The sequence below is a fragment of the Gallinula chloropus genome, assembly GCF_964237585.1.
Source record: "Gallinula chloropus genome assembly, chromosome: 13".
Taxonomy (NCBI): domain Eukaryota; kingdom Metazoa; phylum Chordata; class Aves; order Gruiformes; family Rallidae; genus Gallinula; species Gallinula chloropus.
In genome coordinates this window covers 18,971,064-19,043,152 of record NC_140098.1, presented here as the reverse complement: position 1 = coordinate 19,043,152, position 72,089 = coordinate 18,971,064, and the positions used below count along the sequence as shown (strand labels likewise).

At 42.5% G+C, this 72,089-nt stretch overlaps 1 long non-coding RNA gene across 2 annotated transcripts; it reads right to left on the bottom strand.

Annotated features, from left to right (window-relative positions):
- Window positions 1-13,266: 13,266 nt before the first annotated feature.
- On the bottom strand, window positions 13,267-18,041 carry LOC311196407. 2 transcript variants are annotated; one of them, XR_014617580.1, is made up of 4 exons: window positions 17,867-18,041; window positions 14,106-14,211; window positions 13,493-13,815; window positions 13,267-13,402 (listed from the first exon to the last, which is right to left on the bottom strand). It is a non-coding gene; the product is annotated as an uncharacterized lncRNA (long non-coding RNA). The 2 variants fall into 2 exon arrangements; XR_014617581.1 differs by lacking the exon at window positions 17,867-18,041 and adding an exon at window positions 16,202-16,247.
- Window positions 18,042-72,089: the final 54,048 nt, after the last annotated feature.

Genomic DNA, 72,089 nt, shown 5'->3' with positions numbered 1-72,089 from the left:
AACACACACACATCCGCAGTGTCAGTGCCATGCTGGTGCCTGCTCTCAAAATAATGCCTATAGGGCTGAGGGAAAACATAGATGGCATCATTGCAGGATTATTTAAGAATCATTGTTTGAGAAAAAAGCAGGAGTGGATCAGCAGGGCTTCATCACGACTTAATGGAAAAGTGAGTTATAGAAGTGTCTCTGTTAGCAAAGATAACGCTCCAGAAATGGCAGAAAGCATCAGGAGAAAGCAGAGCAGTTGGTGGGACAGCAGAAGGTGGGACAGCAGAAAAGTGGGTACAGGAAGCAGGTTGTTGCTACTTTATAAACCCCACTGGACTTTCCCTTCAAATCAAGTGGTTAAGGAAAAGAACCAAACCTCTCCCTTGCTTCCAAGCAAACCCACCCTTATTTACTGTATGTGGAATGAGGACAAGGCTGATCAAATGAGTACCACCAAGCTGAGATAGGAAGATACTATAAACCCTTATTGCTTGAGCAGGATGTCTACATTATTACATCTGCATCTCATTGCCCATAAAAATCCGTATGCATTTTGAAGACACCCAGGGAGGAAATGAACTCATAAAACAGGAAGATTAAAAAAAAGAAGAGAAACTATTTAATGATAGCCTTTCAGGTTCAGGACTGTCAGGGCCATGAGATTTTGCTTCACTCCCATGCTTTTTAAGATTGTGTAGACCAGAGAGAGGAATACAGCATGCATGAGACAAGCAAGGGAAAACTAGACCACTAACTGATCTCTGCACCTCACCTCTCTTCTCTACAACTTCAATCATCTTTTTTGTCTGTGTGCATTTCCTAATCTTTACAACAGAGCTGGTAGGAAACTTTTAATCTCTATGCACCACAGAGCCTATAGGTGAGAGAAAACTCTTCCTGACGTTACATCAAAGCTCTTCAAGGAACAATCAGGTTTGGCATTAAATTAATTTTTATGTTTTAGCCTAATGCATCTCTTTTTACCCCATCAGAGGCTGATGTAGGAGCATGTTTGGTTCACGGTCAGAAAACAGGCAAAGAAAGTTGAGCAGAGCTGCTTTTGCCCCCAGCGACGCACTAACAGCATGCTCACTACTGCACACAGCAAAGCAAGCAGTACTTTCAAAGCTTCTTAAGAGGATTTGGACGGCTCTTTTCCCTTAATTCCAGAAAGTTGAAGAGTTTTGGAGCGGTTATGTAATGACCCCAAGGCTGACATAAGTGGAGGAAGACTAAGCGGACAGGCAGCCACGGAGGGGAACTGCCAGGCTTGGGAGAGACTGGCTTCCTGTTGCATCGGGATCAATACTAGGATATCAGCTTCTGATAACTTTTAGTATTAATGAGTTTGGTACATTCTACTGCAAAATATAGGGAACTCTGGGCAAAGATGATGGTACATGCACAAAGCAAAAGGCAGAAGCCTGTTAACTCGTGTTTGCCTCATGGATTTCCTTGCCCACTGTTTTTAAAATAATCCTAAAATTACAATTGAGCAGATCTACTAAGAAATACAGCCAGAATATCAATTTACACTGTGAGAGGCTCCTGTGCAAATAGAAAATGCCAGCTTCTTGGAGACTGGAAATTCCTATCTCCCAGCCTGCAAGGCTGTACTGACAGTCATGTGTTTCCAGCCCATCAGGGCTAATAGGCTCTACAAAACCCAAGGACTGATTATACTCAGAGCACAACACAGCACTGACTATTATGTAGCAACTTAGCTGGTATATAATTACTTTTGAGCAAAATGCATTGCAGAACAACATCACTTCTCAAAGATTTAAGTTATTAAGGAAGATTAAGGAATTTCACTCTGGAAAAGAGACTTCACTGTGACCTAATTGAAGTTTTTAACATTCTCCAGGGAACTAATAAAAATTGGTTCATGCAAATTCTCCATACTTTCAAAGAACACAAACACAAGAGAACATTATCTAAAAAAAAATTAGGAAATTTAGATCAAAAAGAATTTAGAAAAAAAACCAACAAACAACAGAATAATTTGAATTAGAGGGGACTACTCTACCAGGTCATTTAATCCATCCCCTCCTCCCCTTGAATCACAGAAGGATTGATTTCCTTATCCTTAAATAATCCCTAATAGATGGGTGTCTAGTTGAGCCAATGATGACAATTCCACAACCTCTCCTGGCAGCCTGTACTTTCAGAAGAATAAACATATTGAATAAATTATTAAAAAAAGAAAAGCCACCGTGGGCAAGGAGAATCAATGAAATGAAGGAAGAACTTGTTAATATAGAGTGGGGGATGAAAGACAAGGAGTAAAAATAAGATCATTAGATGAATGAAGGATGAAAATGGCAGAAAAGGAAGAGAGTTTTGCGGTGTGTTTTTTTATTCCTGTACCATTTTCACTTACTATTTAAAGAAATTACACAGAAAGAACACCTACACATTTCTTGAAGCAATTTCAAGAATGATCACATGAAAACTGCAGCTAGTGTACTACCAGCCTCCAATAAAAGAAAATGAATAAAAGAAATGCCCAGCAGCGCACGCGGGAACAACTTCCTTACAAACTGAAACCAACACATTTCTAAAAGACAATTTCAGGTAGATTTATTATACATTCACACACACAGAAAAGCAGGAAATAAAACACAGTAATTAAGTACTTACACATCAAAGTCAGATTTTCAAGGATGTGAGGTGTAAATACATAAAGCCCCTCACCCTGCCAGCAGGCATATATTTAACTTCACACATCACAGTCCCGGTCAACTCATTGGGTCACCTCTGCAACGTGTGTGCCAGATGAGGTCATCACACTGTGCACAGGTCCTCACTCCGTGCCCACTGCACCACTTTGCTCTGGGAAATTTTTGCCACTGTGCTCAGTGCAAGATGGTCTACAGGAAATTGTGTGCTTTCCCCAAAACTGTCACCTGAACACTTCCTGCAGAAACACAGGTACAATTTTGTGTGTCCAGATCTGGGGCTCCCAATACAAGAGAGATGTGGAACTGTTGGAGAGGGTTCAGAGGAGCCATGAAGATGATTAGAGGGCTGGAGCAACTTACCTGCGAAGAGAAGCTGAGGGAGTTGGGCTTGTTCAGCCTGGAGACGAGAAGGCTGCAGGGGGACCTCATTGCAGCCTTCCAGCACCTGAAGGGAGCAGAGAAACAGGAGGGGAATCAACTTTTTAAAGGGGTAGACAATGGCAGAAGGGGGGATGGATTGAAGCTAAGGGAGGGAAGGTTTAGATTAGATATTAGGGGGAAGTTCTTTACAGAGAGGGTGGTGAGGTGCTGGAACGGGATCCCCAGAGAGGTGGTGGATGCCCCATCCCTGGGGGTCTTCAAGGCCAGGTAGGATGGGGCCCTGGGCACCTTTGTCTAGATCATGCCTGGACGTTGGTGGCCCTGCCTGTGGCAGGGTTGGAACTGTATGGTCCTTGGGGTCCCTTCCAACCCAGACCATTCTATGAGTCTGTGATTCTATGATTTTGCACTTTAATTGGGGCTGTGGGTAAATTAAATGGGTGCTGTTACCATGCCTTGGTGCTGGTAAGGACAGCATTGCAAGGGTAGTGGAGATCCAGAGACCTGGACATGCCTTGCCTGTCTTATTAAAATAAACCCTCATCTGATTTTTTTTTGCCTATGCTTTTCCAAAAATGACTCGAGTGTGAAACCATTCAGAAGATATTCTTCTGGGACAGCAGGAAGACTTCAGAAGATGCTGTGGGGCTGCTCAAGCCTTCGGGGCTGCTCATACACTGTATGCTCCAGCTGCCCTCTGGGTGTAATTTAGATTCTTCATGTGAACTTTTACATCAGGGTGTCCCTGGCTGATGCACTTGCACCAAAATGCCTGGAGACAATTTGGTTTTTAGAATGGGGTCAAAAATCACAGCTTCTCCTCTCTTCCCTTTCCCTAAAGTGCTTGTGGTGGATTATTATTAGAAGTCTGTGAGTCTCCTGAGAGGAAAGAGAAGGATGTGGCTTGATTGCTTTTGTTCAGATGGAGTGACTAACTGCTCGTGGTTATGTCTGACATCGTGATTATCTCCCTTTATGCATTTTTGGGTTTTGGATTTTGAGTGGGGTTAGAGCACTTCTGATCGACATTTAACAGAGACCGAAAAACACAACAAATATGAAAGTGGAAAAAAATCTTCACAGCCTACAAAGTCCTGAATAAACATGTGATGATTAGAGGGGCAGATGTAACCATCAAATGACTATTTTTTTCCCCCACATTTCCCAGATTCTCATATGTAATGTTTGCACTACAAGTTCACTCACTTATATACCCGAAACACTGTACCACTGTAATTCTTACTGTCCCTCTCAATTTCCCAACAAGAATGTTTATGTTCCATTAACCTTCTACTACTTCCCTATTTATGCAGACCATTACTCATCGTGCCTGGTTGTACTGTCTTTATGGACTGTCCACACAAGTCATGTAAGTGACCTGCAAACTGTAACTGTATAAGCACATTCTGTCACTTTTACTACATTCTTGATTCACACAATTACAAGATCATTCCCGGCTTATTTTCAAATGTTGCAAAATTTTCCTTAAAAAGAAAGAACAACTCTAACTCAGGAGCTTTTCTCCTAAGTTTGGACTGTATTTGATCAGGCTTCAGCCATTTGTTCGTGTGCAGCCTGTACAGAGATTAGTTTACGTCTCTGCAATGGATGCAGACCAACTTTTTCGTTCTTGACAGGTAAAACTATACTTCCCTAGGCATTGAGTGATTTCTCTCTCATGCAGTTTTATATTTTGTTAACTCTTTTGCTTTTGAGATGTGAACTCTAGTTCTGCCTCGAAACACATTTTGCACTGTACTTACTAAAGGCCAAATGACCTCATTCCAGCTTAGGAGACATTGTGGGAAAAAGATGACAATTAAGACATAAAGATTTTGTTTTCCTGCATTTATGTGCTCTTTTTCTCCTAAGAAATATTTAACTGAAATTGAATTTAACCTAACCTGAGGTTTGTTCAAGCTCAACAGTCATTGGTTTATTGCAGTTACTTTCAGAGAATTTTTATCTTAAAAATCTTTGGCATTAAACCAGAAAACATTCTAACTTTCTTCTGCTTTGTCTTTAAGCTTATGACTTGCTTGTGCAATTGTTGCATGAAAGTAATTCTACTTTTTTTTTTTTTTATTCTCTTATAGGAAAACAGATGGAGAAGAATTTATCTGCAGTTGGGATTTGCTGCATATAATTTATTTCACAGGATCAAGTAAAAGATAACTGTGAGCTCACACTAGCCAAGCTTCCAGGATGCCGTCACTTCCAAATTATATATATTTTTGAGATTATAGTTATGGAGATACATGGGTAGAAACCATTGAGGTATTTTTCAGATTTCCATGAGGGCTTAATGCTTCCGTGCAGCTATACAGTGTGTTCCTAGTGCTCCCTCTTGACTGGGTGGCTCCCATGAACAGAAATATAGTCCATACTCTGTCTCCTAGCTTTCTAAAGCACTTGGTAGGGAAGAAACAGGCTAAAAGAGCTCCTCACTTTCCCACAGTGGGCACAAAGTTGTGTGCCCCTGTTCCATGTGCTCAGATAATGCGAATTGGGTGGAAACGATTCTGACCTGAGATTATTACAGAGCCCCATTCCTTGGTGGAAATTTTCTGGTATGTCCTATTGTTTCAGCATTACATTTTATTATTTTTTTTCGTTAATACGGTAGGAAAATCACATTGCTTCCAGAACACGTTGATGCTAGTCGGGACGCTCTTAAGGCTAACAATGAGTCAGGACTCTGGACTCCTACCAAGCTTTTCTTCCATTGAGCTCTGCTCGTTTTGCTTCCTCCTTAAGGAACTAGCTTTTATTGGCCTCTTTAGCTTTGGATTGACTTACATCATGCATTGCATAGTATATATATATATATATTCCAGTTAAAGAATACATATAGTACCATACAAATTAACCTCCTAATCAAATTAAAAGGTCGAATGACATATATAGAGCAGTGTGGAAAAGAGGTTGTATATGGTAACACGATGGTTCGCATTATGTGCCTTGAAAATCGGGCATCCACAGTGCACTTGGGGAGAGATAAAGCCAAATTACACTTGTGAGTCAAATGCTGAAAGAGACGTGACAGAGTGCTGTGCAGTGAGCAGGCTTTCCCTTCCCAGTGGGCTTTACCATAGCCAGGTGCAGCAGCACTAAGTTACGGTGGACAGGCAGCAGGTCTGAAGGGAGAGAAGGAATGGCTGTATCCATTAGGGGAGGAAATAAAAGCGATTTTCTGCCAATGGCACGCAGGGACAGAGAGGTTCAAACCCTGCTAGTTTCCTAAGTACCTTTAGAAACCTCCCTAGGAAAGGTCTAGGAAAGCAGCTGTGAGCAGGCAATGGATTGCAGGGAGCAGCAGCTGAAGGAGTGTGGCATCAATGTGTGCCTTTGCTCTCATGGCAGGGTGCTCTCCCGTACAAACAGGGTCTGCCTTGGGGTAAAGGTGTAGGATGAAATAGTGCCAGCATATGCTTTATGGAAGTTTAAAACCTCTCAATACCACATTGATGCCAACAGTGCTGTGATAGTTCCTCTTTCCTACAAATCTTCAATCATTTCACTTCTCGTTAACATGTGGCTCCATTGGCTTTTTTTGCCTTTCCCCCCCCACACTTCTGTTCCTAAAGCACAGGGTCACTGGCTGCCTTAATCAAATCTCACACCATAATGAAAAGTAAAAGTGCAGCATTTAACAGACTGACTATCCCCCGTGCTGACTGGCATATGATTTTTCTCAAAGAATGAATCTTCAGTAAGACCTGAATGGTTCAGTTCAGGAAGAAAGAGAGGCCAAATCGTCTTTCTAATCACAAACCTTTGCCCCATGGGGTCTGAATTCTTGCTTTAAGGACCACATCAGAAGATTTATGAAGTCTGCTGCTTTGTTCCAATTTTAGGAACCACTCCAAGTCACACTGAAGTCAATAGGAGTCCTTTCATTGACACGACCAGGCTTTGGAGCAGGTCCATAGAGAATGTCACTTTTCTATGATAAAAAGAGAACAGCACTGAACACGCTCAGCATTTCCACTGATGCTCACGTAGAGTGGAAAGTGTTTTTTTCCAGATGAGTGATTGTCCCGCACAGTCTGTAGTAACACTAACCAGACGCAGCACTTGCCCAGTTCATCATCCCAGTTACTCAGAGTAAGGCAGTTCAACGCTACAGACGCAGTTTAAGAACACTTTAAGATAAACTTGAATAACCACTGAAATTCCCCATTTCTCAGAGAGACTCTCACAATCCTGAGCCCAAAGGGACCTAAATGAAGGCAGCTTTCTCTGAGTCAAGCCACCAGAGTCTTTGTAAAATGAAGTGCTGAAGAATTCACTGCAAATTACTGCCACGCTTACCTGGATTTTTATATTCTTTTATGGCCCAGATACAGGTGATAAAAAGCTCTTTCATTGTTGTAGTTTTTCTAGGTATGAAAAAATGCCCCAAAACTATGGATCCCGGGAGCCCAGAAACACCTCAGATGATACCTGAGATGTAAGGAGTGAAGGAGATGTATTTTTCTTGTGGTTTTATAATGACCCCTTCAACATAAACTCACTGTCATAATTACCAGTGCCTTCATTCACTAAATGACAAAAAGACACCCATTTCCCACCAAACTTTTTAGCAATGTGAAGAAACTAATATTGCTTCAACCAGGCAGTAGCTTATCCCAGCACCATCAGACCCTGAAGAGTTCATGCCCTTTGCCAGAGGAATCCTGGACAACGAAATTCCTTTAGTTAGAGCCCAGTAATATTAAACGTGTTCTTAGAAGGGGTCCAAGAATATGTCCTTAAATAGTGTCCTTAGAAGGGGAGCACAAAGTTGGCCAGAAATTAAGCTACTTGAATTAATGGTGCTTTACCAACATAATAAAGAACAGAAGATCTTCACTCACGGAGCATCGTGTTACAACAGCAGCAGCAAGGTTCATCTCTTTCTCCAGTGGGTACCAAGCGATTCCATCTTTCTCATTTCAGTTGGGTTTACGTGTCCAAGACACTCTGTTTTTCACTAAACATCGATAAAAAAGATGTCATTATGAAGAACGTTAACTAATCTACAGGGAAGAAAAGAAAAAAAGTCATCTGTGGGAACACTATTGAATTATCTGTTCACTCCCAGCTAGAGCATGCAATCAGTATTTATTTACTTGCAAGTGGAAGGTGTGCCATTTCAAATACTCACCCTCTGATGAATGCAGGCCCCTGCTGGTTCATGCTATTTAACTCCCTCTTTGGGGCTGTTTGTCTTTGGTTTTCAACTGTCTTATCATGATATATGTGCGCTGTGCATACCATGGAGTGTCAGGCTAGATCAGACTACAACTTGTCACACACAGCAACAAATTAAGGCAGTATGAGTGAGCTGCAGATACATATCACATGGCATTGGGAAGTTAATAAAACTTAGTTTGGTGGAAAATATTGTGGTCTGTAGTAAGCATCCTTTGGATCATGTTTCCTTCTCTCTTGGCTGCTTGGAATCTATTATTTTATTCTCACGTGTACAGTTTCAAACTTAAAATGTAATTATGCTATTTAAAGGTATATGTTTAAATTTATGTCTTTGGTGTTCCCACTGTTCCCTTAATGGACTAATTGGTTAAAGTCATCTTTGCAAAATTATTCCAACTCATTTTTATTTTATCACTTACTTTGCGTTACTAGAAGGAGCTAGTAGCAGAAAATGAGCAAGCTCCTGGTAACTAACAAAAGCTATTTGGGTATTTATGTAAAGGAAGTTCATAGGAGGGAGAAGTACATTTTGTATAAGAACCACTGATAATTTTAGCCCAGATCTCAGTTTCAAATTCACCTAGGCACTTCTTTCCTTTGCTGCCCACCATACACACTTCTCCAATTTTGCTCATAAGCATTGAAAGCCACAAAGAAAATAATTCCCCCTCCAGCCTCCATCCTCCTTTCTTAAGCCAGATAAGAAAAATCTTCTTAAACGTGGAAGAGAAAAATGGTCTTAAACTCAGAGCACCAAAGGGACCAGCCAGGACACCAGAGCTCTGCGCCGAGCTCTGCCCATCACCCTGTTTGACTTCTTATAGTTTGTTTAGGCATCAGTTCAGGGATTCTCAAAGCCACGTATATGACTCCCAGCACAGGTAGTTTCACAGGAGTCAACTGAAAACAATAGGGTTGTTAAGCTGTTGGAGTTGGAGCTGTACAAACCTGTTCTCTTTGGTCTGGTGGTTGAATGGAAAACTGAAAAATGATTCAGGTAATGTTGAATTTGAAACACTCCATGTGTTGGTGGAACAGACATAAAAGACCCCCCAAAAGTTTCATTTTGCATCAATTCAGATTGTTTTCCTTGATCTAGAATCATATTGGTTTTCATCCAACATTTAAACAACAAACAGCTCTAGCTGAACAGCCCCCCCATTTCAAAACATCAAAATGAAACCTAAAGCAATGACAGTTCACTCTCTTACTGAGAGGTCTAACATTCTATTTATAGTATTACTTTCAAAATTAAATGAATGAAAAGGTTAAATTTGAAAAGTAAATGGTTCAAGAAAGGTCAAAATGACATAGTTTATTTTGGGGGAAAAAAAACAAAACCAATGAAACATTTAAACTTTCCTGAGAAAATAAATTCCCTTCATTTTCTTTCTGACAAAACTCTTCATTACATTCAACCTGAATTTACGAATAGTTTTCCACTTCAAATTGCACTTTTGGCAAACTTAGTCTATCCTGGATAGATTCCACCAGCTCTGTTGAAACTGGCACATGCTCACATACTTCACTGAATAAGAGATTTCATCCTCTAAAATGGGGATAAGAATAAAACTTCCCCACTGATGGAGAAAAATCTATAGGTTGAGCTGTTAATGCCTGGAAGACATAAAAGTCTGAGGCGGGCACCAAAGGTTTTGGCTTCCCAGGGTATAACACTTCACAGAGAAAGGAATTCTCTTCTTTGTCTTAACGAGAACTAGATTAGGTCTTCAAAACCTTAACTAGTTAGATGAATAAAGAGCTAAAATATAACACAAGCTTAAGTGATTTAAAATTATGATACAGAAGTTCTCTAATTTACAGTATTACAATATAGCTGTTTGGTTTGAAGTGATAAATGAACACAGGCATCCCACCCACGGCTGCAGTAGTGAGGCACAAAGGGCTTCCCACTGCAGTCACCACCTGGGTGCCCCATATCCCTTAGCAAATATCCAGGACAATGCTCTTGGCTGGAAGAGGTGTAGCACTTCCCCTGCACAGGTGTCACCTCCTGCTCTCTCACTTATCCTCTCCTCTTCCTGACCGGGAGGGGATTTCAGTAAGAAAGCCAGTGATCAGAGTGTTTTGGGTGGAATTTTCCTCTTTCATTATATGTGACATGTTTGAGACTTGAGTTTTGCTGCAGACTCATAGCCTATGGCGGTGGGCAGGGGAGATGAAGCTTCTCTGAAATGTGGAGCAAACGTACACAAAAAGAAAACGGATAAAACATTAAAATGACAGCTTGCTGAGGTGGCTTTTTGTCGGAGTGGCTTTAGCATGATCACAAAGGGACGTGCAGTACGTTGACATAGTTGGCTGCGACGTGGTGAAACGAAATCGATGCTTCGTTTGCCCCGCTAGACCAGGATTTGCTACATGCACAAAATTTCCCAACCAGGCCACAACAGGTGTGCCAACAAAATTGTGAACGTTCAAAGAGATGTGTCTATACGGTAGGCTCGAATCAAACATCTAATCAAACTTTGTCGAGATGGATTCGGAGGTTTGATCAATGAGCCGTGCTCTGCAGCTCAAGTCCGTTGTTGACTTTAAAATGCTTTCGCACCCCATGCAATGTGACAGCAAGGATGCAGAAAACAATGTCAGAGTTAATAAAAAGCCTTCAGAGCCAGAAGAAGTGTAAGTGTTTTGAGCAAAATTCTGGCATCAGTAAAATCAGTGGCAATATTCCTGCTCCCTTCCGCGGTGCTGGGATTCCACCCTTTTCCTAGGGACAAGTCAGTGGATACAGAACAATATGAATATCCACTGCACTGGGTTTTACTTTTTAAAAGACTTAGGTTTAGCTTCTGAACATAATTTCCAACGAGCTTTTGTTTAGCTCACCAAGATCAATTAACGTAATTCCAGAGCTTCTGGATCAAGTTTTGCGTAGATCATTCTCTCTAATGCATCTGTCTGTCACGAACTACTCACATCTTCTATTTTCACTTAATTCCCTTTGAAGTTACCTGTATGCCTAAAGTTAAGCCTCTTTTTAAAATCTTTACAGAATCAGGGACATAGTTTTGTAATTCTCCATTCAGCTGGTGTGGTAAGAGTAATAAAAAAGTGCTGTGATGTATGTAGAATTACATGCTGTGCTCTTCCTTTGAGCTGCTGCATTTCTATAGCAGTATGAAAAATCCTGTCTGCAGGGAATCTTGTTGTGGTTAAAAATCTATATTTTCGTTTTCTCCATTTGTTCTACAAAACTGAACTAACGGGCACAACAAACATACATACAAACGTGAATACAAATATTTCAGAACAGCAATCATACCGGGGAGGATGCTGGATAAATATGCACTTGTTTTAACCACTCTAAAATTATTTTTTTCAAAGACTAAAAATGGAAAATATTCACGTGCTAATTACCACAGGATGTGCAAATACAGGAAAGGGATTTTTTCACGTGCATTTAAAACTTACACAAGAAATGTCCTGTGATTTGATTCATATATAGCATGAAATGTGAAATTCACATTCCTGCTGGTTCCAACCAGGTTATTTTATCATACAGAGAAAGAAATAATAAATACCCATAAATATAATAGAACCTGCTTGCATAACATGTTATTTTTTTAGAAGAAAAAGATAACTTATCCTAGCTGCTGCCAAATATTTAAGTCATCTCTGTTTCTAGCATTCACTCAGAGCTCAAGGACTTCAGCTGGGAAAGCTCTTGTGAGCCGTGCAAGCGTACACATGCGCACCCGGCTCTGGTTCCCCACGGGAGTGTGGTGATACCCACTTTCTGCAGCTGCAAATGCTGATGAAGGATGGGGGGGGGGGGGGGGGGGGGGGGAAGGTATAAAGGACAGATGCCAGCTTCCCAGTCTCTCATCTCTATGGGCAACAGGGAAAAATGAATTCTCTAATTTTTCCAACTTCCAGTGAAAATTTCCCCAGCTCACCCAACACTTTATGCATGTTCCTGCTATGCTGAGGACCTTCTGTTTACCCTCTGGCAACATAGTCTCACTGGAAAAGTGCAACTTTTGCTTGTTTTTTTTACAGTTAGGTAGCAAAAAAGCACCCATTTCCCCATTTTACACGCAAGAGCAGGACGGTATGCACACACTGAACCGGGGTGGAACGAGGTGGCCCCTGTCCATGCAGGACAATCAGGACAGCAGCCTTCTCCCACGCTTTTAACAAACTTGTCCTCTTCTCCCCCCTGCCCATACCAATGCTTTCAAGTACCAGCTTGGAAAATCCTCGTCTAGTGCCTTTCAGAAGCAATCAGGGCTCTTGTAAATAGTGGGTCTGCTCTGCTAGCTCTGGTTATCCCACAGTAGCAGTTTCAATGTAAATCTTTTCCATCACTACTCTTCTGTTTCCAGCCTGCATTTTTGAAACCCGGCACTTTATTCTCCTCTTCCAGAAACGCCTCTAACAAGGCTGAGCCAAGACAGCCCTTTCCAAATGGGCGGCGAAGGAGTTAAAAGTGCCCTTTCATGCAAAACCACAAACAACTGGGAGAAGAGAAGAAAGGAAAAAAAAAAAAGGAAAGAGGTTTTTAACTAAGAAATGGACAGGATCCAAGTTCTAACCGAGAGTAAAAGCACAGAAAGTATGAAACGCACAAATCATCCTGGGGTTCAGAGTTGATAAAGTTATTAAAAAAGAAAAAAAGGGGGGGGGGGAGGGGAGGAGGAAAAAACCCCTTTGTTTCTGCCCTATACCTTGAAGCTGTGGGAGCAGAGGGGAGGGAAAGCAGAACAAGTCAGACAGGAGCCCAGCGCAGAGCCCCATCCATCCATCCATCCATCCATCCATCCATCCATCCATCCATCCATCCATCCATCCATCCATCCCCATGGGGCTGCGCAGCCGGAGCCAGGCACAGGCTGGTGCTCCCCAGCTCTTCTGCTGAGCTCCAGGCATGAGCAGGGTCAGTTTGCTTGCATAAACTCGGCACTTCTTTGGCTTTTTTTTTTTTTTTAATTATTATTATTAGCAAGTGGGAGAAGAGAGGCTTGTAATACAGGCCTGGATCCGGCTGGAGCACGGGGTGGGGTCTGGAGGGCCCCGCTGGCTATTGGGCCATCCGCGTAGCAACAGCATGGAAAGGGCCAACCCCAGCATTTTTACAGCTGGGCCACCTTCCAAGGATGGGTGCCAAATGCTCCGCTCCTCTGCCAAAAAAACAAACAAGGGCACTTTTAAAAACTCCAGAGTTACAGGGGCTTTATTTTTTTTTCCCCTTCTCTCCTCCACGGACTTGCCTTGCTCGCAGTTAGTGATCTCTTCCACTCTATCACAAAAGTTGAAGCTTCAGGGGACTGTCACTTCTGCGGGTTTCAGGAGTCACTTCCACTTTCCCCGTCGTGGCAGTCTCCCGTCTCTGCAGGCTGGAGCAGGCACTGGAGTTCAGTCAGCCGACTTCTCTTCAGATGCTGCAGGTTCCCTCATTTCTTCCTTAACTGCAGAAACCTCTGCCGCCTGCATTAGCGTTGAGATCTGCTTGCCATTGCCATGCATTTATATAACTTCCATGATTTACTGCCTCTGTCACTCATCTTCTACCTCTTCATTAATTTCAAGCCTGCTAAAGAAGTGAAATAAGAAGCACGGAAACTTAAATAGCCAAAAAGTGGCTTGTAGTTAGAAACCCTTTTTCAGCAGAGAAAGGAGAAAGAATTTGGGAATTTTTGTTTCCTTTTATTAAGGATTTATTTTTACGGTATATATTTTAACGCAATCTTTCTTATATATTAGTCTTTGTGACTGCTGAAGTTGGGCTAGAGCCAAACTTTTGCTTAGAAGAAATACAGACTATGGTTTTTAACCAGCTGAGAAATCTTTAGGTCCATGCAGTGACCCAAAATCTCTTCTTACCCTGAGGTGCCAGAGCCCATTTCCAAGCAACACCAAGTGCCATCAGGTCCCCGTGGTTTAGTGCCTACCCAGAGAGAGCTCTCTCCTTGGGCCTTGACTTTATGCTCTAGAGGCAAAAAATGAAATTGAGATTTCTGTTACTGTTGTTGTTGTTGCTACAAGATACTTTGGTATGATGCGAAGCCAAACAGTGCCCCTTGGGAAATATTAAACACTTCATGGAGAAAGGCCTAACGAGGCCAGTACTGCAGCCCTTTTCTCACGGCAGTTGCCCCATTAATTTCAGAGACTCTGCTCACATGAGTAAGCCTAGCAGGGTCAGGTCTGAGTTTGCACACTGTAGCACCTCCAAAGGTTAAAAGATGTCATTTGCAGTCAGGATCCTGTTTCACTTCTGTACTGGTTTCAGCTGGGATAGAGTTAATTTTCTTTCTAGTACCTCGTATAAAGCTGGGGTTTGGATTTAGAATGAGAACTAAGTTGATAACATGCCGATGTGTTTAATTGTTGCCAAGTAGTCAAGAACTATTCAGCATCTCATACTGGCCTGACAATACAAAGGCTGGGAGTGCCCAAAAAGCTAGGAGGGGACATGACTAGGACAGCTGACCCCAGCTGGACAAAGGGATATTCCATACCACAAGGCGTCACGCTCAGCATACAACTGTGAGGTGGTCCAGGAGGCAGGGCAGCTCGGGAACTAGCTGAGTATTTGCTTTAGTTTGTGAGCAATTGTGCTGTGCATCACTTCTTTAGTGTATTATTATTATTATTATTGTCTCATTTTCTGTCCTATTAAATTTTCTTTATCTCAGCACACAAGTTGTACTTATTTTTCCCTTTTTGATTGTCTCCCCAGTCCCACTGAAGGTGGTGGGGAATAAGCAAATGGCTCCTGTGGTTGTTTTGGCTGTCTGCTGGGTTAAATCACAACAACTTCCTACCTCTACTTCTGATTTAGTGGGAAACCTTGAGTAAATCACTTAACCTCTCTAAGATCAAGTTTACCCAAGTGCAAGAATGTTTCCAGTCTCCAACAATATTTGTGAAGTTCTTAAGATATCCTTGGAGGAAAGATGTACTTGCAAATTACCAGTGTAGCTGCTTCTATGAAAATAAATCTGTTTCTGTGTTTAAGCATATATTCCAGCTGCATCCCGCTCTCATGTCTGCACAACAGTGGTTAAACACAATAATCTAGTTGGATTTTGTAGGAAAAATCTACAAGAAAACAGCTTGAAAGGGCATCTCATTCAATTGCAGCCTGGTCCCTCAGTCCATCAAGCTGGGCTTTGGGCATGGTGTGCTTCACTCTCACTGAAGTTTGATCTGATATTTTGAGGGCTATGTTTCTGCAGCTGCATGCTTAAGCTGAAACTGTACTTTGCTGATGTGGTAGCCATGGCCTGCACAGTATCTACTTTCTCAAACTTCCCAAACATCTGTTCTCGTAAAAACTGGGCTGGAGAAGATTTTTCTGAATAGCAAAGAGACAAGATGATGGGAATTTGTGTGGCTGTGACTGTGCTCTGTCCTAGGCAGAACTAGGAAATGCTTGAACAACAACAGGAACGATACAAAAAAAAAGTTTGGGTGAAGGTTCACTGCAGGGAGAATAGGGAAGGGGCTTCCTTTTTATCTGTACTGGTTCTGCTTATCTTTTACTGGAGGTTGTTTTTAGTGATGAGGAAGTAGAATAAGAAATCCATTTGTTTTTCTCATGACACAGCAACATACACAACCTAATAACTCAGAATAACATCCCTTCTGCCCTAAAGAAATAATCTGAGAAAAATAAACCAAGAGATTGCCCAATTCAATAGTAAATTTCCACTCTACTGAAAGGCTTTGGACAAAGCCTTCACGTGGGAGTCCAGCAAATTGCAGCAACGTCATAAATGCTTGATTCTAACACAGGATTAGGGTCTTAATGATCTTTCGCTCGTTACTTAGGTGAACAAAGTGCGACATATGTTGATGGGAATTTACAGGACTACAAAACAGGACAAAATGTTGTGGCACAGAAAGACAACTGCATCAACCCGTAGGCCTTGAGCCAAGAGTCAGCCAATCTACATCATAACACCAATTCTTACCATGCTTTCCCCAAGAGCAGCCTCGCTTCCTGTGCTCCAGTGGGTTTGAAATAATTCCACCACCCTCTACAGCATGTTTTACAGCCACCTGAAACTGCATATATTATTTAAGGGGTACATACATTGTGTTGGTAATTCCTATATACCCATAATTGGTTTTACAACACCTGGTTACAGTAGGCAGTGCAATTTGCCAAGAACTTGATATGAATGCATTTCATAACATGCTTTATATAATCCATTATTAGAGAACATTGCTGCATCTGTAATTATCTTTGCAAATGCATTTTATTGAGTTCTACATAAAAGTATTCAGTACTGAAACCAGCTCTCAGGCTGCAGGAGTATGTATATATATATATATGCATATACACACACACACACACACACACTTTGCTTCCTTCCATATATTTCTTTTATTTTTTTTTCTCCTGTATAGTCAACAGTACAAAGGGGAAAGTTCAAAATTCAGCCTTGATTTCCTAGCAAACCCCAGCCCCTGATCCAAGCATCCTTGAACTGAGGAATCTGTCGTTTTTTAGCCACTTTAGTTCTACATCACAAAAGTGACTATATGAGTTCTGGCTTCGGGCTGATCAGATCTTTCAGTGTCTCTCCAGCTGCTGACACTGCTGTGAGAGGCACAAGTGACATTTGGTACAGGTGTACATTTACCTGCAGAACCCACACATAAGATGGAATCTACTATGGCCAGTGCTAGAAGTGTTAAATGTAATTGGATTTCCCAGCTTCTCTTTGGCAAGGTATTGAGCCGGAGAGAATCTGGGTTGATTGTCACAGCCCAGATTGACTCTAAGTGACCAGGAGCTTTGGAAGGACAGCTACCTTCACCACTCCCAATACCCATTTGTCTAAGTGCAAGCAGTGGAGCTTAGCCTCTTGCCTACAAATTGCCAACAAAACTCCTCCTTTACACTGTTAATGTGCAGGAGTCAGGCAGTTAAGGCAGCAGCAGCATCTTTTCTCATACCGCCTTTCCAATAAACGCCCTTGCAGTCTGGGCGGATTATTTTATCTGAAGCTGGAGTCCAAGACCATCACAAGCCCCTACGTATCCAGAGCAAATACACTGCCATGCCAACCTGAGGTGAGACAGTTATCTGTTCTGCACTTAACACACACAGAACATGTGTGTGTTTCGGTGCATTTTTTTTCTCATGCATGGACATACATTAGAAATGTGGTGAAAAGCTCAGACAAGGTAAATTAATTATAGACCAAGCCTTTTTTCCATTTATGGTGAGCTTTCTCCATCCTTCCCAGCCCCCCAAGGAATTGCTCTGTAAAACACTCTCTCTAATAGGTTTTATCTCATTCTGCCTTGCCTCCATTTTCTCCAGCTCCTCTCGTGGATATTTGTCTTTCCTACCTGCTGCCCAGTTAAATCAGCCTCGGAGGCAGTGACATATGCCAGATCGCGGGGGCTGTCACTTTAATTCCCCATGCTCATATTTTTCTGCTCCTAGTGGGGCGCTGGGGGCAGATGTTTGGAGAAGGGACCCCTTTGCTGCCTGGCACGCTCAAGACCTGATGTTAGCTGCTAATGCTAAATCCTGGCCCTGCTGGCAGTACCCTGAGTTAAACAGCCGGCTCCTCCCAAACACAGTTGAGTGCAGGTGTGAGATGTTAGAAATGAAACCTTACCTCCACCACAGAGGGCTTCAGGAGCAATTTCTTCCACTTTCAGCTCAACTATCTTGTCTAATTCCTGCTGGAAGGCATAGACTTCCACAAGGTGTGTGTGCTATCGCTGGTTGGCTCCCATCCATCCTTCAGCCTCCCATTTGGCAGAGGGGGGACAGAGACCTGAGAAGCTGTGGTCTCCATCCCTACATTGCATAGATGATAATGGGCTCCAAAGCATCAGTGTCTCCTGATTGCTCTGCTGCAGCACAGCCTGCCCAGGGAAAACATTGGTGAGACATCACAAGGGATGATAGCTGGATGGGTGGCACATCCCTCGTAGCTCCCTGCAACGAACAGAGGCTGCTCTAGGGCCACATCACATTTCAGGTAAGCCAACACGTGCATATTCAAATCCACCTAACTCAGGTTTTGAAGAGCCTGTGAGATTTTTACCCTGTGGGATATATGATATCCCTCAAAGCCTTTTGAAAGCAATGGAAATATCTCCATTGATTTCACATGGCTTTCACTGGAATCTTAACTTTAAAATCTCACTGGGCCAATTTCCAGTCCCTATCTTGGTCCATAGAGGTTTCATTAATTTTTTCTGCCAATCTGACTATGAGAACCTATTCTTCTAATGTCAACTTTTCCCAGAAGAAGTGAAACCCTAAATCTTCTGATGGCTTGCTAAAACCTCCCAGCTACATAAACCTTCTTCCCTCTCTGGCACCCAATGGAACACCCTAATCTAAGTCTTCCTTAGGGCAGCGGAAATTTAAGGCTTAGCCAGATGAAAGCCTGATAGAAGAAAATAACCATGATTTATTAGTGGGCTACATTTTGGGTTTTAAACTGATGTTTATCAGGAAAATACTGGAATGGGGGAAAACAGTCATATCACCCATTAATGCAGGCGCAAATTTGGCAGAATCAGCCAAATTGTAACTCCTGCCTAGAGAAAAGGGAACATAACTTCTCATCATCCTGCTGTTATTTTTATTTTAAAAATGAAAGACTTTGGTGTTCCTTTTGGGAAAGGTACAGTTCCCAACACCACACCTTTCTTTTCTAGCTAGAACTTAACACCATCTCTAAACAGACAATGATATAACACACATTTCTAAGTGCGAGTGTCCAGGGAGTGATAAATTGAAGGTTTGGGTTTTAGTTACATTAATAATGCATATAGAAATGCTATTTGAAAATAGGAAAGTGATACATTTTATGCTGTGCAGTTTGTGGGGCAAGAATGGAAAGGAGAAATTTAGGTTTCCTTTGTAGCGCTGGGTCAAGGTGACTCCCAGTGTAAGCTGGAACAACCCCACTGGCAACCTCCTACGCACCTACCTCATGTTGCTCCAGCTCCTCTCCCCAGCTTAGTCATTTCTCCAAGCATATCACAGGGGGAGAGCTGGGAGAGATAAGGCACAGGATTGTCTATCCCCTCCCTAGGATGGCCTGGGGCATGACATGGGGGCTCTTTCCACTCCTTTCGTCCTGTCTCCTGATCAGGAGTAAAGGATTTCAGTGGGAGAACTGAGCCTAGGGATGTAGTTGTAAATCATGGGGGAAACAGCTGGAGCAGAGCCTTCCCTTTGTTATTACTCAAAAGAAAGCAAGCAAACTTTCTACTGAACTTCAGCAACCACACAAACAACATAAAAGCAGGGTGCCAATGTTCACGTTGCGGCAGGAGACTGCTCCAGCTGCACTGGTACAAGATGGCAGACCCTGGGCATTTGACTCCCGCATTGTCAGGGAACGTGCCAGCTCTGCCTCATTTTACAAGTGCTTGATTCACCCAGCAAATGAGGAGCCCAAGCCACAGCCGGGACACGAAGCTGGAGAACCCTGCATGCTTTGCAGGAAGGGCTGCTCGCACATAGGGTTGCTCTTACCAGGGGCTGTCGTGACAGAAAACTGCAGTGATGAGCTTGGGGATACTTTCTGTGAGGTGGGAACGGGGCATTGCTTAACAAAGCAAGGCTACGGGCTTCCCAGCATACCACAGCGCTGGCAATTAAATGAGCCTCTGAGCCACATGTGACTGTGCCCTGAGAAATTAGTGTGATTCACGATGATTTGGGTAGAGGAAAATATTCCCTTAAAGGATTCTGCCTGGGCTCCTCAGCACATGGAGGGTGGGAGAGGAGAGTTTCCCAGTCCTTGTGCAAAGGTGAACTCTGCCCAGAAAGACGAAATCTGAGCCCAATGCAGCCACCTAAGGGCATTCCACCAACCCAAATGGAAAATTAATTAAGAGGGTGAATCATTTTCAGAGACTTACTCAGTTTTGCACAGCTTTAGTGTTCGTCTCTTCTGTCAGTAGGGAAGCTCTTGATCCAATGCGGTGTTTATAGCCACGTTTCCATAGAGCCCTGGCGTGCAGAGCCAGCTTGTGCGAATGACCTGCAAGACCTGTTTATAGACCTCCATTACAGAGCCTCTCATTTTCTTGGATGATTATCGTAGGTGTCAAATAAAGCTAGATTACCTGTTTTATGTCTTAGAATGATAAGCAAGCCAAAGCAAGTCATTTGGCTCGTGTAGTTATACAGGTATACCTAGATATATGCATACATACATTATTTCAAAGACTCAAGGCGATCTTACAGCCTTTCTTGTTGAGGTTTCGAAATCTTTTTGTTTTACCACAACGTCCCTCTTGGTAAAGCAGGATTTCAGCTTCTCTGGCTGAGCTGCAGGGCTGGTTTGCAAGAGTTAACAGAGGAGGCACAGGCACGGGACTGGTTTCACAGAGGCAGGAAGCCCTTCTGCCAGAAGACTGGTACAGCTCTCGCTGATGGAACGGGTGTCTCAGTCACAACATGGCTTGGCTCAACAGTGGTGCCTGCGACGGCAACAGGAGGCGAAGCATGTGCTGACAGGGCTCATTGCTGGGAAGCTTATAAATGATTCCTGGCACCACAGTTGGCAGTGGCCAGTGTTACCAGTCCTACCATTGCATAACATCTGCACTTTACCACAATCACCAAAACAATCAAGCAAGAAAAGCATGCTAACGCTTGTTGGAGAATAAACTCAGCAGTCGCTCTAATATCACACACTCTTCCAGCTTGCAGCTCCACCTCCTTCTCTCCCTGGGACGAGTGGGCTCCTGCACTGGTATCCGGAGGCTCCACCTTCCCGGGCGTGGTGGGGACCCAGCCCTGCTTCCCCTGGGCAGAGATGTGCTCAGGCTTTGGGATGCGCTGACTCAGTGATGCACGGCTGATTGTGAGCTGCAGTTTCAGCCAGCCAGCTCCAGCCAGGGTATAATATGCATTTACCAACAAACAGACACAACCACAAGCTTCTTTTACAAATGGATTCCAGAGCATGGACGGCAGAGAGCTAGCTCAGGCTGGAGACTCGAATAGTGCAAATGAGGGAACGTGGGAGGCCTGCGCAACGATGGCCTTTGCACTCCCACAGCTTGGGTCAGCTAAATTCTCAGCAAAGCCCCATTCCTCAGCATAATCGAGAGATGCTCGGAGGCTGCTCTAATTAAAACAGATTGCTGCAGCCCTGGGGAGGCTGTTACAGGAAATGGAGCTCAATTGGATGTAAGGAAGCTCTAGGAACCCCCCTTTCTCTTCCACCTATTCTAATATATTAATTTATGGCCTCAAAGGATCCACTTCCCAAAGGTATTCCCTAAAAGTCAACAGCTTCCAGTCCCTGTAGGACGAGTCCTAGACTGAAGTAGCCCTCGCAAGAATCTCAAGTCCTCACTTGACAGCAGCTCACTCTCCTTCCCAAAAAAAGGAAGATGTTCTAGCTGACATGCTGCTCCTCTCAAATAATGAGGCAATATCCCCTGAGAAGAGAGGGTGTCTCTCGCATAGACGAGCTATTCAGAGACTGCTGGGCCTGATCCAAAATCAATTGAAGTACATGGCGAATCTTTCCACTGATTCCAAAGAGGTTTGAATTAGGCCCAGACATCAAAGCCAACACCATAAACTCTGCCTGGAAGCCAATACACAGCCAAGTACCAACTCCTCAGCATTGGTGTCATGTGCCTACAGCAAGATACCCTGCTTACTCAGCAGGCTGCTTGCCTTCACCACCGGCTCTCCGTTTCCCAGGGGATTTAGTTCCCTTTACTGCATTGCAGTCTTCAGATGACAAAAATGTGGATAACAGCACTGAGGTCTGCAGCCACGAGGAAAGGTCACAGCACTCGCTGCCAGGCAGAGGTGGCAGGGCGGGAAAAGGACGAAAATCAACAAGCCAACAAAGTTCTTGTGCACGAGGAATGGGGTCTCTGAGCTCTTGGCCAATTATGTTAAATAGAGGAAAAATCTTTATTCCCCCACAACCGAATGGAGCAAAATGATGACACAATGCCCCCAGTGCTTTAATCAGCAGGACAAGTCAAGCCTTTTATTCCTTTGTATATTCCAGTCAATGGAAAGTTATTGCTTAATTAACCCCCTTGAATGAATACCTGATAATTAATAAACCCATATACTGTACCCCAAGGCTTTGAGTTTAAGAAATCTCTTCTATTCAAGTATGAAAAAAGAAAACATGCTGAACTAATGGGAAATAATTCTGGTAGAAGGCAAACCAATTAGGATTAGTGAATTCCATTTCATTTAAAGTTCCAAGATAGAGAAGTAATTTATCTAGTAAATTAATAGTGTTAGTGACTTTCCTAATATATTAGCAAGTCTTTCGTATCATATTAGTGAAAACCAAGCTGGCTAATACAATAAAAGACTTATTATAAAGGTATGAAGGTTACTAATGTGATAAGATTTTTGCATCCAATTAGTATTAAAAGAATGCTGCTCTAAAATGGACTTTTATATTTATTTATATGATTACCCAGGCTACTGTAGAGGCCACAACTTTTATCTCGGCAAATTGCTCTCCTCCCAAATTTGAAGCTACTGTATGTTATGTTGCTCCTCATGCAAGCTTGCATGCATGCCTGTATCTGCAGATCTGCATGGATAACTGACCCAGATTATTTGGTCTGGCTGCATTGTGTTTAGCACAACACAACAGTGGTTTTGCATTCTCCTAACCTTGGATCAGCTAGAGACCGGTCTAATCAGATACAGCAGCCTGAAGGCAAAACAATTTCACTGAAATTATCATATGGAATCAAGCCAACGCTCCATCTTGTCTGGTATCCTGCCTTCATCAGTTACTAGGTCCTCCCACCCTTCTCTGGAGCAAGGTGAAAAATACCTGTTGCACCGAGCTGACGGAATAACCTACTTGTGCAGGCATTTCTTCAGAGCCTAACCAGCTACTGGCTTCCTGAATGAAAAAGCAAGGTTTGTGTCCTTTTTGAAACCCTGAATTATAAAAGTTATTATTAAAATACAAGCCTATGTAGAGATCCCCAACTAAGGCTATGCTAAGGTGTCAGTGAGGTCCAGAGAAGACTTTTCTATAGCATGAAAAAGTATCTGCTTTGGTTAATTTTGAAAGGTGATGTCCTTACATTGTATTATTAGATATTATATAAAACCAGTTGGGTTTTTTTTGCTTTTTTTTCCCCTGTGAAAGAGCTCAGCTACCTCCCTCTGCTGTGGGTGCAGAAGCAAAAGAGCAGATTTGCCTTCAGTGCCAACTGCAAGCAAGGTTGCATATGGTGGCACGCAAAAATGGAAAGGACAAGAACCAAAAAGAGATTTTGGTACATTTATTTCACCCATTGTTGTACAAATGGGTAAAATTTTGGATCTGCAGATAGTTAATTTTATCTATTCTTACAAACAGTTCTGGACAACCTGCATATATATATTTATATATTTATATATAGATATAAGGCTGTGCAGCATGTTTATGCACAGTCTCGGGAAAGAAGGTTTCAAGATCATCTTAAAATCCCTTCTTATGAACCTGGCAGTAGAATTGTACAGCATCAGAAACATACACATAGGTACTTAGAAATCAATTGTATTAGAGAATATAATTGGTGCTATTTTTCATCTTTAAAGTTCCTGCAAGAGTAGTTTCCTTAGGTAGATCAAATTAGTAAAGTAGAAACAGATGCAGTCGATTGTCCATCGTTCAGGTTGAGGTATGGGTGATAAAGACTGATCGCAGTCAGGGGATGTTAATGTGAGAAGATATATTCCTGTGCATTCCTCCGAAATCGGAGCTGTGACTGATCTGATTCATCTCATATCCTTAAATCACTGGAAATTGTCATAGTCTGGACTTCAGACTTATGCCCTACTATTTCACCCCATGAAAAACATGGCATCTTATACACCAGCCTGGAATTTTGCCCAACTTTGCACTACTTCACACCATGGCAATTACAGGTGTGTGCAGGAAAAAGGTGAGTTATATGCCAGGGTTTACGTGGGTACATGAGTATAAACAGTTGAAAAGATTAGGATAAATTCCACCTGAGAAGGCATCATGCACTTATTTAGCCCCCTCTCATACATCCAAACCAAGGGAATTCCTGGTGAAGTGCAAGGCCAGTAAAAAGAATTTACTTTAAGAGCAGTAAAAACTGTTTTGCTGCAAGACCCAGCCTCAGCCATCATTGCTACAGTGACATTTAACATGGATCCTCTACCTCCCTGCATGTAGGAAGAATAATTATGCAAGCACAGTAACAGGTATATTTAACCTCATATCTCATTTATTGCTCCTTTATAGTGGGGGTGACAAAGGATCCCACATCATTAAACCATACTCTCTAGCTAGGCAAATTTGCATGTCTCTTTGTGAAACTTCAGATCACGGCCACATCTGGATGAAGACCAGAGCAAAAACTTGAGTTAGGTAATTTATTTCAAGGGCGGAGGACAAAAAGGAGGAAACAGGTCAGTGGAGAGTGAGGAAATCAGAGAGACAAACAGGAAGCAAACGGAGGCAGAGAGAGAAGCGGGAGGAAACGCGTTGGTACCTTTCAAACCTACCAGCTAGAGAGACCTCAACAGGGAGAAGGCGTAAGGTAGGGATGGAGGCTTGGGCCATGGTAACTGTGAGCTGGTGAGCAAGGGGCTGAGCCAAGCCCAGCACAGATAGTGAAGGAGCCCAAGGCCACAGGAAGCAGTGGTGGAGCTGCTGGAGGAGCAACTGGAGAAGGAGGAAGATTACTAGAGAGCAAGGACTTATGGATGCTATAGGAAGGAAATGAATGACTGTCAAACCAGCACATAAAATATGAGAGCTCAAGAGAGAGGTCATGGGAACAACGAGTACCAGGGTGGCTGTGGGGGCTGGGGAAAGTGAGAACAGTCATAGGAAATAAGATGATGATTTGATAAGGGAAATTCAGATTCAGAGGTCAAAGGGGAAAAAATGTTGGTGAAAAATAGGTCAAAGGAGCAGCCTGCCTTCATTATTTTGCTTTTAAACCTTTAATTTCACAGTTGCTAATGACAGACAGTGCACAAAATGACATTTGTATTACCCTCCAACATTGATGTAAAAATAGGCATAATCCTGTTTTTGTGATGATTAATGCAGTGTGAAAAAGATAATTACATGAGACCTGGTGTACTTTTGCTTTCTACGCCTCACTGCTACCTTCCGTGGCTCCTGCTCAATCTCCTTGAAAATCTATTAGGCTCTGCTACCACCATTTTATCACTTTTTCTGTGTTAAGTTAGACATGCCCTCCCCAAGCTTTAGGCCAGGAGCAATTCCTCAGAGGAGGCAGAGCAGAAGCGAGAGCCATGGTGTGCCACCGCCTACTCATGCCATTACCTGACCCTTATATAAATTCCAGCACGTAAAGTTTTTACTGGTAATACTTACCCTTAATTAGCTAGTTCATGTCACAATAGCAACTTTTTCCCCTTCTCCTGGTTAGAAAAACCTTTTGCAGCCAAGTTCACCATTGAAAGTGATGCACTTTACCAGCGCACAGTTTGAAATCTCATTTCTGAGAAGCATGGGAGGGGAACAGGGGACAGAGGTGTTCTGAAATCATTAAAAATACTCTGTAGAAAATATTTGCGTATTTGTAGAAAAGAATATTTTTAAGTTCTGCATTAAAATTTTTACCTCTATATTTTTCACTACAAAAAAAAAAATAAATTAAACAAAATGAAAAAAGGCACCAAAAGTCTGAAAGAAGACTTTCCTAATTATTTTCTTTGCTGATGGCCTAGAAATGTACTGGATCTGATCCGAAACGAACTGCAGACAAATGTCAGCTTACTCCTGACATTGTCAGAAATGGATTTTCTTCCTTTGTGCTGCCCCATACATAACCAAATGCACATCCAAAATACATAATGGTCTGATAGTTTAAAATTATTGCTTGATCCTATGGCTGTGGAAAAGCAGTGGAGTCAGCCAGTGTTTCTTTGGGGTGCATCGGCGGCAGAGGCAGGACCAGAACTGAAGACACTGCAATACCTCCCTCTTTTCCTTCCAGCTCCCAAAGCAATAAAACCTCTCTATGCTAAATTAGACTATTGATCAGTGGCTACCATTCCTAATGGACATCCTGTCTCTCATGTCTGGGATTAGGATGTTCTTTCTACTGCTGGATAATCTTAGTACTGTGCAATTGCTCTGTCTCGGCTAATGACTAACTGTAAGAAGAAATATTTCCTGGTTGCTTTTGTTTTGTGTAAAATCTCATCAGGCAGGCTCACGTGAGAGGAGCTAGCAACACCGACGTGTGATCTAATGCTATCTGATCACGTTCAATCTAACTACCAGGTATGTGGGGTTTTTTCTATGAAGGGATGTTACATCACTAAACCAACGTCTATCTGCAGCACATTGTAAGATACTTTGAGATTCTGAACCATCAAGTCATAATATTCATTAGAGGGGAAAAAAAAAAAAAGAAGAAAAAACCCAAACCTTTCTTCCTGTTCTGGTGATGGTCAAATGATAAGGACAAGCCATAAGTCCCACCCAGCACACTTCTGAAAGAGAAGCACAGACCAAACATCTGCAGCAACGTGGGCATGCAGCGAGCGATGATGTGATGGGAGTCCACAGAGCAATTCCCCCAGCTTTTGGCCATGTCTGAGGGATGCCAGGCAAGGAAGATAACGGGAATAACAGCAGATAGTCTCAATGCTTCTCTACCTCTTCCAGACAACAGCGTTTTAGGGCAGCTTTTACAGATTCTTTATCTTTTTGCCAAGGAAGAAGATCACACATTAATTAATGCTTTGGCATCTCAGCAGTGAATACATTGCTACAGCCAGACCCAGGGTGACTTTAATCCATTTCAATGAAATCTCCAAAATTTGCATACCACTTCTGTGTGGGCGTACACCTATTCTACTTTCACTCATCATTTTCCTAGCCTGAAAAGGCCCATTAGCAAGTCAGGCTCCCAGGCTACACCCCAGTACCCAACTAGTGCATCACAGGTTAACAAAGGGGAACAAGGACCATGTCTCCCACAAACGCACCCTGAAATGTGTTGTGCTGAATGTCAGGCACTGGTGAGGGATTAGCAGCCTGACACAAAGCTGGACAGTGGACACGTTTAAGAGGGCTGCTCGTGATCTCTCTGCCTTCTCTAAAGCCCACAACCAATGTCTAAATGGATGTCCAGAGAGGGTCTTGTGTTGCTTCTTTATATGTAAGCTCTTTTCTAGTGCATCGTGGCCTGCAACTCAGCATACAAGATGTACCATGGTGTTATGAGATAGTGACAGCTGCTGAAGAAATGCTGTGTTACAAACATGCAATGATGCAGTGAACTGGCAAATCCATATGGCTGGGAAAATGATGAGGAAGAAGAAGAAGGAGGAAGAAAAACCTATCTGAGAGTCTTTGAACAAACTAGATACTCAGTAGTTTGCTTCAGCTTCCATGCCCTAATCACAGCTTTTTTTCTTTAATGGGAAAAAGGTTTATAAGTGCATATGCATATACACAGAAACCCATACGTATATATATATATATATATTTAAATAAATATACATATATATTTATACTAGGGGTGATGGAGGGGTGGAACTACATGATCTTTGAGGTCCCTTCCAAACCGAAGCACGCTATGATTCTATGATCTACATGTGGCTGGAGAAGCAGAGGAGATATTTTCATACACTACTATATTTCTGCTTCTTATTTCTTTGAGCTCTTTGGCTGAACAACCACCATCTGTAATTGTCACAGTACTAACTCCTTCAAGCATCCCTCTCAAATGCGTGTGCAGTTCCCCCTCCCTCTGTCTGTGCAGATGGATAATCTCTGCACATATACACCAGGGAAAGGTCACTCACTCACTTTTGCAGTGCCATCAGTCATGGAGGATTCTCTGTGTGTCAGAATAAATGAGCGTGGACAGGATGAACGTAGGACATCACTGAGGGAGACCCCAAAAACCACATGGAAATGTTTATACAGCTTATATAATTGATGGATCTCAGCAAGCATACACATCCATTGCTTTTAGAAATGCTGATAAATCCAAGTCCGTGACACATGCTTCTTAGGAAAGCAAGTATTACGTGGTTTATTGGTTTTTTTTTAAAAAATGAATGAGGAAATGGAAACTTGCAGTCCTATCAATCCCCATTTTCAAACCTGGCTACCACAGCTTGCCTCCTTCTCTGAATGTAAGCTCCCAACGAAGGCAGCACGGTTTTACAAGCATCGTGTGTTAGTGGTGGTGACCCAGCCTCTTCTCAGTCCAGACACTGTTATCTGGGCCCTAAATATTCAATTAAAAATCCCAATCTTGTTACATGGGTTTGAACTCGCAGCCCCAAAGCAGCTGGAAACAGAAGCTGAGGCCCATGAGTCTGCTCTTTTGTATGGCACTTTTCCATCCACCTTTAATCAATGATGTCTGAGCAATGAGGACTCAACGAGTATGCAGGCCAGCACTGGCAACATTTCCCAAGGTTCCATAATCAACCTCAGATGTTTATGGAGAGTTGTCTCCCCGGTGATTTTTTTCCTTGTCATTTAGTGCCACTATTTCAGATTTCCTCTTGCTGAACTGCCGGAGTGTCATCAGTGCATCTATATAGAGTATGAGAATATATTTGGAGATCTTATTTCTAAGGGCCATTGGAGATGACTAACATTTTTACACTGCACACAAGAAGAGAAAATAAATTTAGGAGTAGCAAATAGAGCCACTGTGTTATTTCCTTCCCTGTAAATAAATAACTGTAACACTTATATTCCAATTGTGGAGCTGGGCATCCAGCATCTTTGTAGGGAAGGCACATTTCAAACAGCCATAAACGTTCACCCAAGACATTGACAATGAAGGCTTAAGACAGCACAAATTATAGGGAACATGAAAGAAGCCCTGCTTCCCTTGAAGACACCACCTGTTTAAGCACCTGGGAAAAATTATTCATAGCACTTTACCACTACACAGACAATAAAGGTCCTATGGAAATGTCTTTGTTTAAAATCAACATTTACAGCCCAGATTTCATAGACGGCTATGTAAATCCTAACCAACACAACAAATGCAAAATGACACCTTTAAAAACATGGGCCCTGCACATCAGGCTCAGCACAAGTCAGACCATTTCAGCTTTAGAATCCTACACTTCAGGAGCCGAGACCTGAGACCACGATTTTCTTCCTTCTGATCTTCACTCTGTGTTGCTTCATCTCAGCACATGTTCATACAGTGAGTTTTTCCCCATACAGAACTACCCTCTTCAGCTGAATACCTTTAAACTGGAAAATGGGAGCAGACCCCATTGGCATTCATCCTAATGCCACTGCTCGGTTCTGTGTCCTTCCCTAAGTCACTGGAGATCTGGATCCTATCAGAGCACCTATAGCCTCTCTAGTTGGTCCTCCTTCCCTTCCCATGCAGACAGATAATCTCTGTACTTGCCATGGAAAGGAGACAGAGACCACTCTCACGAGAACCCAGGGGATGTGCCCATGCCCAGGAAACACATTCGAGCCTTCATCGCTCTGCATTGTGCCTGATTTACCCTGCTGCAGAATGGGAGCTGTAGTATTTCACATAATGCCTGATCACACTTATAATTTAAAAGCTTTATGATGCTTCCACAGAAGTTTAAAATATTATGTTTAACAAGTGCTGCATAATTTAATTTGAACTATAAACTTTACAGTTAACCTTACACTGCTTTGACTTGCTTCTGAGTCCTGTTTGAAAACCTTCTGAAACAAATTAAAGGGGATTCTCCAGTGCTCTCATGTTGACTCTTTGGCTTCTGGCACTTTTTGTGAACAACCATTTCACCAAGGTGGAGAAAGCTTTTGTGTGTGTTGGGTCTAAGTCCCAATGGCAGATGTATCCCATTGCCCAGATGAGTTTGGAAGGTGTCCTGCTGCAGATGACTATGCAGCCCTTAGCTGTAAAGGACTCAGGTGGTCCCGAGTGGCAGGAAGAATGGAGAGAAGGCACTTTTAATCCTTCTCTGATAGTTAGCATCCAACGAGGATTTTTCCCTAATACACAGGGAACAGCACTGTGGGATCAAATATGAGTAAAGATTTCTTGTCTGCTTCACAGCCATCACCACGGCACCTTAGCCCTGAGCGTGCAGCACGCATTGGTACTACAGTAGAGTTCACACTTTCCGTAATACTTCTTTTTAGTCACGTAGGAAGCCTGATGACTTTTGTCTGCTTTCTAAGCTGAGGAAAATACCAGGAACTCTCCTCGCCCCACCCCCCACTTCCTTTAGAAAAACCCCAACAGTATTCACAGAAATAGGAAATGACTGTTACCTTCAGGTTTCTGGGGCTTTAGGTTATAACCTTCTTTCTTCTTTCTTTAAAAAGTTGGCTCTTCCTTCCATTTCTCTCTGTTCACCTTTCTTTTCCAACTCCATGTGAATTGAACCTTTCCCTTCTTTTTGGTCCCACTTCTGAGTGCTTCAGTCACCAGAAAAGAGACGCCAGCAGCGAAGACCTTCAAAGAGACAAAGGAATGAGTACGGTCAAGTTTGGGTATTTTTATTACAAGATAAATTCTCTATCATACTCCTCTCAAACATTGCTTCTCCAGAATGAATAAAACTGCTGAAGAGAAAAGGAAAATCTTTCTCCTGGCTAGAGCAAAACTGTGGTCTTTGTGAACAGGGTGAGCGGGTTTGTGGTGGGGGGAGGATTTTGTCCCTGGTTTGCTGGAGCGTGCATGGACATCTCAGGCTGGCAGAGCTCTTGCTATGAAAGTTCCTCCCTTGCTGTGTTATAAAGGAGACCTGTGTAGCCTCACCGGAGCAGCATTCACAGGATTGGGCTGCTTATACAAGAGGAAATTCTCCCTTCACTGTGGCCACTGCCATAATTTCACACCATAGGAAAAGGAACTGACAAGAGCAATTAAGACATAAGAAGTTGCACCATTTTGATTGTTTTTCTTTAAATTATTTTTTTCACTAAGAATAAGTCCTGAAAACACTAGGAAATCGTGCAGGTGTTCAGTATTACTCGCAGTGCTTTCTGTGGAAGATTTTCAAAGCACTTGGTGGAGGATACAATCTGCCCTGGCAACTGTTGTGGCCGGTTATTTTTCCAAGTGAATGCAAAGAGAGATACAAGCAGGAGTTACTGCAACCACTGCTGCCTCATTTACCTCTACCACCCGGTTTCTACTGGTACGAGTGCTCGGTTTATACAGGAAATGCAATTGCAGGTGCAAAACTTCAAGCTCATGTTTACACCCAGCAGCGGGAGGCTCACCTCTTAAGTGCATCTGTCTATGTGCAAAGCACTGTAGAAATTGCCATAATAATGATCCCTTCTCCAGCGCATACATGAATATTACAAGGCCCCTTCTGCAGAGAAGAGCGGCAGTGTAAAAGTACGTAACCTCGGGTCACAGCTGTGGAACAAAAAAAAAGAAGCCAGGGGTTTTCAGGAGTTCCTGCTCTCTAAGACCAAGTCTGCTTCTCCATTTTAACCTGCTTTTAAAAATAATTAAAAGTATTGAGAAACTTTATAAAAACCCACAAGAAGCTTTAGTGAATCTATTTCATATTTGGTTCTTCTGCAATTGCCAGAAGGTCTTTCGGTCTCCTTGTCATTTTGCACTATATGACCTCAGTAACACTGATATTTATTGCTCATTTTCATTTAGCTCTTTGAAGACCAATCCACTTAATGATCAGAAACCTCACACAATTTAGCAGATAACATCACTGCAGAGACTTGTTGGGAAGCTTTAATAAGTAAAATGACTACTAAGAGGTGGGCTGGGGTGATTGCTGTGTTTTAATCCTAGATGATAAGAATCAGAGTCCTACCTGCTCATTCTTGCTCTGCAATTACAGAGACAGAGCAGTTCGAGTGGACACAAATTTTAGGGGATGTTGTTACAGTGCCTACCTCAAGCACTTGTAAGACACACATTATGATAATGACGCCTGCCCTCTGTGTCACTCGGATTTACCCACACGCAGTTTCTCATGCAGTAGGTGAATCCTGTTACCTCTGATCTGCAGATGGGAAAACCACCATGACCCCAGTCCCAGCAAGCTCCAGGCAGCCCCAGCCAGGCAGCGCACCCCCTCACAGCAGCCCAGCACCAGTACCTCCTTTCCATTCTCCCCACAGCACCAGCTTGGGGACCATAGTGCTTGTAAGCAGGCGACTGCATAGGCCACAGGAGTGACCCTGAACAAGAGTGGCTTTTCCGGATATAAAACACTTTGAGTATAACTGGGAGTATGGTGGGGTACCAAAGGGAGCCTAACAGAGAACTGTCTGTACATCCAGGCAGTGAAACTCAGTCATTTGTTCAAGGTCACGTAGGAAATCTGTAGGGGAGCAAAGAGGAGAATCTGGTTCCTCCTAGTCCTTAGCTCATGCCCCAACAGCTGTGACATATGGAAACATGCCTTTGGTCCCGCTGCAAAATGCTCCAAATTACAAACTGTGGACTGTCCTCTGAGAGTGTTTTATTTGTGGAAACAAAAAAACCTCCCTCAGTCCCTGTATAATAACCATGGAAAGTTGTTTTCTTGTAAAATTGTAAATAAAGCAGTATTTATATTATTGTTATAATCTCTCTGGTCCTCAGTGACGGGTGACCGCCGTTAGTGTAAGGAAATGGAGCAATTAATGAGTAATGGACCATTTCCTGATATGCATATGCTGCAGCCTATCTTTTGTTCTCAGATCTTCAGGGACTATCTCTTATCACAGGTCTTTTCCCCTATGGAGAAACACTTGGAGGTTGCTTTAGGTAACACAGCAATAGGTAATTTTCAAAGCCAACTTAAATTAAAGAGTCTTTTCAGCAGTTTTGAGCATGCCATTAGCAGATGACTGCATAGGTAAATGATTTGACTCACCCCGAAAGAGTTTTAGGGTTAGAAATTCTTGGGTTTCAGGTCTCTGTCATGAAATGAAGCAACAGGCATCACTACCTCATTGTCATGAGTACCTTCAAGCCTCATTTGAAAACCCTGGGTTCTTCTCTATCATCTGCAGTCTTTGCAGGAAATATTGCTTTGAGAACTGAATTATGATTTGTTATCGATCAGAAAAGGCCAAATCCTAGGGTTGGGTTTGTGTTTTTTTGTTGTTGCTGTTGTTTTTGGGGAGGTTCACCTTGTATATACAAACAGATGGCTTTGGAACAACAGGTCTCAGAGCATAAGGCAGGAGTTCGTGGATGTGCAGTTCTCCAGCGAGCATAAAACAAAGTAAAACCAGATTGAAAACTTTCATTACCCAGCAATGCAAGTCACAACAGCAGGGTTAAATCTGTTTCTATTTAGACAATATCTGGAACAGCGTTTTATTATACAGCCTGTAAAGCACTGCCTGTGCAGGGGTGGAAAGTACATTGTCTCCTTAAATAAAGAACTGGGGCAGGATTGTTTGGCACTTTCTTTTTTCTTCTTTTTTCGTTAACCATAAACACAAAGTAACCATTTCTCCCTAACATTGAACTCTTTGTGGCCTTCCTAGAAGCAATAAAAGTATCCAAAAATAAACATCTACTTAGAATAAATATTAACTCAGAGACCTTTAAAATATGAAGAAAATAGTCTCTGCAATATCATCTCTTCCCCGATAATGCAAAAGCCACCCCATGGGGTTTAAAACTGAGGGATTTCGGGGCTTCAGGGTGTCTTATGATGCTCACTCTGAGCAGGCTGAATGCCAGGCTTTGTGAATGGCTCTGTCTTAAAAGACAAAGCCCTAATCGCTTTCAACTTCTCTAATTCTTCACATTCCTTCCTAGCAAAATAACTGCTTGCCTTATAATGGCAGAAACATTTGGAGACTAAAAGAAACAAACAAAAAATAATCAATTTTCAAGGTCCACTTGCAGACAGAGGAACTGTTTATGAAACATTTACTATTCAGTTGCAGGAGAAAATCTCATCTTAATAGCAAAAGGGGAAGCATGGAAATACTGGAGAGAGTTTTGTGAGGGGATGGGCGTGGGCATAGAAACTCTCCTGCTCTACAATTCAGATGATTGACTTTTCCATCAAGCAGATCCCACACACATCTCACCCAAGAAAACAGGAATTTTCAGCTCTGTGGAGCAAGGAGCGGGTGCTACCACCTCTCACACAAAGTAGGTGGTGTTTGCTGCCCTCAAAGGGGTCAGCTGAGCTTGTAAAAATGTCCCTGACTTCAAACTGGCCAAACCCCAACTGCATGAGCAGAGCTCACCCGACTGTCCAAGTGCTTCTCCCAGACTGGTTTTGGTTTCTGAACCAAAAATCTCCTGCTGGGTTCTGACTCACCGTTTTACAGATTTCCCACTGAGGACAAGAAACTGAAATTTCAAGCCAATCTTGCTACACAAGGCCCATTCTCAGCTTTCCCCCGTATTTTTGCACAAAACTTGGCATGGTTCTTGCAGTGGTGGCTTGTTCATGTTGGGCCCCTGCACCGCTCCTGGCTCTGCACGCCCCACACTCCCCATCACAAAGACAGACACAACATGGAAGCGCTCCCCATTGAAATCTCATGGACTCATCAGACTCTACTGACCGTACTCCTGATTGCAGCCAGCCCTTTCTCTCAAATGATCTATCTCCTGCCCATCAGGTCAGAGGTTGGGTATTTTGTTAGCCTTATTGCCACTTGGATCTGGTTTTGATTTTTATCTTCTATGGTAATATTCTAAGAATTACAAAAAAAACCAAAACCAAACCCCACAACAGCAAACAACAGCTTTTATTGCCTTCATTTAAAAGTAAGACTTGCTTTTCAATTCCAGTTAAATAATTCATTTAAATCTTGCCAGAGACGCTGAAAAACTAATGTGTACAGATGAGAAGCAACCTTTCTAAAAATATGAATGGAAAACATCCAGTCTTTCCTGTTATGTTTACAGCTTTTCCCTTACAGCATAACATTAAAATTACCAGCTCTCATGTGGTATAATTTGGTTACATCCCCTAAAGACACATGAAAGTAGTCCCAAAGGAACTATTTACTTCATTGAGAATAGAAGGTGCTGAGTACATCACTCAGGAACATTTATTTTTTGGTCGTTAGTGGGTGGGAATATTGGGTCATTGCCTAAATCTCCCCAGACCTCCATTCTATACACAGGAAGATCATAGAATCATAGAATTGTAGGGGTTGGAAGGGACCTCGAGAGATCATCGGGTCCAACCCCCCTGCCAAAGCAGCTCCCTAGGACATATCACTCGGATCCAGGTGGGGTGGGCTGGCGTGCACAGAGCCATCCTTACACAGAGGATTTGTGTCTCTAAGTCTTAGGGTCCATCACCTTTGCACACACTGACAAAACGAGTCATGAGAGCAAAATGTAGCTGTCCCCAGACTAGTGATGTGGTGAGGGACTTGCACAAACGTAGTTTGTACATCCGCAAGTGAGCGAAGATCAGAGCTCAGCTCCTTGGTCTCTCATATCCTGCCTGAGAACCCCAGAAAACCTAATCTGCTGTTCAAGAGCTGCTGAAGACCTGGCTTCTGCATTTTCCATGTCCATATTCAGCTCTGCACTGTCCCTCTGCCCCTAGCTGAGGAAGCGCTGGGTTTTACTGCTGCTGCAGGCTTGTGCTACCCCACTTTGTTGTGGGCAACAATCAATTTCTGATACACAACAACAGGAAGAGTCCAGAGTAAACACATTAAGCGTCTTAAATGTGCAAGTAAGTGCAGAGGCTATTAGGCCCCGATACAGAACAACAGATAAGTTCAGTGCTTAACTTTAAACATACAAATAACAGCACTGAATTTGCTTAAACAAAATTATGTTGCATGCTTAACATTAAGCTCATGCCTGAGTGCCTGTCTGATTAATTCTCTCCTTGTGTACTTTATCTCCAGTTTGTTTGGGTTCACTTGGTGCCATCTTACAGTGATATGCAAGAGCACAGCTCCACTAAAACAGCAGACTGGAACCAGTTTTCACACACACTGGGAAGCTGACAGATAAGTAAGTGCCTGAGGAATTGTTTTCCCATTAAAAATGACCCTCAGTTTCTATCACTACATTTATAGACAGTTTATCACTTGAGAAGCTGAACCTGCAGATCTCAGGGTATCAGTTTCTGGATGTCACCTCCATACTGCCAGGGTACAGGCTGTGTTACAGCCCTTAATGGAGAGGCAGGTGCAGTAGGTGTATTCTGAAAAATTTGTGTATACCCTTGGTACAGCTGTTAAACCAAATAGTCTGAGCTAGAAGAGTCATTTTGCCTAGCTGTGTATCACGCATTACGCTTTCACGGTCTTCACGTTTTAACTCTAAGCTCTGTTAGCTTCATAAAATAGTCCATCATGGGCAGGCAGAAGACTTGTGGGAAGCAGAAGCTCTTTTGTACAGTCTTCAGGCTTTTGCTTTGAAATAGCTCTGCTACATCTGTGAAACGAGTCATGGTAGGGGAGAACTGTGAGCACATTGTTCTTTACAGACTCACTCTCCTACGAGGAGTCAAGAAACTAATTCCCAGTGCAGTAACGTGGGTTTCAGTGGGTTGCACTGCCTTGAGATGGAGAAGTTAGCCCTAGGGATTCTTTCATTATTGAACCTACATCACTTTCCTAGTAATTTCACTCTAAGGTCATTTCACATTGTGGCTGTAATAAGAACTGGTTCCTCACTAGCACCACACTGTTCAAACCACCACCACTACGGAATTCACACTAGTGCCAACAAGGACTAGTTTTCAATCTGCATCACCCATGCAAGGGAGTGAGAAACTCACCTACGGCCAGATACAAGCCCCCACAGCTCCTGGACCTGATGAGCAAACATCCTGTGGCCTGGGACAAGCCCCAGCTCTGTCACTCAGCTTGCTGCTACAGATGAACTGATACAGATGAGCTGCAGATCCCTTCTGCTTGCTGAAGAGAAGAAATTGTGTCCCATATGGTGATTTTCCTCATGCTGCATGGAACCCCTTACCCAGAGCTCAGTACAACTCCTCAGCCTAATCCTCATAGCTGTTTCTTGAAGAGTCAGTGATAAAATCCAATAATTAGCTGAAGAAACTAGTTGCTGATACTCTGTTAAATAAAAGAAAAACAAAATGCTTTAAGGGTTGTGCCGCACGCTGCTCTAAATGTATATTCAAATGAAGCAGGTATCTTATTGAACACATCCAATACTGGGCCTTCCAGATTTAGTATAAATAATTAGACCTGTCTCTCTTTAGACAAATTATCGGTAGGGAAAGCTTTAAAAATATTTTCTTGTGAAATACAGTGCTATTTCTTTAAATAAAGGGCTCTGGCAGTTCTGTGAGGCAGTTAGCTTAGCACCATTAATACAGAATACAGTCTATCAGCATTTAGTGAACTCTCCATGACCCCGGTGGAAAGTAACTCCTTTAGCTTATACTTATGAAAAATATTATTAAAAAATGCTGTTGAAATGTAAGCATCATTTACAGTCAGTGTTAAACTGGAGTGATGCTGCCAGCTCCATCAAGCATTTCACCAAAGATGGGAACCACTCATCTTCTTTTCTTGGGAGCCTAGGGGAACTATGGGATATGGAAATGGGAGCTTCCCAAACATCTCTGTTGTCTCTTGCTATGTGCACCCACAGGCTCCTCTTTATTTGCTGCGTATTTCACCTTTCAGCAGAAATATCTCCAAATTTACCTGTATGGTAAGCTTTTTAATTCACCTGTTTTGCAACAGAGTGATGAATGTGTGCTGTGCACGAGTACATCCTGATGTACCAAGGCATGGCCTTTGTAGGTCACGGCTCCTCCCTTGGAGAAGGGCATCTTGGTCAGGAAGGATCTGGGAGAGGAAGTCCAGGGCTGTGTCTGCTCTTCCTGCCTTGCGGAGGAGGAAATTTTAATACTGCCAACAAAAGACAGTAATTGACCTCTTTTGGTCTGTGAGACACATGGATCTTGGGCTTGCTGAGCTAATATCGGTAGCACCAGCCCCAGGGTTGTGCTTACGTGTAAAGTAACTACGACGCCTGCATTAGGGTAGTCATTACCCTGAGGTCCTTTTAGAGCCAAAGGATGGACAGGCACCCGCAGAGAGCAAATGCTCTTCCAAGGTATGGCTGGCACCATCTTTCCCCACTGAACATATAAGGGAGTTTATGTGCCTAATTTAGGATCTTAATTTAGATGTTTCATTTAATCCAGACCTCAGCCCAAGCTTTTGCAGTTGTGAACTGAGCTCAGGAAGCTATTGCAAGCTCCTCATTTGTGTAACGCTCAGGAAATACATTTGGCGACAGGGGCTGAGCCCTCAGCCCACAGCATCAGTGCTTTTGTGGATCAAGAACACAAGGATTGTCTGTCTGAACCCTCCATGTCAGAAAAAGGGGTTTTCCACATCTGGAAGAGGGCCACCACTGGAAGCTGAACCTGGCCAGAGCAGTTAGTAACATTTTCATGATGAACAAAGCCATGCATTGCTTGGGCCACTGGCTGATTATAATAGCTATGAAATTACCCAATTTAGCTCACCACGTCAATAAAATTTATACGAAAATACCACCAGAATCTTGGCTAGTAGAGGGATAACTGTATGAAAGTTACCCAAGCCAATGTGACAACCATTTAAGAGGACTAACCTCTGTCATACGGTTTTCATTTTATGTGCATGCTATACAAACACAACCACCACAAATATGCATTACAGGCTGCCTGGGACTCACTACTGAGGTGAATTAGCACTGTAGTCTGACCTGTTGAAAAGCTTAACCTTTAACCTGCCAGGCAATGGTGGTTGCAATTTGCAAGCCATTCTTGTGTTGAGTGGCTGAAAACATACTTATTTACTTGTGTAAAGCCATAAATGAGATGGGTTGGGTGAGCTCAGCTTACTTCCCAGTTCACAGACCATGTCGCAAAACACTACCACATGTTCAGCAAGTAATTCAGCGTGAGGACTGAACGCTACTGCACCGTGACCCAAATTCACTCTTCAGAGAAAGACGAGTTTCTTCTAATCTGGAGTGAAAAGGAGAGAATTCAAAGTGACTTCCTTTTTAAGTAACTTCCCACTATGCTTCCAAGAAAAAGAAATTAAAAGAAATGTTCTGAAAATAAGTCATTTACCCTTTTAAAAATCTGCATAAGCTCATAGCTTGAGAAACTGAAATCCTCTGCGTAACTGCACTGATGTACTTATCATTAGAAGGATGTGTTTCCTCTCGCTGCCCACTGGTGAGTCTCAGCTCTGTAGGGCAAAGCATTAATTCACTTGCTTTTCCATCTCATCTGCAAAGGCTGCCAGTGGTGCTATTTAGGATTAACTGCAGAGATGGAGTTGGGAGGTGGGCAGAAATGTCAATTCCAACTCATGGATTTTGCAAGGTTTATCACTTACCAGTTTTATGAAAGATGTATCATTTTGGAATGCAAAGATCTCCCATGCAAGACCTGCTCTTGTCTATCAAATGAAGCCAAATCAGTAGATAACCCAGGTTTAGCAAACTGGATGTTTTGTAATGGAGATAGATGGATAATAACTATTTCTAGATCAAAGTCAGTGACTAGGCGTTGCTCTTGGCATGTTGGCTTTTCTGTCTGACTATATAACCACAGGCAGGCTTGAGTTGCAAAATTCAGATCAGGATGCAAACTCCATCATTTGAGAGTTGTTTAGTTGCAGAGACCTGGTACGGTTCACCAAGAAGTGAGACAGGAATCAGGATGCTCAGAACCTGCTCTGCGTATGAATTATGGCAATCCTGGTTCACCTTCAACCCTGGTGCACAAGCAATTGCATTCCAGAGTTTTCCAATCAGCCTAAAGCTGCATTTTGGGTGGCTTTTTCCTCTCTTTCCCTATATTCACATCCACAAGTTTGTACAGAAAAAGAACATACCTGTCACAAAAATCTTCCATTAAAGCAGATACTTCTGATTTTGGTTTTCTAATTTGGTCTTTGATTATTCCACTTCCTTCCAGGTCCTGCAATGATGAAAGGGGAACAAAAAAAGACCTTACAATATATATTTGCTATGCTTCAATAAAGACATAGACAAAAAGGTTTATTTTGCTCTTCAGAAGATTAACATTCTCCAGAAAAAAGCTCCAAAGCCCTGGATGAGCCAGGAAGGGTTGGGGAGGGACGTGGGGGAACAGCAAACTGTATGTATCGCTGCTTTTCACTGCTTTCATATACATACCATAGGCAGCTGTAGCCCTACAAATTTTAGGTTAAAATGTGACACAAACCCTGGAATATATCAAAAAATATGAAAAGATGACACAGCAAGCAACAGGGATAGAAGAAGATGGAGCAGAAGACAGATGTACAGACTTAGTTTACTGCAGCTGTAGGCACGTCGGAGGATCCACAGCCCGTGTCAGTGCTGAGATCCTGCTTTCATTTATTTTCTGAACCTGGGGTGAAATAACAATAGTATTAACAATAATAATAATATCAGTAATAAAAATAGCACTATCATTTCAGGCTGTGTGACAGCCTACTTTCTGAACATTGGTGAGAAGCGCAAGATTTGCTTTTAGAAGACATTTTAATGAAAACCCTTGTGTCTAAAAATCAGGGTTTACAGAAAGAACTAATCTTGGATAGAGTCCATGTCACATTCTTTCACCACATGTAAAAGTTGGTTTCCGTGGTGAATATCAGCATTTTAAACAATATTACTGTTAATGGTAGGGTCGTGTTTGTTGATGATGAAGAGGCAGATTCCCTTCCAAGAGAGGAACCAGTATTCCCCACTGGTGAGAGCCTGCTATGGCAGCTCTGCAGTCAGAGCCTGGCAATAATTACACCTTGGGTTTTGCGGTCATTTTGGATTGGTGTGAACATGATAAATGACACGTTTTAATTTGAACTATTGCTCAGCAGGCCTGTTCAGGTAGGCAATAATTCACTCGCACAGGCAATAAACCTGAACAGGTAATAGCCCACACTTTGAAGTATGCCAGCAAACTCTTTAGCAACAAAATAAATATGTACATGAACTTCCGCCATAAATTGTCTTTGGTGAGGCAGACCGAGTAAGAGTTTCAGAGCTGGCTTTTCAGGTACTCTTGGGGAGCAGAGTGAGTCAGTGGGCAGATCCTACTACTGCGTTAATTCTTTGAAGCTGGACTGACGAACATCCACTGAAGCTGACGGGACTCTTGGTGTTCCATGAAGGAAGAGTGACTAAGCTGGTAGGGCACTTTGGTCCTGTTACTAACTTAGGTAAATTGCCACCCCGTGAAACCACAGGCTTATAAATGAGCCTATTCCTACGCAGTCGAGTGCAGCACCAACATGCAGAGAAGCTTTGCTACAGCTCAGAAGAGATACAGGACGGTCCAAACAGCCCTCATTTTCAATGCTCAGGAAACCTGCTGGAGAAACCATGTTTGCACAGCAGTTCTCTTCACAGCATTCCTTTAACTGCTTTCAAACAAGGCTGGACCTCAGACATTGCATCGCAGTTATATTACAAATACAACATTTTCAACCTTTGGGCAAATGCATGCATTGGTTTAGTTACTAAAGCCACTATGTTTTGTGCAAATTACTCCAGACTTGCTACTAACATGTTTTCATCACTGTGGGATGCTGTTGCAAAGGAAAGAGGGGGACCCTTGTTTTCTTTTCTGTTCACTGGCAGTTGGTCTTGTATTTATAGATTGGGACCTGTAGTGCTATCACTGATTACCCTGCTGCATGCTAACGTGTGATAGAAGCAGAAAAATAATTCAGAGGGTAACATGACTCAAGTCAACTTGTTTGAGGTTGGTGCATGTGAAACTCTTTTGCCTTCTATTTTATAATAAACAAGGGAAAGAATTCAAAGTCAGAAGAAAAAACAGCAACAGATTGAATGGAAAGAAAGAGTATATCATCAACTGGAGACATCTGTGACTCCTGATTGTTCAGCTCCCCAACAATGCTTTCACACCAGAGAACCACAGCAGAAGCATTTTGAGTTACCTCAGTCACTGTGTAGGATGATTCCCCAGCTGCTTATGGAAATGGCTCCATCAAATCATCCTGGAGGACAGGACAATGTGTACCAGCATCCTCTGGCTGTTGGGGGGAACCTTTTGCAGTGATTCACAACACAGGGCACAATTTGTTCATCTCCTCATCACCAATCATTTACCTTTAGAAACTCACAGACAATTAATTTCTGTGCTGGGCTTTGAATCCAGATTTACATTCTTTTCTTTGCTTGAAGTTGCCTAGCTCTGTCATCCTGGTTTGATCCATCCCAGGAACAAGATCCAGCAGCTTCCTTCAGATGTGAATCTGGACCTGAAAGCCTTCCTTCTCCCTTCCCACACCATCTGGGAGCTGGGATTTTCCATCTTTTGTTAAAATAGTTACTTACAAAAGGAGGAAAGGGTTGAGGGCAGTTCACCACGTTTATTTCACTTGGTATGTGTTTGCCTTTGCTTTAACACAGGCTGTTTTCATGCCAAATGACAGTTCTATTTGTTCCCCCACCCCCTTTTTTTTTTTTTGTGTAGCTTATGTAGAACATCTGGTTTTAAAAGTGTCGCAATTTCTAAACATATTCTAATGCTCTTGGGATCAGAATATCAACAACTGTCTATTGCGGTAAACCGCATGTCTGGAAAACATTCCTGCAAACTGAGTTCTTAAATAAACATAAAGCATCTATAACACATAATGCAAAGCAACATTCACTCGTAAACTCAATATTTAGACCAGATGAGGTGCAAAATATGGTTTTTCTGGACTGAGCCATCACGATTTACAATAACATTGCTGGGCTTTCCGTTGTATACAAGAGAGGGCAGAGGTGTGGCATGCAGATCCGAGCCTTTCCTTAAGTGCTCATTCTGCAGTTAAGTCCTGTCTTGTGAGATTTGTCCCTTGGAGAAGGGACACCAAGGGTACGTCCTCTGAAAAATTTCTAGTGTTGTTAGAAAGTAGGAACCTGAAAAGGAGTTGTAAAGGGCTGACAGATTAGAAATGCCTGTATCTGATAGGCCTGACCATCTTGTGCAATATCTGCATCTATGTTAATTATCTGCATACATGTGCCTGAAATCCAGAGGCAATTCAGAGGTAGCTTAAAGATAAAATAAACCAAATAAGATAGTGAGAGGAAAATTGCAGTAAATTGGTCTGAGCAGGAAGCTTTTCTTATTTTCAATCATTATTTTCAATCATTATTATTTCAATCATTATTATTATTATTTATAGGGTGTGGACAGTGGAACCATAAGCAACTTTATATAGAGATATGCAGTCATACTTTACAAAATAAAAAAGTTTTCACATTGAAATCTCCCCCATGCAGGTTTCAGAAGCATTTGCTCTACACTCAATGAGGAATAGTACCAAAGCAAATAATCACTTCAAATCACTTTTTCAGAGCATTGGTAGCTGATGAAGTTGGTTGGCTGGAAATGGAAATGCTGAAAACTTATTAAATTATTGCTAAATACTATAAATGTATCCCAATTATTCTTCCAGATTGCTGTTTCTTAAAAATATTACCTTCTTCCCCTGAAAGGAGCACCAAATACTTTCTTCCAATTAAGTCTTTAAGAATTTTCAGTCTAAACTTAATTCAAAAATGTTTTATAAGGAGAAAAGATTAATATATATGCTTAGGCTGATGTAATTACATCTAAAGGTTACTGAGAAGTCTACTGAATCCACCTCCTGCGGCATCTCAAAGTTAAGGTTTATCAAGAGAATACTGAAAAATTAAGTCAAGCCTTATCATTCCATTCCCTCATATTAAAAAGGGCTGGATCTTTTTTTTGATGATTAACATCTGGAGTTATGTAAGGTAAGATAAGGGTATTAGAACATCACACTTCCCTGTATGAAGAAGATCATCTCTTCAACGGTATGGAAATGAGGGCCTCCACCCTAATACTCCATTATGCAACTGAGAAGATGTTTTGGCCCAAAACTTGCACATATCAGGATGAAAACACCTCTCTTGCATGTTCACCAGCTGGAGATACGCACCACAGGCTGGACGCAAGTGACTACTGGGGGACAGATACTGCTTGTTTTGAAGACTGGGGACCTCTCTTGGGGTTGGTTGAATTTTATGTCTCACAAGGAGAAATGCTTAAGTTCTGTTTACTTTTCCCCTCTTCCACAATAAATTCCAAGTTTTGCGTTGTTAGTGTGGGTTACTGGGCTGATCTGGCGTAACCAAAACTCATTCTCCTCTGAAGCTCAAACACATGGTTTCTAGAAAGCAGAGCCATCTGCAGTTTACCGGAAGAGAGCAGAATTTTAACAAATCAAGACAAGTGAAAAAGGCCAAGCATTCAGCTGACAATACACCAAGGTGGAGACAACCGGGCCAACCTGCAGGGACTTCTCAGCCATGGCACTCCCTTGGGATCCACCAAGGTTTGGGACAACCAAGTAGCTCAGCCTCTGTGAATGACGCTGGAGAAGCCACGCTGTTAGCAATGACAATTAGCTGCCTGGTGTCATGAGTACAAAACAACTGCTTTTTGCCAGGTCTAATCACTACACTCTGCACCTCACCTTGTTGAATGAGAGGTCCTCGTTCAAGCATGTAGCTGATTCAAAAACACATGCTGCATTCATTATAGCTGAATATTAACGAACACCTTGAATTCTTGAAGCGTTATTGGTATCAGGGCTCTTGGCTGCTGCTAGGACAGAATGCCTTATGGGAAGCTTGATGCCCGGCCAGGACTCAGATTACAAAGCATACACATCTTTCTCTCAATATATTGAAGAATCCACTCAACCTTACATACCATCAGCGTACTTGCTAAACATATGTGTTTTTCCAAAACGTTTACGTCGGGATCACAGTGACTCTGGAAAACTCTGGCTTTTCTTTTCCAGAAGCTGGAAAACAGGCATGATTCTACTGAAGTTTCTAAAAGGCGTAATTGTTTCATTATCATTTTCTCAGGCTTTTAGCAGCTATGATAGAACCCTGTAAGAAAACATAAAGTATAAGTTCACACAAGGACAGTTGAGAGCTTCAGTTGTGTTGTGTCTTTCTGCTCACTATATATTTGAGGTAATGACTCGCCACAAACTCACAGCTAGCAGCATTTTCCAGGAATCTGAACTACCCATAGGTTTGCATAACCTTCATCACTTGAATACCTGAAACCTTTGCAAGTTGTGTCTTATTATGTAACTTTCCTGTGCTGCACAAAAAAAAAAGTTTCTCATACTTTTAAAGGCCATCGAACTGTCACAAGGGTAAAATAAAGTCTGTAGTTGTGTGGCAGCAGGAGGTGGATCACCTGAATACCAGTTCAATGTCCTGCCTCTGAGATCACCCTTGCTCTACACATAAAACAAAACTGCATCTTACTGAGACACTCATTACGTTGACATTTTTCTCAAAGCTGCATCCAATATAATATCGTATTTCTTCAAATACCTCATTTCTTCAAAGTATTATGTCTTTGGCATCTTTTGTTGAGCTAGCTGGAAATAAATATTTCTGTTATTATTCCTAGGGTATAATATTTATTATTTATTCTAAAGGGCCACAGACATCTCACACAACCTGGGGCCAGGATCTCTGCCAGTTTCTGTTCCATCCTATTGCAGATCGTTACCCTGACCTCAAGGACTACCTTGTGGGCTCTGCAAAGACACCCAACCGGCCCCCCTTCATCTCCTCTACTGCAGCTGAAACCTTCAGATATCACTCACAGGACACCCTGTGTGCATCCCTAGAAGAAGGGGACAGCATTTTTGAGGAGTTCAAATGTTCACTGCCACGTAAATTCTGCAGTGGAAAGTCTCGCATCCAAATCCCTGGTGTCAACTCAGAGTCAGCATTTAAAGGGAGCCATTTCACAAACTACAGCATATAAAAGCTGGCTGGGATCAACCCCATTCTGCTCTTTAGCTGAAATATGCCTTCAGATACAAGTGTGCAGGGAAGGTGCTTCTTTAAAGAAACTAACTTGAGGATTTTGAATCGGATTAGGCACAAATATCCTTCTGCTTTTATAAATATTGACAAAAGGAAACAGGAAGATAGGTCTGTCTATAAAGAAGAGGTCTATTAACCATAATGGTGCTCTATCCAAGTGATAGTTTTATCTTTGTATTAAAACAAAAAGGGTAAGGCTACATACTGCTTTTTTTATATATACACTGATAGTTCCAAACCTCATAAAATATAAATATCTGTACCAGCTATAAAAATTAACAGCTCCAGTTCCTTCAAGTGTTGTGCTCTTTGATTTTATTTTATCACTAGTTTTTCAGTTGTCTGTGTGTGCACATACGTGTGTGTGCACGTACACATGTCCCTTCCTTCCTAAGCTGGTGATGAATAGGCTTATAATTGCTCTGTGAGGCTGCATGGTAGGGTTTGCAAGTGGCACTCCTGATTCCTTTACATCAGAGGTCACTATTGTACAGTAAGATCCTGATAGGAGATAGTGATAACTAGTGATGGGAGGGAAAGAAAAAAAAAGAAAAGAAGAAAAACCAAACCAGAAGAAAACTCTGGTTGTGACAGTGTGGATTGTTCTCCAGTTAAATAACTTTCTAGGCGCAAAACTAATAAATTCCATCAGGCATCTCAGTCCAAAACTGCCCTTTCAAAATGTTTGGGAGCCAATGTAAACACTAAACTCAGTATGATGTTTGTATTCACTTACCCAATCTAACTTTTATTAACAATTAATCCATCAAATTTCGATGCCTATGAAATCCCTGGAGTCACAAGCCCCTCTGGAAGTCTCTATCTTGAAAACAAAAATTGTAATTACTGGCATGATTTTTTTGATGCAGACTCAAATTTAAACTGGGCTTTACAAACTGAAGAATTATCTGCATTTCTACTGTCTAAAGGCATCAGATTCCCTTAAAGCTCGTGTACAGTGTAAATACATAGGAACTACAGGAGGCAGCCAGTACATATGGAACAGATAAAGGCCACATAGTTTATTGAACCTTGTGGCCTGCTGATGTAACAAAATAAGCTTTGCAATGAGCAGTCAGATCTTAACATCAGCTCGCTCCTTCGCTAGAGTGTAATAGATGATAGCTCTCAGAGGGCCAGATTTGGATCCCCGTATTTATCAGGAGTCTTACTTCAAGCTCTGGCCCTCAGTGCTGAATGAGGGATTTAGAAACATTCATTGGGAATATTTTCTCTTCTCTGAGCAAAGTGTGGTGAGAGGCAGCTGGAAGGTTTTGTGTTCCAGCGGTTGAGGGGAAAAAGATCTTGAGACCAGCTATAAGAAATCCTTCCAGTACAGACAAGTCGTTCTCTTTCAAACAGGTAAACAGCCCTATGTCAGGGTAAAAACAATTTGGACTCAACAGTCTCATCACTGCAATAACCCTTGCTAAAATTTGTAAACAGGTAAAAACACGTGCCCCTGCCTTTACCTGCTAGCAGCAAGGAGTCTGTCGCTCTTGAGTGACCCCAAAGTTTACGTTTCTTTTTTATTGTTTTTTTAAACTTAGCCTTCCTAGGATTCAAAGTCTAATTGCTCTGGGATCATTAGTAATTGAATCAGCCCATGACATTCTGCTGTGAGGATAAGGGAGAAATTTCTTCTGAAATCTGGTGCTAATGGAAACACCCCAAATGTTGATGTAGACTGCAGCGTGGCAAGGCTTTGAGGGAAAGTCCAAAGGTATTTCAAGCAGCCCAAGATTTGGTCCTATGTATTTGGGGACTTACCTCTGCAGATAGAGAGAATTCAGCCTCCAAGGGTACCGTCCCAATGCTTGTATCCCAAGGAAATGGCCTATGTTATCTATCCGTGTGTCTATAGAGACAGTCTTGATGACAAACTGTGGTGGTGGCAGTCAGTTTTGGCTCATAAGAACTGCTTGTTTCCTGGTAGAACATCTGTTAAAACACAAAGAGTTTGTTGCTTGAGGAGACATTTTTTAAATGGAGACTATGGAGCTGTGAAGAAGAATGGGTGACTATTTACTTTCCTGTATTTCCAGCAACTGTCCCTGAATGCTTTTCTTTCTGTGTTTATTTCCATTCTTACATTGAGAATTAACTAATACCTTCAAACCCAGGTTTCTAGGAAAGTTAGGCTGGAAGGAACCTCTGTTTAATAGAGCTGCTATTTAATTCCAACACCTCAGCTTGCACTGTTTCCCCATGTGCCCCCTCCATCCTCCCAGACATTCAGAAAAAGCGTATTAATGTTGTTCTTGCTATACAAATCCTTCTACAAATGTCCATTTATTAAACATCCATCTTCACTAAAGAAGAGAGCATATTCCTAACCTGTTCCTGCACTGGAAAGGCACTTCTGCTTTGCCAGACCACACTCTTATGTCCATACTGCCCACTGAAACAAAGTGACCAAACCACAGGACAAATTAAATGTAAGTACATTTGAATCCATTCATAATATAAGAGATAACTATAAAGAGCAGCTTCTAATGTTGTGCTATCAGAAATCTGCAGGGAATAAGTACCTTTCAAGACTGCACACAGACTGAAAGCTCTGAAAAACTTGCAGATACTAAAATTGATGCAGATAGCTCTTGTGGGTAAAGAACTCCATCAGAGCAAAGACAGCTGCTCACCGGCTGTCACCTAAGGTAAGCAGGGCTGAATGAAAAGGATTCCCCATCCTGGCAGCCAAGGAAATAGAATGAGTCAAACAAGATCTAATGCAGCTTAGGAGGCAAGCAGGTCACACTCAAGCCCAGAAGAGAAAGAAGAAGGTCATGGTCACCAGTGGCATAAGCAGATAAAAAGATCCAACAACAGCGTGGAGACATGCCCCCACTGAGTCAACAGAGGAAGGTCACACAGCTCGCAGCTCTCCTGCAGCTCGCAGGAAAGCTCTCTCAGTGCCCCAGGCTGGCAAAGAAACCACTGAAGCGCTGCTGAAAAAATTACTGCCTGGTAGTATCCTCCACATTACCTGCAAAGCATTATCCTGTCCTGATAAACGGAGATGATATTTTGATCTTTTGCATACAGGGACCAAAAAGGACCAAACATTCACAATACAATAACGTGGTGATTCACAAATAATAGGAATTTGAGCTCATTTTCCACCTCCGTAACGTTTTCTGCATTGTGTGGGTAGCAGCCAAGAGCCAATTGTTTCTAAGGTCATTGTATCTGGTTTGGGTTAGGAGATGAGATTTAAACACTTTTAGATCAACTATTACTTTTATCTGTAAGGTTTTTTTTCCTATAATATACGAACTATGAAAATGTCTTCTGAGGAACTCTTGAGATATACATACAGACCAATCAAAAAGCTTTCATAAGACCTTGTGGTCTCACCACAGGGAGCATTGGTTCCATTCTGATTACCTTTCATCTTCCAAAGGTTAATATGTTTAATTCAATTTTGCTCATTATGTTGTGGACCTCTTCAATGAAAGTCTAAAAGCAAAGGTCCTTTGTGATTGTTACTCCCAGAATGTTGTTTTCCATGGGCAGATCTCAATATAATTCTTCACAAGGGAGAAAGGAAGACTTATCCTCAGGGAGTGGATGTCAGGAAAAAACTCAACAGCCTACAGAAGAATACTCACCATTCAAAGTCACACTATTACATATTTAATTTAAAAAATATAAATCTCATCCTCCAGACAATAGTTCATACACTTTTAAATAAGGTTCTATGTTTGCCATAGAGCCCTGTGATGACACACTCCCCTTAAGCCTTTTGTTCTTCATCCTGTTATTTCCACAGGTCCCTTGGATTTGCATTTCAGTGATGCACTTTGGGATCCTCAAGGTGAAGCATACTACTGAAATGCTAGAATAGTTTCATAGTCTGTATTTAATAGTTTGACCATTAAAGGGCAGGAATTATATGAGAAGTTTGCACCCCAATGCATAAGAACACAATTATTTAGATAAAGGAGATGTGCAGAGCTTATTTATTTCTTGTTCTTCAACCTATTACATGACATCATTTAATATAAAAGTACTTTGTAATTATGATGCCTTTAATGATAATTCTTTGTTGTACACCACTGGCTCTCCCTTATCTGAGCCCAGAGATCTCTTTTAGAGATCCCATACTCACACCTTAATGAAGTCCCAGAAAGACTCTTTCAACCTTCTCAACCCCTTGCTTTGCTTCAGTGTGCTCAGCACAGCTTTTTTCAGTAGTTTCCACATTTTAAGCTTTAGTCTCTGCCTAGAGGGCAGCAAAACAGCATCTCTGGCGGACTCCAATACCTAAATTTGCTTCCCTTATTCAGCAAAGGACCACAGTCCCTTCTCCAGTATTTCTAACACTCGGCTGGAGGGTACAGCCAAAACGTAACCAATCTCAGCCACCGTGGCTTGGCACGGGCACGGCGTGGTTAGCCCCGTCTGTCTCCCCACTGACCTAACAAACCAAGCTGGGACCTGCCAGGAAAGAGCCTCCACTAGCCATCCCTGAAGGGTTTTGTCAAACCTGCTGCCAGCGACCCACCAGCAATGAGGTAGTGTCTCTGACTGCTGAGCTGGAGATTGCAGGACTAACTCAATTATTTAATGACGGGGGAGACGTTACTGCTGAGACTAGAACTTGCAGCTCTAGTTTCTGGGCCTAAATGGGGGCTGTGAGGAAACACTGGAAGCAAGACAAGCGCACAACCGTTCAGTTGCAAAACCTAAATGTCTGTAAGATTTTCTTGCAGTGAGGTATGAGGCAGAGACGCTGCTTCACGGATCAAAAGTCACCTGGCTAGTGGAACGAGATCGCAGATAGGCAAGCAGCCTGGGTGCTCTTTTCTCTTTAACCTAAAGAAAAAAAAAACCATAAATTCAAACCCAAACTACCTCCAAAAATCTCTCCCAATCTCTCAAAGCTCTGAGCAAAGACATGTGCCCAGTGGGACTTACTCCTCTCTTACCCACCAACGCATTGTAATTCCACAAGAAACTCTGCTCAAAGCAGAAGTATTTCTGAGCTGAAGATTTCAACTTCAACGCTGAAGCTGAAAATGTTGGAGTTAATGGGCATGGGAGTGCCACCCAGCAAAGAAAGGTAACTGAGCAGCAGGTCTAATAAATCTGGCTTCTCATGGCTTTGTGCATCTTGACTGGCTCCTCTGATGCATCGTGAGGGCTCCTGCTGTAGTTTTACCCAGCTGGGAAAGCACAAGCTGGGCCTCTCTGCTCTACAGTGCTATTTACATAAACCTTTACAGGTAGATTTTCCCTGTGGCACTCCCATCTTTTTTTTTTTTAGTCTTTTGTTAAAATTGCCCCAAAGGATTAAAAATTAGCCAAGGAAGATAAGATGGACAGAAACGGGGTATGGTAATAGTCTCACCCTTCCAGAGAATAAGAAAATTTGCCAGAAAAAAAAGTAATTACAATTTAAGTTAGCTATCTGGAGATAGGAGGGCAGAACACATGCAGGAGTGTCATCCCCTTAGTATTTGGCATTACTTAATCTTGCTGGGAGACAGTAACAAAAATAATACTAATAATCCAGACTCACAGTTAGGATCAGTCCCTAGCAGATACTTGCAAATGTTCTCAAGTGTCAGTGCAGAAGGGATAACCCCTGCTTGCAGCCAGAACAGGGTGATCACTTCTTATCCAGCACTACCTCTGTCCTGTTTCTTGGGCACAGCTCTGGGTTATAGGGAGCCACAAACCATTTGATTTTCTTTGTGGATGTTTGAACCCCCTCGTGAAGCACAGAAAACGAGTGGAGATCTCAAGTAAAATTTACAGGAATTTGCAATTTGCCCAAGCTGGTTTGTGTGAGCTCTCTGCTTACACCGATGCTCAAAATTCATGGCACACCCATACCTACACTCACAGGTCGCTCTGTGTAACACGCTCAACCTTCCCTTTTATCTCCAGCAAAAAATGGAGAAGCAAAGCAAGATGGCTTGTAAAAAGCATTTTATATGCAAGACAGATTAGAACATTAGTGGTGTAATAAAGTAAATAAGATGGCAATTGACCTGAGACATGTGAGGTTTACCCCAATTTTTTGTTTATAGTTGAAGGTCGTAAGCTATACAAACCTCTATTGATCAGAGTCCTCTTTGTTTAAACAGAACCTACTGTATTTATTTGTGCTGTTCCTCTAAAGTCAAACAAAAGGGGACAGTTTTAAGTAAATCTCTGCATGACACTGCTGCCATGTGGTTCATTCACTCAGTATACAGATGTTTTCAATCTGTACAGTTTGTCTTTCATAGCCATATGAGATGAAGCAGGCTTGATTTAGGCTGGGAATGGTGCCAAAGAGAGAAGATACATCATTAACCCTTAATAAACGACTTACGAAGCATCCCTGGTTTATTCATTAAAAGGACTCCGCAAAGGATTACTGTAGCACCTTATGAGCAGTAAGAACCCTTTACTTGTCCGTAATATTATGCGACTGGCATTTATATGGAAAACAAAATGCTTGGTGTGGGAGATCCTCCCCTTTCATTCCTCTGCACGCTAATATACATGCTAAAAATAAGCATCTACCCAAACTTAGCATTCAGATAACGAACATTGTCAAGAATTAGAGGGATGGAATTCATTTGGATTTCATGTTGCAACTGATGCCCTGTGAAACCAGGATCCTGCATCCTGGGCATCACACAAGTCTGCACAGAATTGGTTCTTGCTTACCACCCTAGGACATACTGCACATACCTACTTAATACATACTATAGGCATTTACTCAATACATGCTACATATCAGAGACAAGATGGTGCCTCTTATTACATATCTGTGGAACTGAGACAGCAGATGAAAAGACTTTCCTAAGATCACGCGAGAAGGATGTAGCAGAGCCAGGGACTGAACCAAGCTGCCCCAAAACGCAGTCTAGAGGCTTACAGAACCATCCTTCCTGTATTATTTCTGCTCTCAACATCCCTCTCTCCTAACAAGCTCTTGACAAACATTAGATGTGCCCTAGGCACAACATCAGGCTTGTACTGGATACAGGAATATGAGAAGCAGCTACTGGCTTGGAAGCAATTGGGGGGGAAAAAGGACACAGCTTCTACTTCAGTTTACAGGGCTTTGCATGCTTAATCTATTCTTACTGCATTGTTCAGCAACCAATCTGTTGCATCACTACGAAGAAGAAACTGCCGATTTAATGCAACTAATAGACAAATCTCATTCAATCAGTTTCTTCCTTTATTAAAACATAAAAAAACACAGTAGTGAATTTAAACCTGCTGTGCCAATAGTAACATCTCTTGATTTTAGCAAGGAGCAGTGTGGCTTGGCAAAGTAAAAACCAAAACAAAACACCCCCCAAAAAATATTTTTTTTTTTCTTCTACTCCAGCTCAGAAGCAGAAATTAACCCTGATGCTTAGCTTAAAAAATTCAGAATTGAAGGCCACTACTCAGAAGCATGGGCCGAAAAGACTGCTCCCTGCTATTAAGCCTTGTCCCTACAGATTTTATAGCCAACCCTATTCAGTTAGGAGAAAAAGGCTATGAAGATATTCTGCCCCATTTCAGATTGTGTTTGAAGAAGGGGCTATACATAGTCACATGTATGTTCAATTATTCATCTTCCAGGAGGTGTTTGAGTCAGGGAGAGCAGGCTCAGCACATACCACAAAAATACTTCTGCTCCTTACTCTTAAGATCTGCACTACAGGTCAAACAAGCTACACTCAGTCATGGGACATTAAGTCCCTGGATCTTGAACTCCAGCTGACTGCCTCACCCAAGCTTTTGGGCTAAACGAGCATCTCCCCAGCCTAGATGCTAAATGAAGAAGTCAGCGGGTCAGGCTTCTCTTAACCCCGCTGCCAAGAGAGCTCCTCTCAGGACAGCTTTTTGCACAGCCCAAACCCTCCCTAGACACCGTGCAAGCAAGGAATCAGTTGAACACAGTTTTTCTTTCCACCTCCTTCCCTATCATAAAAACTTAACTCCCCCCAGTGCTAATCCCAGGGCTAGAGACACAGCCCTCTTCTAGCTGACTGAGGGGAATTACTACATTTGTGCAGCTGGCCCAGCCCAGCTCCCCACACAGCGCAGGCAGCCAGTGCACGCAGCTGGGAGCCCTCGTCCCAGCCCGCTTTAACCCCCTCCTTCACGGCGGCTGCCTGCTGCAGTTGGAGGTGATCCCTGTGAGTGGGGCATGGAAGCAGAATTGGGGTGCCTAGACTGGGAAAGCACCTGTATGGCTGCTATGGGACTGGTTAAGCACCCTCCCATTGAATTGCCAGTGCCAAGCACAGGGTGTGCGTGCACACTGCTCCAAAGAGGGCAGAGCTTGAGGCTGCCTAGGCCAGCCTGTCCCCAGCTCACGCTTACAGCCTCTCTGGGGCATGAAGAGTTCTGATGTTGCAGCCACATAGGAGCCCAGACCCTTCACCAAGACAAAAGTGCAAAGATCAAGAGGTTCACAGGGCAGTGAGGGATGAGAATTGGAAAGACCCAAAACAGGGTGGACAATTGAGAACAGGTCTTGGAAGAAAAGCTCAGACCATTGGGCTGTGATATCAAAAGGGCAGTTGTCACCTCCAGGTTATGGTCTCCATTCCTTGGAGAATAAGTTCAGGTGACCCTGAGAGGGAGCAACCAGCACAACACGTGGACTCTGTGTGAAAATGTCAGACTAAATAGGGAGAATCACAAATGAAGCCCAGTGAAAGACAGTGATTTGTTCCAACTCATAAACCAAGTAAAGGGCAAAACCAGCCCAGAGCCCACGTCCACTGAGTCCCGGTTTTAGTCACCATCTTACACCATCCCAGCTATGCAGCCTACAACATACAGAATAGACCTTTCTGGAGATACAAATTCCTCTTAAAAAAAAAAAAAGTGAAAGCTAAACTGCTTTATCTGTGCTGCTTTAACAGAGAGCTGCTTCAGTGACCCTCTTTTAAAGTCAATTACCCATTTAAATATGGGGCAAGAATAGGGGATTTAGGGGGTGAGAGTGAGCCACAGTTACTGGCCTCTTTTTAAGTTTTAAACCAAACTAGAGACAACAGTCAAACTTGGGACAATCCTGGGTAAACCACAAAAGATGGCAGCACTTCTCATCATCCTAAAACAACAATGTTTTTCCAAGTTTTTCAATCAAAAATGCTAGCAAGGCCACCCTGGAATTTGCTACCATTTTTCCTTACCCAAAGCTATTTTTCAACACAAGTATTGAGTTTACATATTAATACACCACTAAAAACAGGATGAAGAGATTGGAATGTTGGAGTTACTGATTTGTTTGGGATTTTCTAAGGAAAAAATAAAATAATTCTGTTCCACCCGTTTTCTTTTTTCCCCCCTTTTTTTTTTTTTCCTTTTTCCCTTTAAGTTGCTGTTTCAAATTAATAGAAAGAGGATGCAGCATTTCTTGGGTTTTGTTTTATGGGTTTTCCCAGCATATGGAATCTTTTTAAACATGAGAAGCTGTGGGTAATATGTTATTATATGCATATTTTAAGTTAACCATTCTTTATATCTTTCTCAAAAGAAATGATTTACCATGTTTATGTCTGAGAAATATGTTTATTTGGAAGATTTAGTCCAACTCTACCGATTTCCTTTACAGGGATGTCAACTGGAAAACTATACTAGCATTTTTTTATAATTAAAATTAGGGTGGAGCAGAAAGCAAGCATTGCTTGTTGCTTTTCTAAATCATGGAAGCTTTCTGTAAATCAGACTTGACAGGCTCAAAATGTTATTTTCTGAGCTTTGTTCCTTTGCCAACAGGGCCATTTTTAGGGTGGGGACAGAAATCCTGACCTGCAATGCCAGTGAGCCCACTGGCACATCTGAGAGCACAGGCACTTGGATTTCCAAAAGTGGCTGCTAAACCAAAACAAAGCAAACTGGGATGGGATGGGATGGGATGGGATGGGGGGAGTCAAGTAGCAGCCACAGTTTGAAAATATGAAGGAAACACGTACATCACCCTGCTCACCTCTCCTTAAAATAGATGTCATTGCAGAAGGCATTACGGAGCTGCCACAGGCATAAACAAAGGTTTCTAAAGGCTTCATTAGTGATCATTTGTCTATATACATTGCCAGCCATAGGTGGTATCCATAAACCTGTGGAAACACCACTGGACCTAGCACCTCAGCTGATACCCAACCAAAGCACACAGTTTACTGTTCTCCTTCCCCACTGACCTGAAGCACCAGGATAAGAAATCTGCCGCCTCCCAAAAATGGATTTCTCCAAATGCAGCTAAAGAAATTACATTCAACTGACAGAAACTGGAGAGAAAACTGCTTTTATGTAAGACTTGCCTGCTGTAAAGAAAATTTCCATTTTTTTGGCTCAGGACCGACAGTTTAATTACACAGGAAAAATTATATGAAGTTGTTACTAAGTGATAACTGGAGAGGCAGGTTTTTGGATTCAAATTTGCTTGACTTTGGGATTTTGTCTGGGTACACGTTTAGTGTTTCTGTGTGTCAGAACTGGCAAGTCATGCTGAACGTAACATTTATCTCCTCTCTGCTGCAATTCAGCACTGATCTAAGTTTCACAGGAGGGTGACACCAAGGTAACATAGAATCCTACTCACATGGACTGCTCCTCCCCAAACTGCTTGATCCTGGGGCAAGGATACAACTCTGAATTGTTGATGAAAGCAGAGCAGCCCAAGTAAAGGAGTGAAGCATGGATTGAGGTACCACAACTGGAGAAAAAGAGAGATTATGTGAGGCCCCACGGGTCAAGGCTGGATGGTAGGACCAGGAGGGTTGATGTTTGTGGGGGAACAGGCAGAGCTGGAGCATCCTGCACAGAGGGTTCCAAATTCATCAGCTTCTGAGCATCCAGCCAGCCTGTGGGAGCCATGTGATGAGCTAGCTTCCTCCAAGTAAATCCCAAGCTTCCTTCTTCAGACCATGCTACCTGGACCACAGGTTTAACTGATAACTGCAGGTAGGTCTAACCAGCAGCCTTGGCCTTGCTCCATAGGCCCTCACACCACCTCTCTGGTGTTTAACGGTGACACCCACAACCCCCTCCAGAAGTCCTCAGGAGCTGGGCTCCATGGACAAGATCTCCAGTGTTTTGCTGCCTCAAAGGCAAATGGAGCTCAGCTGCAGAGCAGGGGATTCACCAAACCAGACTGTGATGTCAGGCTATGGCAGCACAGACATATCCATCCTCATTTGATGTTCCTGGCTTAGCCACACAAAGAAAGGGGAGAGGTGTATGACCTGCCTATGGGTCTCCTTCCTGAGCAGGACGTGTAAGAAGCAGAAAGCCCTGTAGAAGAGGCAAGCCGACCCTATTGGATAAGGCTGGGGCTGGCCAGGCAGCAATGAATCAAGAGCCTGTAGGAAGATCAGAGATGTTTCTTTTTGTGCTTCATTTTGTATCCACTTGAAGAACCTTTGTTGTTCAACAGTTTGTATATCCACTTTTTTTTTTTCCCCCTGCAGCTGTCAAACCACATTGATTTTCAGTCATTTTAACCTGGGCAGGATCAGCAAGCCTGGTCCCCCAGGTGGAAAGGCAGGACTGCAAGGAAACATCTTGAGCTGGCTGAATTATCCAATTCTTCTAAGATAGAAAGAACGTTTGCTTTGCTTATGAGAGCCGAGGGAGAGATGGCACAGAAGGCTAAATCCTTACCATCCCCCTGGTACGTACTTCATGCTTTGCTATCGATGCAGACAGAAATGTTTCCAGGGCTTGCAATGCAGTTGGCAATGTCTTTTCAGGAAAGGACCTCTACCGAGCAAGCTCGTGTCTGAATTACATCTCAGCCCTAGGGAAGATGGTTTCTTCAGTTCCCCTTCAAGGTCAGTTGTGGGGTAACATATGTTATCTGTCTCTCAGTCTTGCTAACAGAAAATCTGACTGAGCAACACGTGGAAACTGGGAAATGAAAATAAACAAAATGAACAAACACATTTAAAGCGCTTGGGGGGGGGGGGGGGGGGGGGGAGACAGAATCCCAACCTGTGCATAACATCCTTACCAAGGGGACAATGCAAACAAAATTTGGGATTTGCATCTTGATGGGAATGGTAACTTTGAACTCTACATGACTCCAGCGCATCTGCTGAGGAAATAGAGCCACTCTTCCTACAGATGTACAGCAGGGTCGGTGTAAGATCTGGGAACCTGCAAGCTCGCTGCATTTGTGAATAGCGCCCTGAGAGGGGTTTTTTTTTGTTCTTTTGCTCAGACATTTCTCTTAATAATTAGAATGGAACAAGGTCTTGCAGGAATTAGTATGTTTAAGTGGTGTTTCAGCCTTTTTCTAACGTGCTGCAGCAAGATAAACTTGGAAAGCCTCTGTGTTCCCAGCTTTGCCTCTCCTCACTCTCCAGCCACGTATTTCCAGCTCCCCTCACCTGAAGCTGGCTGGGCAAGGCCACGAAGCCCATCCCAAGCCCTGAAGGGACAGCCCCACAAGGAGCCCTTCTGCCTGCTTGATGATTCCTTTGCAGGGCGGCGTGGGCATGAGTTTCAGTGTGGCCTTACTTATTCCTACCAGGGATCTGCCCTGAGTCAGCACAGCCCGGGGACACGTCAGCAAAGCCTAGACAGTTCTCTCAGGTACCCTAAGAGGTACAGAAATACCTTTAAAGATGCTGTTCATGCTATCCACATTGAATGCTAGCATCAGGGTGAAATGGTCCTGTGGTCTAGATGTTCAGGGCTGCTCTTTCCTGCATGCAGCAACTGAAATTAGACCCCATGCAGCAGCTCTCATCTGTACAGTCATGTTTGCTATTCCAGCCATGGTAAAGAGTTCCCTCACTGGCTCACCAATGCTTCAGCACACCCACTTCTTTCCTAAGATTTGGCTAAAGATCAGAGCAGCTTGGTTGTAATAGCATTTGGCAGTAAAAGTCTACCGAGCAACCTGGCCTGAACAGCTGAAAGAAGAGCGGTGAAGCAAAGTATGAGAGACGATTAAAAGCGACTCGAGACTCCAGAAGGAAATTTCTGGGCATCCCTTACAATCACCATATCATTGGATTTCTATTTTTGCCTCATTCCTCTATGTAACGCTTTTGTTTTCAGTCCTCCTTCCCTTTTTGTCTCACAATCAGCAAGGGAGGAGGGGGGAACCATGAAGTCAGGTTACGAGCATCTGCCTGAGCCTGTGAGCACGCATGCAGGCACACGGGCATGGGACAGGAACCAGCATCATTGCCAAAGACAAGAGCTGGAGCCAGGTTACTGAAAAGAAGCAAATCTGAGTGCTGTGAGTTTAGGGAAGTGGGTGAGAAAAGTAGAAAAATTATCACAACAGTTCCTCTTAGCCAGCTGGCAGAGCTGCTGCGCTAGTGAAAACCTAGAGGCATTCGTAAGTGAGGTATTACGACTGAACTCAATTACAAAACATCACACAAAAAGGCATTTTAGCATTTTCTATGGAAGCACTGATGCTGGAACTGAAGTGATGTTGAGCTGGAAGCAAAACCCAAACCCTTTGCTTTCGTTATTCATGTAACAGCATGAGACAGGCTTGGGCTTCCCAGGAGGTGGAGGATACTAGTGTCAAATCTAGGACAAGGAAATCCTCTTCAGGAATTCCAGAGGATCAATCACTGATTCAGGCTTCCTGATGGACAAGATTTTGTTTGCAAAGATCCCATGGCTACGGATGTGCTCCCTGAAAAGCTGGCTTTGCAGTGCATCTTGCATCACCGAGGCCAGGTCCTGGACATACATCAAAGCCTTCACCTTATGAGTCGCAGCAGACATCAAGATGTGCTGCCTGCTCTGATCTGCACAGCACTGGCTCTGCCTTCACAGGGCAGGGTACCACACCTCACACCACCCCAGTGATGTTAGTGGCGTCTCAGGGAAGAGCCCTTGCTCTGAGTAGTAGCAGCCTGCTCAGTGATCAGTCCGAGGTGATTTCTACCAGGAAGGTTTTCTACCCAATTATTTCTGTTCATTGCAGGACTGGTCTGCTGCAGCATATTCACATGGAATTCATTAGCACATCCCTTCTGCTAATCCTCGCTGGGTTTAACACAACAGTGTACATTGATTTTTCCTGGCCTCTCGGACGACTGTGTCAAGTCAGAAGCATGTGCTTTGGGACAGGTTGAACCCGGGAGGTTGGCTCTTGAGAGAGAGAAAAATCAAGGCTCTGAAGGTTCACTTGGAGGTTCAGGTGGAGTGAATTAATATTATGATTCAAAGGAAAAATTCTGCCTCTTGAGAACCCCTGCCCTTGCCATCTCTTACTTTACAAACCCAGACTCCACAACTGCTATCCCAAGGAGGCTGTCGGACACCCAGCTCAAGAAGAGGAGGCTCAAAATTTAAAGACATTCACAATACTCCCTACTCCCCAAGATGTCTTTAGAGTTCACTGAACAGCACATCCACTCCACATCCCACGAACACCCAAGAACTGTGGGGTGGTTCAGCAAGCTTGGTGCTGACAGTCTCGGCAGTTGAAGAAGATTCTCCTTCTGCCAGCTGTGAAACAGAGCCCCATCCAAACAGCCTTGGCTCCAATGCAGCCACCTAATGATTCCCAGGTTTAGTTGAACATCTTTATCCCTCTAAATACCACACAGTTTGGGAGAGATTCAGTGGCTTTTCTGGACTACCACCATGAATAAACACAAGACACTCCCTGAAGATGAAGGTGGAGGCCATCTACTGTATACTCAGAGGAGTCCAAACCATCAGAGCAATTGCAAACATGTGAACATCACCTCTTTAAAATGCTGGCATTGCGGCACAAGTCACGTGGTTCAACCACACAAGCGCTGCCAAAACACTTCATGATATCATGTCGGGAGCCAACCCGCGCACGCCTGTCCTCACCCTGGATTTGCTCAAACACATAGCAAAGCCCTGCTGCCACAGAGGAACACATGATGGCAATGGGGGCTACAGCCCTGGTGGGGCAGGGTAGCCTCAGAGATACTGGAGAGAGGAGATGGTGAAAGAGATGGCAATTGAACCTGGTAGAGGTTCAAGGAACAGAAGGAAGGACATGAGCAATAGGAAGCAGACTTACCTCACCTTCCAGAGCTTGATCAGACTTGCTCTGAGAGCAATGCAATTTATTTCTCCATCTCTTTAGATGTTAAGTACCCAGTTGCATCCGACACTGAGTAACAGCCAACAGCGGATGTAAAACCATAGATGTACAAGTGTGGATATGTAGAACTCTGAAAACATTTTCTGAAAAGCTTTATATTCCCATCTAGAACTTCAGCTGTGCTCTACTAACTCCCACCAGCTGGGAATTTCATTCTGTACTTAGAGATAAATCTTTAAGCCTTTGTGTCCTGTATTATCAGGTGCTATCATTGGTAATAGTGGAGAATTCGTCCACTTTTTATTGTCTGTACTATATCATTTGTTATCCAGAACACTGGTTTGGCCATGAAATTTCCCCTAGAGCTTATTTTGTAATAAGTAATTTGTGTAAAAAGTCACACTTCCCACATTGTACAGTTTCCCTTCATGCCTCTCCTTTTTTGGGAAGATATTCATCATTCATTACCCCACCTATCTTGTGGGATAGTTGAAGTAAGAATAACTTTGATATGGAAGCAGGGCACAGATTATGCTCTTGCTCTGTATTTTCAAACGAGTTCTTAAAGCTGGGTATTTAAGGATAAAATAAAAACAATTTGTCAGAAGTCTTATCTGTCTGCTCTTTTGTCACTTTCAGGAAAGACAAAGCATTCAGGAGAAAGATTTCTAAGAATAATATTTTAAAATTTCCGTGGATTTCAGCATCTCTTTGGATAACAGATAATTATTGTTATTACTACTTTTGTGAGGTTTTGGTAATTTCATAATATCCATGTCAAGTTAATTCTCATTGCCAGAATGTACATCTTCAATCTGAGCTAAAATCATTAAGCTCAGCTTGCTAGGTTCTCGTGCCTCTCCCCCTTGCAGCCCAGCTTGGCACTCTGTATGTGGTGGTAGATAATCCAGGTTTTAAAAGCTGACTCCCTCTTTATCGTTATGTGACGTTGGCCTGGAAAGTTCAAGGTAAGGCCATTGTGTCTTAAGTCTATTTTTATTGTACAAAACACTGTATGGAACTTAATTATTTTTTCCATCTGCCAACCATTTTGACTAATTGAACCCTTTGGAGCCAGGAGTCAAGGTTTCCCAATGTAAACCAGACCCTGGAACTCAGCATTAGCAGAAATGTTGAAAAATCATGAAGGAATCTTTGGTTCTGAGGTTTGGTTCTGTTTTCCAGAGTCAGACCAGCATTCAGAAGAAACCAAAACCCTCTCCCTACATACACATTCTTTTGGGTTCCTTTACTGTATCAATTTTTCCAGGCACTAAAACGTCCCATTACCAAAAAAAAAAAAAAGAAAAAATTAAAAATAAAAAATAATTTAAAAAAAGGATATAACTTAAAGCCACAGAAGTATGGAAATTCCCAGCAAAAGCTCAGACTTCCATTATCTTGGCAAAAGCAAACCATGCTTGGGCAGCCTTAAAAATGAAGCATAACAATACCCAGGTTTTCCCATTAAGTGTCCTATACTGAAGATTGGTTTGTTGACAATCCTGCAGTATATTTTAATGTTATTTTCACCAGTATTTTCTCCCCTAAAGAGGCTAATTGGTGTAGCAATTACATTCCATCACATGTTTTATTTTTCTGATGAGCCATAAATAAGAGTTCAACTGCAATAACATAACATCTCTGATTTTGGCTCAGAATATGCAAGTCTTGGGAGTGGTGACTCTTCCAGCACTGGGAGGGTCACCAAGGACTGAAAGGTTAGAGGCATTATTTTCCAGCAGTGACTTGTGATACACCTCTGATGAAACTGGGGAACCACACTTCAGTTTCTCCTGCTTGGCAGTGAAGGCCAAACGGGTGGTTTATGCCTCTAAGCTTCAGCTTTCAGAATCAAGAAAGAACTGAATCAAAGCAGAACTAAATCTGCCTTGATTTAATTCTTTCCAGCACCCAGTATAATTAAGGTGGCATCGCCAGGCGGATGACTACTGCTTCATTCATCTCAGCCTCTTCCGCTATTGATGGCTTTTTCCCCAGTACCTCAACTCATCACCAGCATTAATGATATGCCACTAGAGATGCTTCAGCCTTTGTTTTTCATGTCTGTGGTGCTTGGCCATTAGGAAACAGAAGATACAATGGCTTCTCCCACCATACTCATTCCCTTTGACGGAAAACTCATTTTACAGCATAGCTGGGATACTTTGGAAATGCTTCACAGAAATCAGGGATCTGCCTGAAATTCTACACTGGAGGGAAATTAAAATTTTTAATAGATCTGGGTCTTAGTTCCGCTAATTTCGATGGTTCGTTTCGCTGTTCTGGCAGTCAGGATCCATTAGTGGAACAGAAGGAGAAGCATGTATAATGCATGTACAGCAACCACATTCTAATCTGAATTTTCTTTTTTCTTTTAAGGTCTTATTTTTTAAAATAAATATATAATGAGTTACTGACAGCACTTAACAATATCTTACACTAGACACTGTAATACCCTAAATAAATACTTAATTTCTGCTTTCCTGCAACTTCACTAGGATTACATCATGTCAGATTACTCTAAGTCTGCTTTAACCCAGTTTGAAAACACTAGTTATTCAAAGATCTTTACAATTCTTAATTTCATTCCTTGAAATACCTTTTCTTTTGCTTCCTTTATACCGTTTTTCAAGCCTGTGAAGGCCAGAGAGTTGTTGAAGTCAGAACAAACCTGCGAGGCAGGAAGTTGTGAAAGCATAAATGCTGTTCGGCTGACAACAGGGCTCCCTCCCTTCCTCTCCCACCGGCCAGCAGCACCTTGTTCTGCTGGGTAGGGACATGGATAATTTCTGCTCCTATTTCAACCTTTGGGATGGCTGATGTGCTAGCAAACATAGTGGTAGCTTTTGTGATGTGCAAAAGTATCTATGGGGAATGAAATGGACACCGTGAATTTAGTGCACACAGGGACTTTACCACCCTGGAGATAGCATGTAGTTTTGATCTATTGACCTGCTGTAGATGGGAACCACTGAGTAAGAAGGGAGGTGTGTGCTTACCTTTAACCACCCAGTGAAGTCATTAACATGCACTCCCTACCATGAATTAAATTAGTTTAGATTCTACTGACGATGCAAATAAACTCATGAAGCACAGCTCTACAGAGCTGCAAACTAACCCATATGAAAAGACTTTCGCTGCTTTTGTTTATCATTCCATATGATAAACAGCTACCTCCCCAAATTATCAGGAAAAGAAATTTTAACCATTCAGCAAATAACAAAAATTGTTTTAATGATAAATATAAAGTCACAAAGCTCAGCATGTTCTGCTGAGAACCATTAATGAGGGAAGAATGGTGAGGCCTGTGAATTTACCTCCTCTTTTGTTAACACTTTTCCATCTGCAATCCACATACTTGAATAGAACAGATTCCCTACATAAATATTAGAAAAATACCTCTAGATTTTGGGTACTTACTGCCTTTTCAATGCTGCCTAATCTTGCACTAAAGTCTCCTGAAAAGCCAAAGCCACTGAGCTCTGAATATTACTGTTTCTTTGAAAATCTGGACTGTAATGATGACATTAATTATTGTTGCCTTTGACTTTCCTTCCTTCATAAATGTCAGCTTAGAAACCAACTGTTAAAATAGCCTTCCTGTGGTAGGAAGCACCTTATCTTGTACTTTCGTGTCCCTGTAACATCTGCATATGGTACTCTGAACTTTGCTGCTGCCCTCAATTAAAAGCAAAACAAAAAAACCCACCTTGATAATACTTTGTTGGAAAAGGACCTAAACAATATCCTGCTTATTGCAGAAAACCAACGCGGCGTGTTCCTTTAGTGTAGAAAATAGGATGCAGAGACTTGGGACACAACAAAGCCCAGAGTGGCCTTCCCTTACCTCTGCCTCCTGATCCCCACCCTGTGCTCCACAGGCTTTCCAAAGCTCACAGCACTTGTTTCCTGCTCCGATATCTAAATGGGAGATACTGCTATCTCCTGGATTTCCAAAAATCTCTGGCAATCCTATAATGTCTATTTTGAAATGTGTATTTATAAATACCATCTCAACCTTTTCCACTCTTAAATGTATTTTAGCGACTTAGTTGTAAAGATCTTTAGCGACTTCTATAGAAAAGCTTTAAAGTTGGCTATTTACTTGTATCCATCAGTGAGATTTGAGGTGATTTGGGAATTAACATAGAACAGTTTGGGTCAGGAGGGACCTCAAAGCCCAGCTAGCGCCAACCCCTGCCATGGGCAGGATCACCTTCCACCAGCTCAGGGTTCCCAAAGTCCCATCCAGCCTGGCCTTGAACCCTGCCAGGGATCTAGGGGCAGCCACAGCTTCTCTGGGCACCCTGTGTGAGGGCCTCCCCACCCTCACACGGAAGGATTTCTTCCTAACGTCTAATATAAAACTTCTCTCTAAGTTTAAATCCATCCCCCCTCGTCCTGTCACTCCCTGCCCTTGCAAACAGTCCCTCTCCAGCTTTTCAGTAACCCTGCTAGGTACTGGGAGGTGCTCTAATGTTTCCCTGGAGCCTTCTCCTTCCCAGGCTGAGCAATTCCAGCTCTTTTAGCCTGTCTTGAAAGCAGAGGTGCTCCAGTCCTCTGACCATCTGACCATTATTGGCTGCTCTTGGCTTTGCATTTCAGGTCTCTAGAAAGACCTGTCCAAATCACTTTAAATATAACTGACAGTTAACTGAATTAAACAAGTTTATATGACCCCATCCCAGCACCAAAACCCAAATCATTGAGAAAACGGGACCTCTGTGAGCTAGTATCCAAGCTGCAGCTAGTCTAAAAATATACACGAGAGAAAAACATAAGAGAAGAGTGATTCCTTTGGGCCTGAACTAAGCCAAAATGACATCATTTGTGTATGTAAACTCCATTTTCCCCAAACCAGCAGTGTGCATATTGACTGTGGGCTTCCTCTCATCCCTCCCCTAATCACAGAATCATAGAATGGTCTGGGTTGGAAAGGACCCCAAGGCTCATACAGTTCCAACTCCCTGCCACAGGCAGGGCCACCAACCTCCAGTTCTGGATCTACACAAGATTGCCCAGGGCCCCATCCAACCTGGCCTTCAACACCTCCAGGGATGCGGCACCCACTACCTCTCTTGGCAGCCTGTTCCACCCCCTCACCACTCTCTCTGTAAAAAACTTCCCCCTAATATCTAATCTAAACCATCCCTCATCCTGCTAATCCAAAGTGATGTGCGCTGTTAGACTCCTGGTCCTTGCAGACAGAACACTCTAAACCCCAAATTGCCAGGCAAATGAAATGAAGACCAGACCCATACTGGGACAAAAGAGACAAGATACCACTATAAAGTCCCTAGAAACAAGACAAGAAGCAGGGGGAAACCTGTTTCACTCACGTTCTTATGTTTAAATGTTGCCTGTTGGCTGTTCACAGTATTTCATGAAGGCAAAAATGGAATAAAGAGAGCATGAGCACAGGCAGGGTGGATACTGCAGATTTAGGAACTGCAGAGCAAGTCACGGGATCCCCGCTGGCCTTAGACATGCAGCAATGGGTGTTTTCCCAGAGAATTTTCTGCTGGAGAAGAGACTAAGGAGGTAGATGGTGGGATGAACATTTTACATCTGAAAATGGGCGTTAGCTCCTGTCAAAAGCTGTCTCAATCTCTCCCCAAGCAAACTATTGCCAATACTCCTATGAGACTTGGCATAATCATCTGTCTCTTTTCCAGAGAAAACTGCTACCCTGTCTCCACCCTTTTATGTGATAGCAGAGTCTTAGCAACCGCATGCAGACCTCAGTGACAGATGTGAGATGAAGAGCTCTGTTCAGTATCTAGACAGGGAAAATATAAAGGTCTTCTGTCACAGCGCTTCAGACATGGACCATCAAATGCCATAAATGTACTATCTATTAAACCAAACAAGCAGGAAACTTCTCTGAGATTTTGAGAATGCAAAGCCTTGTAAATGAAGATCGATGTGTTTAAGCATGATTTACAAAAAACTTAAACATCTGAAAATTTTGGGGTCAATCACTGCTTGATATCATTCGTTCAGATGTCCAGCCTTCCACAGGGAAATGTTCAGGCCCTCTTGAAGGGCAATCAGGAATCCCATTCAGAAAGGATTATCAGGAACAGAGTAATTTCTGTCTCAATTTCAGACTTCTTGACACTGACCCCAGAAAAATCTTGGCAAGTGTTTTTACAATTACTATATTCACTAGAATCTTCAAAAGGATTTTTTTTTCAAATTCCTCAATTCTTTGCAAATAGATGACATTGAGCTGCATATCACTTAAGTTCATAATCCTCTTAAAAACATGTGGTCTTGATTTGGCACCATTAGTTTCCATATGATGCTACTCCGTGACTGTATCAGATAATTGCACAATTTATTTGCCTTGCATACTGAACGGAGGCCTAAATGCTGCTCTCCCAGCCCAATTACTCCAGACTAATGAAGTGAGCCAGAATACAGTGCTTGAAAACTAAAATCAAGGAGAACAATAATCAATGGGCACTTCTATATTTTCAGGGACCAGCACAGAACTGAAATTTTCTTTGCCTATGACAGTGTCCTGTTTGTAACTCCCCAACTGGAGCCAACATCAGAAAGCATTTCATCCAAGCCCTGAGTCTTAGATGTACCTTCATCACTTCTATATTTCATTTTACACCCACAATTAATATTACTCACAAATGAAAACACTTGGTTCCCTGCCTGCATCATTTGTCCACTTGATTGATAGCTGATGCAACTGCTGTGGAGCGCAAAAGAGCGTCTGCACATTTGGAGGATACTTTAGCTGTCTAATTAGGTTTTACAACTCTGTGTGACGCAGAAATCCTAATTCCACCATGCTCCAACCCTGAATTCTTTTGTAATAGATGATGATCAGGTTTTTGGACCACCTAAATAGTGAGAAGTCCCAGTTTTGTGTTCTGCTATAAAGGAATATTCAAAGTAGGTTTTATGAAATGAAAATGAAACTGGAAGGTGAGTTCACCAATACCTTGAAGGTGTACTTGTCTCAATATCAAAATTAAGACAGATACCAAAAAGCCTCAACAGTTTGGAGTTACCATGTTAAGATTTCTTTTTAAAGCACTGCTTCTCCCAGATCATTCTATAGGCACTCCTCCTACCTCCACTTGAAAAATGGCACCTCAAATCCTCCCTCCCAAAGGAGCAGGGTGTACTGAGGTTCGAGACATGGAAAAGACTGTATCTCAACATATGCATGTGTTCACCTTGGAAATCAACTGGACTTAAACACATACTTTATGTTACAGATGAGCCTCTGCACTTTCCTGGATGAGGAGGGACTTAGGCATGTATTTACACCCTCTCTGAATAGGGGCAAGAGGAAATTCAGAATGGTTTGCTGCCGCTTACACTCCACTTGGGTAGGCTGGGATTAGGCAGCACAGCATTACTGGAGAGCTCAGAGGGACGAGCACACTTCTGGACAGGCTTTCACCATGGTTTGTGCAAGGGACACTCAGTCCGTGTAAACAGGAAACCAGGTTTGCTTTGTCACGAGAGAAAATTCTCCCGTGCCAGTGAATCATTTCACCACAAAACAAGATTTCTTTTATGCAAAAGCTGAAATAGCTTAGCCATATTATTTGCCAGGGCTTGACTTCAAAATCAGGAAACCTTTTTTCCCCCCACTAGATTATCATCATCAGGAGGGAGCATTGAATGAGTAGGTAAGTATATTCTTCCAACAGAAGATCATCTTAGGGGAGATGCAGGAAAGGAAAGTTAGTCCACTGTAGTAGTATAAAATACGGTGATTTACTCTGGGGAGGTTTCCCACAGAACTTACTTAGTACTTACTAAGCCCAAGGGCTTACTTTTCCTGTTCTATGACAGAAATTCAAACGAGTAAAACAATGCAGTGGATCCGGGGGCTTCTACAAAGCCAATCATAATCATAAAAAACCCAAGAGTTTCTTAGCTTTTAAATAAACACCAATGCCTTCCACAAAATCATGATTGGATACATTCTGATTTTCTAGGTTTGTTACAAACGGAAGTGAATCGGACAACATTTGCCATCGTAATTGCTTTCTGCATGAAGAGGTCTTTTTCAGGCTGGGCTGGCTGCTGCTGTTTTAATCAGAAGGTTGTCTATTTGTATGTTAATAGTTTCATCCTGGTTTATTAGGCTTGTTGATGAAAAAGCAAAAATCAGATGCTTTAGTATTTTCAAGCCTCACTATTAATCTGTGATTTTTATTTTTTTTTTGGTGCCAACATTGAACCATTTCAGCATCCTCTGCCTTAAATTCTCTTAATGAAAGCATGAAGAATGACAAAATACTTCCTTTCATAAAGCAGAAGGCTGTGCCAATTCACTTTCAACATGCTCATTCAGTGGAACTGAGGTAAATATGTTGCTCCACAGGTGCTTTTCCTTGCAATAACATACTCCCTAGTAATCCATTAAATTCATCTCATGCTCTGTTTAGTGCCTACCCTGTGAACTGCCTAGCTGGTTAAGGTCATTGGGATAATAGGACCAGGCTAAACAGCATGGGTATGCTCAACTCTGACATTCATCCACTGTGGCCACAATATAGATAAGAAATGATGGACAGCATTAAATGGGTAATATCTACTCAGACCGATGTGATCTTTTCCCCTCAGATGCTCCTTACAAGCGAAAAAACTCAGGACTGGGCAAACATCCTCTGACCTGAATCTCAGGACTCCTTAAAATACCTTAAGTGTGTTCAGAAACAAGAGATTGGCAACTGGAAACTTGTCAGTTTTCTTGAGTTTACTGAACTAGCTCCAGTGAGCAAGCCAGAGGAGGCTGAGTGTCCCGCAGGGCTGGGCAGAGGGTGGTGGGGTGGTTACCTGTGCTCATGCCATCCGAAACAGCACCGCTGCTCTCCTCCTTCCATCCCTGCCTGCCAAGGAACTCGAAAGCCATCGCTGCTTTGTTCCTAGCACAGGAGCTTCTCATCGCAGGGTTTAGAAACAAGCTCGGTGTAACTCCTGGATGATAACCTCTTTCATTACAGAGTTCCTGTTAAAGGCAGACAAATAATTGCCAGTTAGTAAGTCGCTATTAAATTCGGCCCAAATTCAGCCTCAGCAATCCTTTCCAAAAGCCTGACGGGTTTTATTTTATTATTTCCTTTGCAGGGTGTTGGGAAGTGTAATCACTGGTAACTAATCAAACTTCTTTCAAATACCCACAAATATATAAAGAGAATGAAATGATTAATTATTGGGCTAAGCCATTTCAAATGAGACCTCATCTAAATGAGCAGATTTATTTCCAGAGCAAGCTGGGTGTAAATTTAGCTGGTTTTCAAAGCTCTGAATCTAAAGCATGCCTGGATTTGAGGATGTGGTGGGTTATGGGTGGTTGTATAACCTCTCTCAGACATCCAGCAAAGCACGGAAAAAACAGACTGTAGTTTTACAAAATAATTTTTAAACAAAGTGTTACCAGGGTTAATAAATACTGCTATCAGGAACTGATAATTACAGGCAGGAGTAGGTTGGAGCTTTAAACTGAAAGGATCTATTCTCTGTAAGAGTTTTAAAATGTCAGTATTGAAGTGATTTTTCTTTTCTTCTTTCTTTCCACATCACTGTTTCATTCAAGGAAAAGAATTAAAAATGCTCTGTCAGGTATTCTTCCCTCTATTTTGTTCCTGTGGTTTCCAATCAGCTCCTTACCTACCTGGTTTGTACTTGATTTTTTTTTTTTCCCCCCAACGGTTCTACCTGTTTTAATTCAGAATGGAAATTTGAGGAATGAAGAAAAAGGAAACATCTTTGGTTTCCTTCTTTCTGTCCTCAAACATCCCTGGAATTTGCTGAAATCTTGCCACAGGAACTTGAACTCAGCATCATTAGCCCAGTCTACTGCAGTTGTGACCAACACAGGTAACCTCTAGCAGTCTCTTTTCTTAGTAACATTGCAGGCTGATCTCTATGTATTTACTTTAAAAGGAATATTGTCTGAATAAAACTATTTTATTCATCCAAGCCTAAGCACACAGATCTGCAATACCTGTCTCCAGAGATACACAGCATTGCCCATGTTAAGAAATACATAATTAGGAATTACTATTATTGTATACACTGAATACTCATGTTCTCAGGCACGAAATTAATTTGTGAGACTGTTTTACACAGAACAACGTACACCTTTCTTCACATACCGAATGCATTTAACAAATTAAGTATCCTACCAAAGTTCTACCTGCAGAAACAACCTAAAACTCATAGGTGAAGAGGCCTCAGTGCACAACACGGGGTGCACACCTTGTGCACGTACGGTTGCTGTGCCTGCGCTCCTGGAGCAAAACCATCAGAACCAGAACCTTTGCAGAAATCTGCTTTTAAATGCAAACAAACATGGAAGGAAAGCATCGCCCTGATTTGTGACTATCTAATCACAACTAGAGTTGTTCCCTGCAGCGGAAACTCCATCAGGAGGCTGAGGTGTGCCGACACTTGTCCAGCCCTGCAAACTCCGACCTCAGAAAGTTCCTTATGCAGCACTTGCACCACGCAGTTTTATTTTTTGTGGCGTGCTTTTAACAACCTGATATTTTATACTTGTCCCCAAGGTAATTGGTGAAACACGTTTCTAATGTTATTTAACAATTTTAATGACAGCAGCTGAAAGATACATAAAAAAACCCCCAGCATTCTAAGCCAAACATTTTATGTCAGATGACACAGTTCCCAAATTTGCTGTTCCATGGTGCTCTATTTCTGTAAAAAAAAAAAAAGAAACCTCACTGAGGCTGTAGGTCACAAAAGAAGAATGAAGCCTTGGAAAGAGATACAATGACTACTTAATATTGTGTGGGATTATATGCAGTGGCCTGTGGCAATTCCTTATGTCTCTCTGGGTAGCGATGCTTTTCCAGCATCATTTTTTTTTTTTTTTTGTCATCACACAATTCCATTGTGAAATATTCTTTTCATGAAGGAGGAAGAAAGAGCTGGTTACACCCTGCAGTGTTTTGGGGAAGACTAAGAAGCGTGGTTTGCAGGGAGTATGTGTGAAATATGACATTTCATTATGTGTAATTATTTTT